Raw genomic sequence first — 67,105 nt, 5'->3', positions numbered from 1 at the left:
TTATCTGGCCTTACGTCAGGATTGTGTTTTTACTGGTGGGCCAACCTCAAATGTGGATGAAACACTTGGATAAAATTAGACCCATGTAGCTTATTTCCCTGCGTATACAGGAATAAGCTATCCCAAGATAAACCCCTTTTTCCTGGGATGACTGGTCCCTCCCAAAAGGTGTTGTACGGAATTAACTAGTTAAGAAGGAGCATTTCTTGTGTGACATAATCCTCCATTTTCCTAGCTAATCAATCAGATGCGCTTCTCCAGGCCTTGTCCCGGTGGGGTTTGATTCTCCACAGGGAAAACTGAACTAGATCTATGTTCAAAATCCCAGTTTCCACTTTTCTCCCTTTTCCAAGCCACTTCGTGGGAAAGTTTCACTATTATTTCAATTCACTGAACAGAAGTTGGGGTTTTATTTTCCTTGAGTTGTCTTTACCAAAATGAGAGGAGGGGACTTGCTTCAGTGGAAAATCTCTCGCGTGGTATTAAATTGGACTCGCCCACAATAGGGATGGTGGCAGCAGTGGGATAGTGGACGATATGTCCACCCTGGTTCCTTGTGCCATCACTTGTGCTTGCGCAGAGTTTACACTCCTAGCTGGGCACCAGGATTGATGGCTGCACGGGGTGAATCAAATTTTTTCCCATTAATGGCTGTGGGTTTTCTTTTTTCCCAGATGCCCATTTAAACAGTGATGGACATGTTTCCTCTACCTCCCCTTTCTACCCGTATTTCCCTGGGGGACCTGTCCCCCAGGCGTTAATTTTCCAGCTGCCAGTTTCCAATGCCAGCCACTGGGAAGGAAGGTTGCCAGTTTTGGGTGGATGTGTCCCTGAAGGTTTCATCACGTGACATACTCTTTAATTAAAGATGAATTTTGAATTCCTGGAGACCCCAAGACAATCCTGGATGGTTGGCAACCCTAGTGGAAAATGGGGAGAGGGAGGAGAAGAGGGGGCTGAGCCGAGCCCCACCTGGGCCGCCATGTTTCAATACTGACTGTTAATTGCGTTGCGAACGCAGCGCATACGCGCGCACACACAAAACACACGCACAATCTGTAGACGGGCTCCGCCCATCCAGGCAGCTGTTCAGAGCCGCACATGGCCACACGCACAGACCGAAGGCCTTCTCCGAGCCTGGGGGAGGACGTGCCCAGGGCTGGGGGGCAGGGCCGCGTGCCCCTTTCTCCGGCCACGGCCCCGCCCTGCCATCCCGGCGCCGGCAGTTTTGGTTTTGTTTCGTTGATTTCATTTTCCGAGATTGTGGTGCTCATTTTCTTCCTGTTGTTGTTGTTGTTCTTGTAGGGTTAGCGTTTTCCCTGTTGTTGGGTTGTTACGCGTGCACTCCGCCTCAAAGCCTGGCACCCCCTCGTCAGCCCTGCCATTGGGGGTGTATGACGCCCTCTTTCCACCCTCCTCTCTTCCAGTGGGGTATGGACAGGGAATGGGTGGCAGCAGTGAGTTCCCTGTTCTGTTCATTCCCTCTGGGGTACCTAGCATTGGCTGCTGTTGGAAGACAGGATGCATGACAATGGGGATCCAAGTTAGTCCCCCCCCAAATTCCTGGGGTATTTATCCTACCCCATGGCAGCTATTTCACAACGGGGCAACCCTCTTTTAGGACCACTCCTTTCTTAATTGGGGGGGGGGGGGGGGTTAAAACTGCTGTGGCTGAGATGTACTTGGATCTGCTCTGGCCCTCCTGTAATTTGGGGAGGGGGGCGGTCTGTGGAAGATGGGGAAATGGGATTACTCCTGTAGAGCGTCACCCCCCCCAGTTGTTTTGCATTACAACGGAGCAGTTTCTTGCATTGAGGGGGGGCTTTTGGCCTGGTGTCCTCACAGTCCCTCTCCCCCCCCCCCCGCCTTTGTTCCTTCCTCTGGGCCCAGAAGCCCAGGGTCTAACACTCTGGGGGTGGGGTAAGGGCGGGAGGGGCCTGATTCTGATCCCGCTGATGCAGTGGGAAGCAGGCGGGAACCCCCCTGTAGTCTCTGGTGGTGGAATTGGTGTGAATCAGGCGGGATCCCAGTGGGGTTGAAAGCCACGTAGCTGTGATGGGAGCTCAGGACCGGGCTGCCAGAGGAAGGATTTCTGGTGAGGGGGGCAGCCCCAGAGTGGGGCAGAGGGGTTTGCCTGGTGCCAGGCTTTGGGGCGTGTGTATTTTTTTTCTATTGTCGTCTGTCCCCGTGTGCGTCCGGTTTCTTTCAGGGCTGGACTCTCCTCTGGCCCCCTCTGGACCTATCGCTGTCGTGAGCTATAAACATGTCTGGTAACAAACCTCGGCTTGCCTTGTCATTGGCTGCAGGGCCTGGGGGGGGACCACAGGAAAGGGGAGCTCTCGGTGCCTACGGGTGGAGGGCTGGATTGGCGCTCTTACAAAATCAGCCGGGGGCGAACTGGCACCTGGAAGTGGCTCGTTTCTCTGGGCACATCTACGCAGCAGGGCTAAAGTCGGAATAAGCTGCGCAACTTTGGCTGTGTTGATTGCGTAGCTGAAGTCGAAAGAGCTTCACTTGGCTTTTGGTGCTGCCTGCACAGCAGGAAGTGGAAGAGGGAAACCACTCTTCCTCCCCCTCCCCTTGCCCCTCGTGAAATGAGAGTGACAGGAGTCGGGGTAAGAAATCCTCCCGTTTGACGGTACGGTGAAATAAAGGCTTGTAGTGTAGATGCGCATTTTGTTATTCCAAAATAATGCTGCTGTGTAGACGTACCCTCTGGCTCTAACCACTAGACCCCAGAGCCAGGGATCGGACCCAGGAGTCCTGGCTCCCTGCCCCTCTGTGTTCTAACTCACGCATGTTCTGACCGAAGGCCCAGTCTGGACGAAGAACCCCTCAGAAGTGGGGGTAAGAGGAGTGTGGATGCCAGGTGTTTATTCCCAACCAGGCTGGAAGGGGAGGGAGTGAGGTGAGGGACCAGAACTGAGGCTCTAGGAGCTCTGCCACGGCCGTGCTCTATGACCTGCAGCTCACCCCCTTTTCTGTGCCTCAGTTTCCCTCAACACCTGCTAAATGCCTTGTGTGCATCTTGCCTGCCTCTTGTAAGGAGGGTGGGAGGCTGCATTGCCAGCATGTGGAGAAAGGGGTGAGGTTGTTGGGTGAACCCCCCCCATCGCCCGCTCCGATAATCACAGCTGCCGGCTGAGCGTATGCACCCCCGGGCACGGCAGGCAGCGGCAAAACCCTGCTTCTCCTAAGGGGGCAGGGGCCCCTTAAGACAGAGCCGCCAGGCTTGTCATGGGCTCTCGGGCCACTTCCAGGCCAGCCCCAGGCCCTGCTGCTGCCGTGCACGGCCCAGCTGGCTGGAGCTACCCAGGCAGTTGGATCCAGGGGTGAGGGAGGTGGTGCCCATAGGGGGCACTGAGGGGAGGCGCAGTAAAGGGCCGGCCAAGCTCACCCCTCCGGCCAGGGCAGACTCCAGCATCCTTTGGAGCCAGGCCTGGTGAGGAACGGGGCACTGCCTGCTCCCTCCTTAGCCTGGCTGGGGTTTTATCCCTGCTTGCTGGAGTACAAGCCATGGGTGATGCAAGGTGCTTGGAATCAGCCCTTCTGGGACCCAGAAAATCACTGGGCTTGAACCTGCCACTCCCCAGGTGCTGGGCTAGCTCACCTACCTCTCGACCAGTAGGGGGCATCAGAGCACTTCACGAGGGGGGTACAGTCCCCGCATCTGTTCATCCTGTACCTAGAGGTACATCTGCATCTGCGGGGACCAGCAAAGTCTGGCTACTAAACAGAGTGAAGGGCGCCCCCTGCTGCATCACCCATGGCACAACCTCCCCCCCCCCCACAGCAGTGGGAGAGTGAGAGAAGAGTGCCCCCTGCTGGGTCCTAGCTGGCTTCCTGCAGCACCTAGACTTCCATCTATACTCAAGTGATGCAGTGACCCAGCTGTACCAGGAGCAGCAGATGCTTCCTAAAAGAGCCACGGCCCCTCCTCCTGAGGCCCCACCTCCTCTCGTTGGGCAGGGCCCCAGCCTTGCACCATTCTTGGAGGGTCCTGTCCTCATGCCACCCCTTCTCCAGGGTCCTGGCCTCGCATTGCCCAAGGCCCTGCCTCCAACCTGCTTCTTCCCTGACATTTCCCCCACCACACACGCTCCTCTCCCCCTCCTCGCTCCCCCTCGTGGCTCTCACAGGCAGCCACGGCACTTTTACAAGTGAGGGGCCCTGGCTGGAGCACCAGATACAGCAGAACTCGCGCTCCCTCCTGCTCCCTGGCTGGAACGCAGGGTGGGGAGAGCTGTGGAGGGTTGCGGGGGGTGGGCCTGGGTGCAAAGTGCGTGGGCCACAGCCCACTCAGGCCCACCCGTGGCTACGCTCCTGCCATTTGGGCACTGACTGTGCAGCCCCCGTCTCTCTCTCCCAGCATAAATCTGGCCATTTACCAGCTCTGGGATCTCAATTCCCTGGGCCGGGGGGCTCAAACTTCATTGTACCATGATCCCCAACCATGAAAATTACGACAGGATCCCCGGAGGTGGGACTGAAGGCTGAGTCTGCCTGCCTGTGCAGGGTGGCCAAAGTCGAAGCCACGGGAGGAGCAGTCAAAGTCCAAGAGCGTCAGCCCTGGTGGGAGGCCTCTAAGCTGAGCCCCACCACCCAGAGCTAACGGCCTGGAGCTCTGGCCCTGGGCAGGGGGCTTTGGACTTCAGCTTTGGCCGAGGGCTGTGGGGCTCGGGCCAGGCCTCGTGACCCCATTGATATGGGGTCATGACCCACTTTGTGGTCCCGACCCACAGTTGGGAATCGCTGCCCTAGACGAATGACCCAAGCTGTGGCCCTTTCCTGGAGAGATGGGTCAAGATGCAGGTTTGACCCAGGGAGCGATTGCAGGCTGCCCTTGTAGAGGGTCTAGATCAGAGGTGTCCAAACTTTTTTCAAAGAGGGCCAGATTTGATGAAGTGAACATGCGTGAGGGCCGACCATTTTGCCTGACATTCTTTGAACCATTAAAATTAAATGCAAATTAACTATTTTATGCAAAGTTTATTGCAAACGGCATACTTTTCATTTCGTCACATGGATGACAAATCTAAACAGGTGTTAAATCACTCTGCCTTTCATATCTGAAGGCCAGATGAAAAAAAAAAATCCAGGAAGCTGAAAGATATGTCAGGAACATTGTAAAGTACATGACATATTATTGGTAATAAAGGTTGTCTGTCAACTTTTAAGTTCAAAAAATATGAACAGGAACATAACACCAAGTATACATGTTGTGTCCAAATGTATTTATAACTGATTTAGACCAACTGACATTAACTGAGATTTTACAATGTATTCATCTCAATACATATGGATTCATTGGGGGCCATAAAAGATAGATATTGCCAAATTACCTGGGGGGCCGTATTAAACCGGAACACGGGCCGCAATTGGCCCGCAGGCCGGACTTTGGACATGCCTCGTCTAGATGATCACATGCTGGAAAAAGCCAACCGTCTGCAGTCAGATGGCCTCCTCCTGCCATGGGGACAGCTCCAGCAAAATCTAGCACCGTGGCCTAGTATGTACAGCACTGGACTGAGACCACTCAGGGCGCCTGGGTTCTGTTCCTGACTCCAAGGTGACCCAGGGCGAGTCACTTCCTCACTCTGAGCCTCAGTTTCCCCATCGGTAAAATAAGGATATTTGATCTCTGCAAAGTGCTTTAAGCTGTACCTGTGACAAGCACTAGATAAGAGGCAGGGATGATATTCTTCTTCCAGATTAGATGCTGTGGGGGAGCCATCCCATGCCTCAGAGCGGGGCTTGCAGTGCTCAGCTAAACCACATGTTCTCCCCAAAGCTGGGGGTCTGATGTGGGGAATGACAACCACATCCCCCGTCCTGCCTCAGTTCAGAGCCCACGGCACTCCTCAAAGCCAGGAGCTTTGGGATGGGGCCGTACCTCTCTGCCCCTGCTGAGGTCCTGTGACCCCACGGCCACGCACCCCAGGATGGGACTCTGGAAGACTGGGCCCCCCATGTTGGCTCAGGGATAGTCTCTTGCTGCTGCCCAATCATAACCAACCTGCCACAGGTTCTGATCTAGTCCCCTAGTGCTACCCAATCACCACCCCCCAGCTTGATACTGTCCAATCGTGCCCCCACCCAGGTGCCACCCAATCACACCTCCTCCCTGGGGTGCCTCCCAATCACACCTCCTCCCCCTGGTGCCACCCAATCACACCTCCTCCCTGGGGTGCCAACCCAATCACACCTCCTCCCCCTGGTGCCACCCAATCACACCTCCCTGCGGTGCCACCCAATCACACCTCCTCCCCCTGGTGCCACCCAATCACACCTCCTCCCTGCGGTGCCACCCAATCACACCTCCTCCTCCAGGTGCCACCCAATCACACCTCCTCCCTGCGGTGCCACCCAATCACACCTCCTCCCCCTGGTGCCACCCAATCACACCTCCTCCCTGGGGTGCCACTCAATCACACCTCCTCTCCCAGGTGCCACCCAATCACACCTCCTCCCTGGGGTGCCACCCAATCACACCTCCTCCCCCAGGTGCCACCCAATCACACCTCCTCCCTGGGGTGCCACCCAATCACACCTCCTCCCCCTGGTGCCACCCAATCACACCTCCTCCCCCAGGTGCCACCCAATCACACCTCCTCCCCCTGGTGCCACCCAATCACATCTCCCTGGGGTGCCACCCAATCATGCCCCACCCTGCTGTCGTCCAATCACGCGCCTCCCTTTGCCACTACCCAGTCATGCCCCGCCCCCCAGCCCAAGGGACAGCTAATCGCCTCCAACGTGGCACCGCCCAATGGAGCCGGGGGGGGGCATGGCCACTCTAGCCTCCCTTCCCGGGACTCTATGGTGCAGAGTCGCGCTTCCCAGCCTCTCTATGGCTGGGCCCCGGGCCCCGCCTCCTCCTCAGTGCGCGCGCGCGCGGGGGAGCGTTTGCGACCTTCCCCGCGAGCCCCTCCCCTCCCCCTTGGCGTTTGCGGCAGCGCTCGGCGCCGGGGCGGTTGGGCGCGCGCGGTTGCTAGGGTCGCTTTACGGCCCGGCGATGGCGGAGGGAGAGCGGGCGGAGCAGAGCGGAGGCCCCGGGCGGACCCCCCGGGAGGGGGAGGCAGGGGCGCCGGAGCGGGCGGAGACCCTCAAGTGCCAGGCCAACGAGTACTTCAAAGGTAGCGGGGGGCTGCCACATAGGGAGCCATGGGCGGGAAGCGGTGGGGGGAGGGGCTGCCAGATAGGGAGCTATGGGGGGGAGGGGCTGCCACATAGGGAGCCATGGGCGGGAAGCGGTGGGGGGAGGGGCTGCCAGATAGGGAGCCATGGGGGGGAGGGGCTGCCACATAGGAGCCATGGGCGGGAAGCGGTGGGGGGAGGGGCTGCCACATGGGGAGTTGTGGGGGGAGGGGCTGCCACATGGGGAGCCATTGGAGGGGGGAGTCAGGGAAGGGACCCCTAGATGGAGACCCAGAGACTATGTGGCAGGGATGACTGGGCGAGGATCCTGCCAGCTGGGAAGGGCTACCAGAGAATGAACCCTGTGGGGGCAAGCAGAGAAGATGGTAGGTAGTCAGAGGCAGCCTGGCCTAGTGGTTAGAACAGTGTGTGCTCTAGTCATGGGGTCCAAGGCCAGAAGGGACCCCTGGGAACAAGTATCCTGACCCCGCGTATTGCACAGGACAGGGAACCACCCCCAAATAATTCCTAGGGCAGATCTCTTTGAAACCCATCCCATCTTGATTTAAACCTGGGGGGTTGATTGTAGGGTGTAGTCATTAGAGCTGGGGACTGACGCCTGGTTTTTGTTCCTGGCTGTGCCACTGGCCTGTGGGGTGACCATAGACAGGAAATTTTCCTGCTCTGTGCCCCAGTTTCCCTATCTGTAAAATGGGGTTAATGATATTGACCTGCCTAGTACAGTGTTCTGAGAGCTCCTGATGAAAAGCACTAGCGAAGAGCTCAAGATTTTCATCCTCGCTATTGATTGTTGCGCTCAGGACAGAGGCCTCATGCAAGCAGTGGAGACTTGGCCCCTTTGGAACTCCGTTTGCGAGGGAAGTGGGGCAACAGGAAGGGCATTATGGCTTAAGAGCAAATGCTTTCCCCTTCTGTTGCTCTTTATTCAGGATATCCAAGTCGTTTGCAGATTTGTTAATTAGCTGCTACATCGCCCTAGGGTGAGGGAAGTGACTTATTCAGGGTCACCTAGGCAGTCTGTAGCAAAGTAGAGAGTAGAACCCAGGAGTTCCAGTGCCAAGTTCTCTCTTGTAATCACGGAGGCCTGCTCTGCACTTGAACGTTTTACTGTTACCATTATTGTGACTCAGGAAGTGATTTTTTTTTTTTGTAAATGGGGTTGTGCTGCTCTAACAGTGCTGGTACATTTGAAGTGATTCAGTTTTGATAATACTCATCATTGGGCTAGTAAATCAGAATAAAGGGGCCAAGCTAGGAAAGGGCCTCAGGATGTGTGGGTGTGGAGGGGGGATGGAGGAACAAGGTCAGCATAGTGAGCTGTTGATGGGTTAGTGTTAGAGGAGATGTTGGTCTGTCAGAGGGATTGGTTTTCTACACAGGGCGCTATTCTGGAATAGCTGTATAGTGGAATCAGTTTAAAACAAAACCAAAACCAGTGCAAACCTCATGCATGAACTCTTATTTCCATTCAAGCCAGGGTCATTTCAGCTGTTCTTAGATTGGTTACGAATCAGATTAAATTAACCAGAAGCAAGGCCCTCTTAGGTCAAGTGTCCACACAGCAGTGTGCATGGGTTTAACTACATTGGTGTAACTTTAACCAATGCAACATTTTTGTCTAGACAGATCCTTATTCCAGATTAAAATCATTCACACATTGTTATTCTGGATTCGCTGTTCTGTTTTAAATCCACATCCTCCCTTATTCTGAAGTTCTTGTGGAGATAAGTGCTTATTCTGAAAAGAGAGTGCCTTTTTCCAGAGCAGTTTGATCCCTTTTGGAACGGGCTTAGGCCAAGCCGCAGCAAGGCCCTCTTGTTCTAGGAATAGTGGGCGCACCTATGGAGTTATTCCTGGATGGCTGCTCTGCTTTAAATTTACACCCTACCTAATTCTAAAGTAACTTTCATGTGGAAACAAGTCCTGAGGTGAGGGATGTACTGTCTGATGCAACAGAGGACATATTCCCGCAGGGCTGGATAATAGCGAATGAGATGAAATAAATCAGTGGAGCAAGCTACTGGCAGGAGAAGGAAGGCCTTGCGGATGCGTGTTGCAAATAGGGTACTGGTTCCCATAGGCTCTGAAGGCTTTGGGAGTGGCCTGGCCTCTCCTGGGAGGGATGTGCAGACAAGTGATTTCTCTAGCGACTGTCTGTGCCCTGCCCTCCGGGAGTTGCCTTAAGAGACACCTGCTGTACGGTACAGTCCAAAAGCCGACATGGCCTTCTTGGAAGCGGCCCTGTGTGTGAGCTCTTTAAGGCCTCTTGTCCTTAGGCCTGAGTGTCTTGTGTCCATGGGAGTTTCTGGTAAAAAGATCCCATCTTGAGAGCCCAACTTTGAAAGCTTTCCAGCAGGAGAGAGCCTCCTTTCTTCCTTGCTCTTTGTCAGTCATTTCTTTTCACTTTAACCCTTCACTCTGCAGGCAGCCCATCTTGGAAAGCCTGGAAGCCAGGGCCCAACCCTCAGGCACCGCTTTTACCTTTAGATATAATCCCACTGAAGCAGGAGGGAGGATTGTGAAGAAATCTGCACTTCCTGTCCTGGAATGTACATAAAACTTGGCATCGCCACCCGCTAGGGGAACCAGGACATACCAGACTGAGTCGGACCCAGTGGGAGATAGTTCCGGCTTCCCATCTCTCCACAGTGGTCAGCGCTGGTAATGTGAAAGTGTTCCAGGTGCACAGTTAACTGATGAGCCTGTGCTCTTTGGTTAACATGCACAGTTACACCCAGCTCCCCCACCTCCCTGCGCTGCTGCCTCTGAATCAGAGGCAGCAGCGTGGAGGGCAGGCAGGAACTGGTGTGCACGGTTATACGATTACATAACTAACTGCATTTTAACATTCCTACTCAGCATCAGTTGTTTCCGAGGAAGATACAATGATGGAATTACCTGATCAGAAGAGAGACTTCTTCCCTCTCTGTTAGCGATTGGCTCTTGCCCTGAAACAAGAGGCTCATAGCACTTCTACAGATCTTTTGACTCCAGCCTTACCAAAGAGTGGAGAGAAAGAAGTTTTTCTATCTAGATGCTGTTCCCTGGCTTAGTGTATAGTGAGAGCGAGTGATCAGGTATGTCTGTGCAAGAGTTGCAGCCCCTTTGCACTCGCACATGCACACACACGCATGAGTTGTGAGTGCTCCCGGGTTGTTCAAAGGAGTTGCCATAAAGACTGAAGTTAAATGTGTGGTGGAAAGATGACCCAGTGATCATGGTTCTCAAGTTTAGTACTGTAGCGACTGAGATTCACACATTGTGTCTCTGTGCTAGTGGGGAAATGAGCACAGCTGTGCCTCATTGCAGGATTGTGAGAGTATGTAAACTAAAGACTGGGAAGTGCTTTGAAATCTAGGGATAAAAGGTATTACCAGGAGGAGAGGTATTACCATGTGCCAAGAGGATCAGAGCCCTAGCTTCCAAGAGGTGGCTAGTTAACGTGTAATGGTATTGTTTAGTGTTTCGGGGAGAGGAAGGGGGGAAGATGCATCATCCCATCTTAAAGGTAAAATTAAGTAATTGATTTTCAGTCCTGAAGGTATCCAGCCTCTTATGCAGGTTCGTATTTTGGGTTTGATACAACTTCAGGTCTGTGATTTGTAACAAACCTGCCACTAGGGGCTTCCTTTGCAGGCCTTTAAGCTATACAGAATTAATTTCTGGAGACTTCACTGCTACGAATGTGTCAGTGATTTCAGAGAAAAGCACAAAATCAGTCAAGGGCCTGGAGGGGCAAATTAGAGAGGGAAACTTGACTAATTTGACCAATTGACAGGTTGGGGGCGGTGCATAATTACCTAGTGGAGTCCATGGCAGAGGCTGTTACTGCAACAAGAGGGGATGAAAGAAAGCAAGGGGTGAGTATCAGGGTGAAGATTTCTGCCCTTGGCAGTTGAACTTAACAGGATCTCAACCCACGGAAGGAAAGAAAATTGTATTGGGCCTGGACAAAGTCCTGGAGTAATCACCGTAGTGAAGGGACAGCCTGTGCCCTGTAGTGGATTCAGTGGAGATCTAGAAGCTTGTGCCCTTTAGGCATGTTAGATAGTGGTTAATTCAATAGTCATGTAACATCATCAAATATGATCCGTTACACAGCTATTCGATAGTCTCTGGTGGTGGGGCCGGCAGCCAGTGTGCTTCTGGCCTCACTCCTGGGGAGCCCCCTGCCACCCTGAGGGAGGCAACAAGGGGGAGGCAGGTAGTTCAGCAGAGCAGGAAAGCGGGCTCCCCCTGCTTATCGGCTCCCGCCTCCCCAATGTTGCTGCCTCTGATAGAGAAGCAGCAGCACAGGCAGGGGGAGGGAGAAGCGACTTGTGTGCACTGATACACACAGGGAACTGGCTTGAAAGTCAGCTTCCCCCTCTGATATAGAGGCAGCAAGGGATGTGTGAGCATGTTGATAAGATTAGCTAATAAGCCCAGGCTTGTCGGTTAATCGGGTGTTCGACTACATGACGTCCCTAGTGCTCTTCACTGTTTCACTGACCTCCATGGTGATCAGTGACCTCATTTAAAAGGGGATTGCTAGGGGGATGGGAGTGCCCAGGGATGTGTCCATGCTAGGGGGATGGGAGTGCCCAGGGATGTGTCCATGCTAGGTTGCTCTGCGTGGAAGGGGATGCCAGCCAGCCAGCGAGTGTTTCAAATATAGCAGCTGCTGAATCCTGTGGGAAAGCAACAGCCAGCCAGGGCTCTGGCTGGGTGCCTAGTCCTCAGCAAGGGACACAGTCTCCAGGCTTTTCTCTAGCTCTGGGCACTCCAGGCTCTGCCAGGAATTTTGGGGGACTGTTGTGTGGTGGCTTCAGCAGGATCTCTCTGACAGAAGTGGTCGACGCATGAGATGGAGTTAGTGAGCATAGCAACCATGCTGTGTGTTGACAGCAGGCAAATGGGTGTGCTTTCTCCATATGCTGTCCCAGCCCTGTGCAGATAGTTGGTTCCGCAGGAAGGTCATGGGCTCAGATCAGTGGCAGAAAGGCTCGGCCAATTAGCGTCTCTTACGCTGATTAGGTGCACTGCGTGTATGCTTGTGACAAGGTACCAGCACATTCAACATCAACACGTTCCCTACAAAGAATCAGATATTTATGGGGTGGAGCAACTTACATATTGCCCTTCTGTGCTTCAGGACATCTGTTTGTTACCTCCCCTTTGCTCCTGTTGTCTCAGACAAAACATCCCCCTTTATCCCTTCTGTTAACCAGCATATGCTCTGTTGGGGTTGACCTAGGCTAGCTTTCTGGGATGTTTACGTGAACTTCCACCTGTCTGGGTGGTTCAGCATTAGAATAAATTGTCCAGGGAGGTTGTGGAATCTCCATTATTGGAGATACTTAAGAGCAGGTTAGACAAACGCCTGTCAGGGATGAACTAGATATTACTTATCCAAGTCCCCTGCACTCATCGCTGGTCTTAGATGATCTCTTGAGAGCCTGTGATCTCTCGGAGTATTGTGTCTTGGCCACACTAGCTGTTTCTTTGCCAAGTTCATGTGGGATGATGAACTTGTGAGCAAGCCCCGTCTTGTTGACAAAATCAGTCTTTGGCTCCTAGCGTGGCCTGGTTTTATTTACCGCGGTTCAGCTCTCAGGCCAGGAGCTCTACCAGAGAAAATCAACCTAAAAGATCCGCAGCTACAGCGACGAGAATAGCATAGCTGGAGTCGATGTATCTTAAGTCGAATTTCCGCAGCATTCCCATTGCGGGAGGTTGATGGGAGAAACTCTCCTGTTGACTTTCCTTACTCCTCGTCACCCTGTGGAGTACCCAGCAGTCGATTTAGTGGATCCTTATTAGTCCTGCTAAATCGAACCTCGGAAGATCGATTTCAAGAGCGTCGATCTTGGGGTAAGTGTAGACCTGGCCTCTGAGGTCTTGCCCCATGCTGCAGAGGCGCTCTCTCTCTGTGTTTCATTCCCCTGCTTTTTCTCATTTTGGGGGGATGTTTATCCATCATTCCAGAAAAGAATAATTCATGGACTGGAGTCCCCATTCGCAGATTCATGTCCCATCTGTCCTTTGGTCTTCACAGTCCCACATATGAGCCGTAGACAGGTATTAGTTTCCAATTTAGTTTCCATAGGGTGGGCCTGGGAATGTTAGGTCTGGACCTTTGACTGAAGGATGTAATAATATGATGGAGCATTGGAGGGACTCCCCATACCTAAAATATTTACTTTTATGGAATATGGAATAACATAAGAATACCTAGTAATCACCCACGGTTGTGTGATAAGTATCTAAACCTTGTCTATTACCACGGCTTTGTTGATAGTCAAGCCAAACCTTTTCCAGTCTGCTGCTGTCATTTTGCCATTTTCTTTGATAACGCATCCAGCAGCACTGTTCCATTAGGGACATGACGGTGACCTCCTGCACAGTCATGAGGATTAGCGTGAGTGTTCGGGCAGTAGGTTGTGAAGTGACACCCTCTGGAAGGCCCGCTAAGGTGTTTCTACCTCCTCTTGGATTCTATCTCCTCTAACGGTTGTTGAATTAGATTAGCCCTGGCTACCAGAGCACCCTCTGTGCTACTGTGTATGCAAATGTAATTGCATAATGTGGGAAATAACCTCATCATTGATGCTATCAGGAAGAATGAGTTCCGTGAATATGCTTAAGCCACTGGTTGGCCAGAGAGCATGTTTCCCGATTTGCATTGTGTTCTTTACCTTTACGCAGAACCCAGGGCAGGCTTGTTCATGCATTGGGAAATTAGACAATCCCAATGCACAAACCAAATCATTTACTCGTACCACCTCCGTGACCAGTTCTTTCTGGCCCTTTTTTGTTGGGTTAATGTCAGTAGTCGGGTAGCTGTCACACAGCTGTGCCGCAGGCCTGGCTGATTCAGAACCCATTTCTGTCACCAGGAACGCATCAGGCTAGTGTTTCCCCTAAGTGTTGTTTACTAACTTTCCTGCACCGTTGGCTTAATGTACCATTCTAAGCTTGGGTCCACCTTGGGATAATCATCCAAATTTAAATATTTTTACTCTTCCCGCTGTCCATGACTAGCACCCTGTCAGATTTAGCAAACTGTAAGAGATCTGGGGCAGTTCCTGAACCTGTGTTATAAAAGCTGTGCCACTTAAAAAGTGGGGCAGATTATGTAGCCTTTTTTGTAACAAGCTTTGTTTGATTACTTCAATTACCCCGTCTCACTACGCTGCCAGTGAAACATCATTATTTTCTAAACTATTGATCATTGAAAGGAGTGGTGGTGAGGTGTTTGGACCAGTGAGTAATCAGAAGTATGTTATCAACAGTTATTGCATGTTGGTTAAGCAACAGGCTAATATGCCCCCATGTTTTCACTGCTTTTCCTACCCCGTTGATGTTGCTGTTTGTTTTTAATTGTAGGTTTTCAATATATCCTGTATTCCATACAGGGATGCCAAGGGTGGAGCTTCCCAAGACGCCTGTGAAACTTTTTTCCCATCCCTGTTACTTTAAAGGATTTTGAAAATCCTTCCAATGCTATAACTGTACCCTAATCCCAGTCAAGTTGTTGGGGGCATTGCACGGGTGTAGCCCTACTGGTGAAATGTAATTTGTGTGGCACGTCCATCCCACATTTTCCAGGTATTCCGCGTTAGGATGTAGGGATGTGAACGACTAGTCAACTATACGATTAGCAAATGCTTATCGAATAGTTGACACACTAGTCAACTAGTTGCTTCCCCCCCACCCTTTGCTGCCTCTATCAGAAAGAGGCAGCAAGGAGCGGGGGAGAGAAGGGGTCTGGCAACACCGTGTGGAATCTGAGGCCAGACCCCAGACTCCTCGCGGCATTTCAAAGCAGCAGTGCCACATGGAGCCCAGGGTCAGCTGAGGACTCTGAGTCCCCAGCTGACCCTGGGCTCCGTGTGGTGCTGCCACTTTGAAATGCCACGGGAAGTGCTGGGCCAGCGGAGGATTGCTTAAGTCCCCCGCTGGCCCATGCTCCCCACAATGCTTTCGCCTATGAAGTGCTTCTGCCTTCAAAGGCGGAGGCGCCCTTAGGGACTGATCAAATAGTCAATGCAAATTGCCAGTTAATCTAAATTTAACATCCCAGGTAGGAAGATGCCCAATTCGGGCCATGTTTGCAAATGTGGGCATTCTGCTGACAGAGCAGTGCTAGTGGTAGAGTAAGTTGTGGCGATAAGGTCAGTAACATGGTTGGATGTGTCAGTAACAACCGCACATGATACATACGTTCGCTAATGCCTGGCGCCGTTACCCAGTTCCCGTCCATGAGGCCTTCTTCCAACTGGAGATAATGAATGCAAATGGATGCAATGCATGTACCCTCTACCGCAGAGATTCTCCAACTTCATTGGATTGCAAGCCTATCTGACAACCAAAATTACTGCACGACTCCGGGAGGAGGAGATTGAAGCCCGATCCCCACTGTCTTGTTTGGAGGGGGAGCTAAAACCCAAGCCCCACTGATGTGTGTAGGAAGGCCAAAGCCAAAGGCTTTTAGCCCAAGTAGAGGGAGCTTGTCTAGCAAGTCTAAGCCAGGTCTTATGACTCCATTAAAATGGGGTTGTCGTGACCCTCTTTGGGGTCCCAACCCACAGTTTGAGAACCTCTGCTCTACATTGATAAAAATTACCCTGTATGTTTGAATGGTTCTTTCCATGTGGCTAATTAGTGCGCTGACAGCTTTCAGCCAATTGACTGCTCCCATGGGTCTGATCGCTTCTCGGCCTTTTGGCTGAGATCAAGTGTATTACGCAGAGTAAGGTAATCTCCCACTACTACTGCCATTGGATGTTCCACTCTTACATGTGTTATAACTGAGCTTTGCCCCTTCTCTCGCATTCCTGCCTCCTTCTCCTGAGCTCGCAGGGGGCCCATTTACAATGGGGAAGATAATTGCAGGTGTGCCTGTTTTCTGCAATAGTTCAGGTTCTGTTCAGGCTCGATCACAGTTTGACATGATCCTTGATTCTTTCCTTATAATCAGCCCTCTTTCAGTTCCCCAATGAACATGGTTGGTTGCTTGATTGGGAACGTTCTCTGCACGGCTTAGGGCCGGAGCAGTGCAGCTCCATGCACTTGTAGGGGTAGAGTGCTGCTTGGACAGCGTAGCCTGATGGCCGTCTTCCTCCTCCTTACATTCGGAACAGTCCCTGTGGGATGAGCTTGGCTGGCTGCTTCCAGCACAGTGGGATTATTTGAAATTTCTACCTAAAGCCTCTGGTCACAAGACACGATTGGTTTATTTTTGGATGTTAGCCAGTCCCTCTTGCATGCTGGCTCACTGCCCCCGCACTCAGCACTGCTTGTATTCTGATTAATTTTGTGTCCTGGTAGGGGAACCCCCCCTTCCCAATTGCTTCTCCGTTTTTTTTTTTTAAAAGCTGTGTAATTGTAAACTATGTTTGATGGCTCTACATTGGAAAGGACGCCCTTGGTTCTATCGCAAAGGCCAGTCAGTATTCCAATCCAACCCCAAGAAAAGTTCATCCTCTCTCCTGGGATTCCCCCCCCACACACACACAGTCGAGTGTTTGGTTGGATTATCTCTCTGACCTTTGGGCTCAACATCTAGAATGTTTCTTTCCTTCTTGCTCCGTTTTCCACATTGATGGCTATTTAGTATATCACCAAACAGAACATTGTGTGTATTCCACCATATTCATGCTTTTCCAATTAACTGTCAGACAGGCTAAGACCTACTGAAATCAAAGGTGGTCATTCGGTTCCAGGGTAGTAGTATCAATGTATGGGGTGATATGGACTGTAGGTCCAAATTTAGTAACTCTCCATACCAATTTGAAAAGATTCTGTTTCATTTGCACATGGTTATCTTTTGAGAGAGTCTGTATTTAAACAAACACACAAAAAAGCCCAAGAGATGTAACACAGTTCAAGCCCAAACCTCCTTTAACAGCATGGTGTTTTTCTACCGAGGCTGGGTTCTCTCTCTTGATCAGGTACAGTAGTGGCCCCAGTTTGTTTATAATCTAATGTGGACTGAGCCATTCCCCCTCGAGGCATTTAATTTTGGGCGATGGGACAGTTTTAACCATTCGTTGGTCCCCGGCTGGATATTACTGGTTTCATCAAAGACTTGGTTCATTTTTGCTTTTCCTAACCCTAACCCAGTTTGTACTGCAGCTGGCCCATGGGCTGTGCCCAGCCAATATTTAAAGCTGTTTATCCTGCTTTTTGGGGCCAGTGCTGCAATAGCTTTCCCATCCGGGGGATAGACTCGATTTTCCCATCTAGCCATAGGCCTTCCAAACAGTGTTTCATGTGGGCTAACCCCAGCTATGGTTTGGGTGACTGCAAATTCTCATGAGCATCCCTGGGAGAACCGGATCCCAGTGTGTTCCTAGTTCATTACATAACTCACATAACCCACTTTGAAAAGCTGTATTCATTCTTTTTACTTGTCCTGCAGCCTGTGGCATGGGACGTCCAGTGGTGAGGGAATACCAGCCTGAGTTCCCATGCTTTGGTACACGTGGTCAATAAGTCCTGGCTCGTTATTAGAATTGACACAGTGAGGTAAATCCCACCTGGGAAATATTTCTCGCATTTAGGGTTGTGGTAGGGATGTAAAATGTGCTGGCCCTGCTCCCATGGAGGAGGTTTCGCTTCAGGCTCTGCAGCCAGCTTCTCCTAGAGGAGCCAGCTTGTCACCTGCTGCAGGGGTGCACCAGCCGGGTCAGGCCCGCCACAGATAGGGGCTGCTCTGGCTCACCTGGCTGAGAGGCAGCCTGAGGTGGCCCCAGGGGGCTGGAACAGCTCCCTGCCTGGGGTGAGGTGGGAGCTGCTCCAGCCCCTACTAGTTAACCATTTAATGTACATCCCTAGTTTGTGGTGACATTGCTACCTTGGTTTCTTTTGAGAAATCCTTCTGCCCCTTACTTAAAACTCCCCAACAGTGAAAAACACAAACTGGTTCTTCCTAGATGTTACAGGCAGTATCTCTCCAATATCTGCCTGTATGCCCTGGAACGGTCACTTTGAAGCTTGATGCATTTGTTTGAATGATTTTGTTCCGCATGTGTGAAGCAGCGGTATCAGTGCACTTCTGCCTTCCCTCAGCCGTGGCCAGCAGTCTACCCTTTAATTTTTTTCTGTAGTTCCCCTCCAAGAGATTCCTGTGCCCAGCCACAAATAAATGTTGCAGTTGGTGTGGAATTTCTAAAACCCAGTCGTTCTTTGGATTGGGCAAGAGTAGTTTCTTTTAAATTATTATAATAATAATTCTGTTTTGAAGGGCATTCTGGAATCCGTTGCTGTAATAAGTCATCTTTTCCTTGTGTTTTCTGCAGCATTCATTGACCTCCCTGCTTTTCTCTCTCTCATTCTTCTCTTGCATCACAATGATGGTTACAGCTGCAGGTGTGGCTTCCCACTAAGGATCCTCAATTGCTGTTTTGGCTACTGTATCTTCATGTTCGTTTCTACCACTGTAGCAATGAGGCTTTATTTAACCACTCTGATCGTTATAATTAGTTGCCAGCTTCTCTCCTCATTGCTATAGTAGCTTGTGTTTAATCTCAGACCTGTCCGTGCCGGTAAAGTTTATAATACTCCACCAGGGAATTCTAGTGCCTTTGACACAGTCCAAATTGGTTCTGATAATTATTTAGTTTGTTTTCCTTGCATCAGTTTTAGCAGTAGTATGAGTGTGGCTGCTTTTGCAAACTGTGGTCTCCCACTTATATTGAAAATACTCTTGCAAGTTGCATGTCCCTGCAAATCTCAGAACTCTTCTTCCTGATAGTATGAGCTGCAGTCCATAAACCAGATGGTTTCCCCTTTCATCTGCTCCACAGGGGCGGTTTAGAAAATAGGATGTGCTGTTACTACTTTGTGGGGTTCACAGACCTGCTCTTGGCCAGTTAGGGTCACGCCTTCCATTGAGAGTCTTTGAAAGCAACCAATTGCCCCTATTAGAACTTGTTCACAATATAGCCTTGTTTGCACTCTCATCTCCTTCAGACAGTTTTCTTGACTCACCAGTTTCTCTAAGCAAAATACAGGACTATGTAGCACTTTAAAGACTAACAAGATGGTTTATTAGATGATGAGCTTTCGTGGGCCAGACCCACTTCCTCAGATCAAATAGTGGATCTGAGGAAGTGGGTCTGGCCCACGAAAACTCATCATCTAATAAACCATCTTGTTAGTCTTTAAAGTGCTACATAGTCCTGTATTTTGTTCTAAGGCACCATGGCTTTTAAGAAGAATTGTGCTCACTCCTGCGATTGCTTGTGCTTTCTGCAATGTCCAGTAGGCAGCAAAAGCGGCTTGGTTGCATATTCCCTATTTACTTTCATGGGCTGTTAAATACCATGCTAGTGGGTTCTCCCTGTGTCCAGCAGTTTCTCCCTGTGTCCAGTGTAATCATACTGACAAGGCAGAATTTTTTGTACACTGGGAAAGATCATTATTAGGGGCAGCAAGACAGGAGCCTCTGTTAATGCTCTTTTTTAAATTTTCCCAGGTATTGCTTGCATGTCCACTGGTTTTTTTTAAGGCTCTCTTACAAAGGTCCTGCTTTTCTGCATATCCTACAATAAACACCCAACAAAAATGCGTAAGCCCTGCCATGATTCAGTGCCCATTGGCATGGGAAGGGTTACAGTACATCCCACTTATTCTTTGGCAATTGATCCACCTGCTCTATTGCGAGTAATTCCCAAGGACTGTCCCCGTTTCTTCGTAATTAGGACTTCGAAAGGTTACGTTTTAGGTCTGGTGCTTGACAGAATAGCAGCAAAGGCTGCACTAAGTTTTCACAGTCTTTTCCTGTCCCGCTTGCTGCTAAGACCCAATGCGCATGCTGCAGTGTTCGCCCGGTTTGTGAAAGTCTCTTTTTCTCATCGCCGTATGAAGTTTGGTCGGTGCATCGTCATCATAGCCGGAGGTAAAACGACACGGGGGTGCTTGAAACACACAAGGGATTTGAGACAGAGAATCTGGGATCAGGGCAAGCTCTGAGCATCATTTCTTGTGTCAAATACAGGGAAGCACTTTATTTTGGGGGGGGGGGGGGTGGTTAACAGCAGCAGCACCGGTTAAGCTGCTAATACAAGAGCCCCTCGCTTGGCTGTTTTATTTAGTTTTTGGTAATTGTCAGTCTCCATGTCCCGCCTGGATTCTTTACTGGCCAGATGGGGGCAGCAATAGATGGTTGAATAGCTTCCGCTAAGCCCTCGTTTTTCCAGTTCTGTGTCCTGGTGTAAGGATTCTTTTGCTTCTTGGGGGATCAGATCTTGTTTAATGTATTGGGGGGGAATATCTCCTTCTAATATAACTAGGGTCTGTTCTTTTCCTATGGTTAGGGGATCTTTAGCCCACCTATCTGGTATTTCAGTCCCCCATGCTTTCCATCCCTCCGGTGGGAAGAGTTGCTTTTTAGTTTGATGGCCGTAACTGCTTGTGTCGCTAGGATCAGACTGCCATCTTCAACTCCCTCCTTTATGGACATTGCCTGAGGCGTGGTCGGGAAATCTGTCATGATTTCTGGTTGGTTTACAGTTTGCCCCAATTAGATGCCAAACTCAAGAGGTAGCATCGCTGCTTCATATTGTGTATTAACCCCGATAGACCCTGTCTTGGTAGGGAATCTTTCACCAGGTAGTTTCAATATCTACCTGGAACAACTGGGATTCCGTGTCTAGAAAATGAACAAGGCCCTCTCCGACGCGCTTGTGGGGACACTTGCAAACACCCACGTTCCTGGCTTGTTGACAGACGCGTTCTGAATTGCGGGGTGGGCTGTCCATCCTTCATTTGCCAGGGCTTCGCTAAGTCTGGTTGTGAATGCAGCAGCTTCAGTTATGGGCTCCTTTCTCATAGCTTTTTCTTCCTCCTTTGGCTCTGTCGAGTATGCCTGTCTGTAACTGGGCCTGCAGCTTTTCAGCCTCTCCTCTGAGACTGACTTTTCCCTCAGCAGCACACCTGTCCCTGAAGCAGAACCACCCTCAACAGCAGTTTGGGTTGGCCCAGCTCTGCAGAGCTACACGGCTCCCATCCACCTTCCTTTTCTGCACGTCTGCCTCTGCTAACTCCGTAATTCCTCCAGCCCCAGCGTCAGGGAGTATATTCCAGACCCTCAGATTTCCTCTGGTCCAGCTGCATTCGCCATTCATTCATAGACCGCTCCTCCTGCTGCTTCCCAGCTGATTCTTCATGTCCCAACCATTCAAAGGCATGTGTCCGCTTTCGTCCTCACACCAAGCTTATACCCATTCAGCCACGCCCAAAGACCATAACTGCAACATGGTTTCCTTCAAAAACACCTGCTATGTCTCTCCACATTCTGCTGACACACGGGAGGTTTTATCCTTTCTTCCTGTTGGGCCGGGGCCTCTCCAGGGAGTTTTGCAATTCCCTGTGATGTTCCTAGGTTGGAAGATAATTTAAAATGGTTTTGAGTTACCCAAGTGATCTTTTGAGCAACAATATAATCAGCCCCAACTGTGTGGATACTCAAAGTCTAGTAGTATTAAAAAAAAAAAAAAACAATTGCTCCTCCTCCTCAATGGTTTCCCACAGCTTGTGGTTGGAAACATTTGTGTATCCTCAGCAAAATTCGTTAGCATTTTCTGATGGCTCCCATGAGAGCATTTAGTCCATTAACATTTACGTGTTAGCCTCCTTCACAGATTCCAGATATTTCCCCACTGCCCTGTTTGAACTCGTGTTCGCTTTGCACGCCTGCATACATGTGTGTTCTCTGTGTGCTGTCTCTGCTCTGCACACAGAATGACTTCAGCGGACCTCAGTGGCGCTATGTGGAAAGACCGGAGGCTAGGTTCAGTGGCAGAAAGGCTCGGCCAGGTTTATTGTCTACAAATCATGTTATCAGCATCCCATACACTGCACGGGGGCCCAGCATGCATGCTGACGGCAAGGGACCGGCACATTCAATGTCAAGTCCCTAAACCAGTACAAAGAAGGGGAACTGTGTCGATATTTATGGGATGAAACAAAACTTCTGTTACCTTCCCTTCTGTCGGACCATCTTCTCTTGTGCTCGGTTGGGCTGGACCTAGGGTTGGCTACATGAACACCTAGTGCAAGGGTGGCCAACCTGAACCTGAGAAGGAGCCAGAATTTACCGATGCACATTGCCCAGTAGCAATAGTTCTTTGTCACCAGCCCTGCTAATTCCCCCACACCACTCTCAGCGCATCCTGCCCACGGGCAGCCCCACCGGTCAGCGCCGCCGCCTCCTTTTCCTCCTGCCCACTGGGATCCGCTCTCTCTCAGTGGGAGATACTGGAAGGGGAAAGCAGGGGTGTGACAGGCTCAGTGGAGAGGGTCGGAAGTCCTAGGGGGGGAAAGGGTGGAGGGGAACAGCGCCTAGGGCAGAGCTGGGGGTTGAACAGTGAGCACCCTCTGGCCCAGTGAAAACTTGGCACCTGTAGCTCCAGCCCTGGATTTGGTACCTGTGCAAGGAGCCGCATGTGGCTCTGGAGCCACTGGTTGGCCACCCCTGACCTAGTGCCTTTGCCAGGGTTGTGGACTGCTGGAAGACAGGGCCCGACTCTGGCTCCTAGCATGGCCTGGTTTTGCTGATTGGCCCCTGGCTCTCTGCTTCAGGGTCTTTCTCTCTCTCCTCCACGGTGCCCCCGAATGCCTCTCTGAGGGGCTAGGGGGCAGATGATGAAGACTCAGAGGTTTTATCTTTCTGTCTGAGACCCGGTGTAGCTCTGCGGAGCGGGGCCAACCAGCCTGCTATTGTGTGGTTCTGCTTCGGGGGGTGGGGTATGATGGGCTCCCTGGTCGTATTCTGGCAAAGCCGTCGGGCTGGCGGGTGAAGGAGGAGCCAGCTCTGGGGGGCGGGCTTCACAGCTGGAGAAATGCAGGTCCCGGAGGGCTGTGGGGAGTCCTGGGGCTTATGATGGGCCCTTAGTTGCCAACTTCACAGTGGGGCGGCGCTGCGGGAGAGGGGAAGATGCTCTGGGATGCCCTCTGGAAGCCTGGCTGGTGGGGAACCTCAGTTCTGCTGACTCGTGTCCTCGACCCCCACCAGCGCTTGGGAGCTGTGGGCAGCCTCTTCCTGCCATGGCTGCCCCCGAATGGATCTGTTACCCCCTGAGAATGCTCCTGTCTCCCAAGTCCCTCGGTGCAGCTCGGTTCTACTCACCCCAGAGCCCACTGACACCCCTCCCCCCCGTCTCTGCCCTGCTCCCCCAGGCAAGGACTACGAGAATGCCGTGAAGTATTACAGCGAGGCCATCGACCTGAATCCCACCAATGCCATCTACTACGGCAACCGCAGCCTGGCCTACCTGCGGACAGAGTGCTATGGCTACGCCCTGGCCGATGCCACCAAGGCCATCGAGCTGGACAAGAAGTACATCAAAGGCTACTACCGGCGGGCTACCAGCAACATGGCCCTGGGCAAGTTCAAGGCGGCCCTGCGCGACTACGAGACGGTGAGTGCGAGCAGGGGGCGGTGCGGTGCTCCGGGTTCCCTCCGACTTCACAACGCCCCGTGTGCCTCCTGCCTGTGGTGACACCTGGCCGCCCACCACAGGGTGCTGGGAGTCACCTGGGTGCAGCTGAGAGCAGAAAGAGCCTTGGAGGGCATCTGTAGCAAGGATGGGGGTGGGGCACAGGTGGGAGTGGGATGAAACTGAGCCGAGGACTCTTCAGCCCCCGTCCTGGGGCATGTTTGCCATCGGTCAGGCCTGCTAGGCTGTGGAACAGTCTCCCTGGGGAAAGGTGGCGGTCCCGTGGGTTGGCTCCCAAAGGTGCCGTGAGGGCCAGAAAAACAGCTTCCTGCGCCGCCTTCTTTCTTCCCCTACATGTGCCCACGTCCCACCTGCTCTTTGCAGCTGAGAGCAAGGCCCGTGCCCATGGCGCTCCACACCCTACTTTGCTGCATGATGCAGAGATAGGGGCCGTTTCTTCACCCCCTCTTGAGCTCGCTGCAGGGCTGTATTGATATGGTGCTGTAAGACGCTGGTGTGATACCTGTCCGGCTGGCTGGAAGCACGCTTGCCTCTCCGCCTTTGACTGGAGCTGGCAATCCGGAGTCAGCCATCGCGGGATGGAAACGCCCCACCCCAAGCCATTACAGTTCATTTATGTCCCATCCTTGCTGTGCTTTCAAAGGTCCAGTTCACTGACAGACTGACCCCAGGCTCCATCGGGCCAGGCTCAAAAGCCGTTGACTCTGTCGAGGGACCTGCCCTTGCCGTGCGGAGCCTGGGGGCTGGGTTAGAAGGGATGCAGCAGATCCTGGCACTGGAGATCATAAAATAGAATTGTAGAACTGGAAGGGATCTCGAGAGGTCATCAAGTCCAGTCCTCTGCCCTCACAGCGGGACCAAGCACCGGCTAGATCATCCCTGAGAGATTTCTATCCAACCTGCTCTTTAATATCTCCAGTGATGGAGATTCCACAACCTCCCTGGGCAATTTATTCCAGTGTTTAACCACCCTGGCAGGTGGGAAGTTTTTCCTAATGTCCAACCTAAACCTCCCTTGCTGCAGTTTAAGCCCAGTGCTTCCTGTCCTGTCCTCAGCGGCCAAGGGGAACAATTTTTCTCTCACCTCCTTGTAACATCCTTTTAGATACTTGAAAATCGCTATCATTTCCCCTCAGTTTTCTCTTTTCTAAACTAAACAAGCCCAGTTCCTTCAGTCTGACCTCATAGCTCATGTTTTCTAGACCTTTAACCATTTTTGTTGCTCTTCTCTGGCCCTTCTCCAATTTTTCCACATCTTCCTCGAAATGCGGTGCCCAGAACTGGAGGCCTAACCAGCGCAGAGTAGAGCGGCAGAATGACTTCTCATGTCTTGCTCACCACACTCCTGTTCATGCAGCCCAGAATCATGTTTGCTTTTTTTGCCACAGTGTGACACTGTTGGCTCATATTTAGCTTGTGGTCCACTACAACCCTTTCTGCAGGACTCCTTCCTAGAGAGTCGCTTCCCATTCTGTATGTGTGAGACTGACTGTTTCTTCCTCAGCGGAGCACTTTGCATTCGTCCTTATTCCACTTCATCGTATTTACCTCAGACCATTTCTCTAGTTTGTCCAGGTCATTTTGAGTAATGACCCAATCCTCCAAAGCACTTGCAACCCCTCCCAGATTGGTATCATCTGCAAACTTAATAGGCATCCTCTCTATGCCAATATCTAAATCGTTAATGAAGGTCCTGAACAGAACCAGTCCCAGAACTGACCCCTGCAGAACTCCACTTGTTATATCCTTTTAGCATGACTGTGAACCATTAATAACTACTCTGAGAACGGTTATCCAGCCAGTTATACACCCACCTTATAGTAGCCCAATCTGTGTTGTATTTCCCTAGTTTATCGATAAGAAGGTCATGCAAGACCATATCAATTGCTTTACTAAAGTCTAGGTATACCACATACATCACATCTCCCTTATGGACAAGGCTTGTTATCCTATCACAGAAAGCTATCGGACTGGTTTGACATGATCTGTTCTTTACAAACCCATGCTGGCTGTTACCTATCACCTTATCTTCCGGGTGTTTGCAGATAATGGATCAAGAAATTAAGGAATTTATCTTCCGTGGCATAGAAGTTAAACTGACTGGTCTGTAGTTTCCTGGGTTGTTCTTATTTCCCTATTTATAGATGGGCGCTAGATTTGCCCTTTTCCAGTCTTCTGGTATCTCTCCTGACTTCCATGATACCTCCTCTATCAGCTCCTTGAGTATTCTAGGATGTATTTCATCAGGCCCTGGTGACTTGCAGACATCTAACTTTTCTAAGTGGTTTTTAACTTGTTCTTCTTTTTTATTTTAACTTTTAAATCTACCCCCTTCCCACTAGCATGCACTATGTTAGGCATCCCGTCACCATCCATTCATCTTGATGAAAACCGAAACCAAGTCATTAAGCACCTCTGCAATTTCCACGTTTCCTGTTATTGTTTCTCCCTCTTTGCTGAGCAAAGGGCCTACCCTGTCCTTGGTCTTCCTCTTGCTTCTTACATATTTGTAGAATGTCGTCTTGTTACCTTTTATGTCTCTAGCTAGATGGAGCTTATTATGTGCCTTTGCCTTTCTAGTCTTGCCCCTGCATACTTGCGTTGTTTGCTTATATTCATCCTTTGACCAAGTTTCCATTTTTTATGAGACTCCTTTTTGATGCTTAGATCAGCAAGCTCTCCTGGTTGATCCAAGGTGGCCTCCTGCCATACTTTGTCTTTCCTACGCAGTGGAATAGTTTGCTTTGGGCCCTTAATAATGTCTCTTTGAAAAACTGCCAGCTCTCTTCAGTTGTGTTTCCTCTTAGTCTTGCTTCCCATGGGACCTTACCTACCAGCTTTCTAAGTTTACTGAAATCTGCCTTACTGAAATTAATTGTCTCTATTTTGCTGTACTCCCTTCGTGATTCTACGGAATGGTAGAACTCTGATTTCCTGATCACTTTCACCCAAGCTGCCTTCCTCTTCCAAACTTTCAACCAGTTCCTCCCTATTTGTTAAAATCAACCGTAGAACAGCCTCTCCCCAGTGGCTTTCTCGACCTTCTGAAATAAAAAATTGTCTCCAGTGCAGTCTAAGAACTTACTGGATGATCTGTGCCCTGCTGGGTTAGTTTCCCAGCATTTGTCTGGGTAGGTGAAGTCCCCCATCACCACCAAATCCTGCGCTTTGGATGATTTTGAGAGTTATTTAAAAAATGCCTCCTCCATCTCTTCTTCCTGGGTAGGTGGAGTAGACCCCGAGCATGACATCACCCTTGTGGGTTCCTGGGTGTCTGTGAGGTCCCCCGGAGGGATGTAGTACAGGATGTAGTTGGGAGAGGTGGGGGCTTGGCTGATTGTACCCCTTGGGCATTAATAGTTTGTGTGCTTGCTTCCTAAATGCCAGTGGTCTTTGCCTCTCCCTGGCTTAGTCTGACGGTGGCTCCTCCATGACCCCCCCTTTCTCCCCAGCAGTGTTGTTCATGCCACTCGGCTCTCCCAAGCCATAATGATGGGGCCAATTAAGGGGTTTGCTGTGATTTCACTGGGTGACAGTAAGCAGTGTGCCCTGCGCTACAAAGCTAGCAGTAGAACCCAGGAGTCCGGCCACTAGCCTAATGCCAAGCCTTGCGTGTCCCGGTGCCCTGCCTTGGCAGCCCTCTGTCGGCCTTCCCGTCCCTTTCTCCTGCTTGCCTGGCATGGGCCTGTGAGCAACTCTGTGCTCTCCCTTCCCAGGTGGTGAAGGTGAAGCCCAACGACAAAGATGCCAAGATGAAGTACCAGGAGTGCAACAAGATTGTGAAGCAGAAGGCGTTTGAGCGCGCCATCGCCAGCGAGGAGCACAAGCGCTCCGTGGTCGACTCCCTGGACATAGAGAGCATGAGTGAGTGGGCTCAGGCCCGGGGGCCTGGCTTCTCTGGGCAGGGGGATTCCACAGGGGCTGGGGCACAGCTGGCTAGCCTGGAGGAGGAGCTGTCCCACAGCAGCCATGAGACCCAAAGAGCTAACGGGACCCCGCATGTCGCAACGGGGGGGATAGTGAGCAGGGCTGGGAGGGGATTTTCCCTCCGTACCCAGCCTTGGTGAGCCATTGCTGGACCGTGCGGCCGGCTCTGGTGCTGCATTTTAAAAGGGATGTTGCAGAACTTTCGAAGGGATGGAAAAAGCCAGGGAACCTGTTGGAGAAGTGTCTGGTAGGATCTCCGGGCAGATGCTGGCTGAGAGCACAGCAGGGGCCTGAAATGGCCCTGGAAGTGAAGGGCTCTGACGTCTGCGGGGACAGGCAGGCCGGAACCGACGGCTGGCAGGGAAGCCGGAGAAATTCCAGCTGGAGAGAGAGCCCAAGTGTTGACCAGTGCAGGTGATTTACCAGGGGACAAAGCGCCGGGGGAGTGGTGCGTTTTCCCGGTCGGGCCGACGTCTCAGTCGCACACAAGTGCAGGGCCTTTGCTGTGCAAGTCCGACTGGGCGGCTTTTGGCCATCTGGGCTGCGCTAGGGATCAGGCAGCGGTTGAAAGGCTGTCGGCTCTGAAGCTGATTCCCCGTGGCTGGTATCCACGTTGCCCAGTTTCTCTCCTCGGCACCTGGCGTCCCGGTGCGCTCGCTGGCGGCGAAGCAAACGGCTCGGGCACGAGACAGGCCCTTGTTCCCAGCTTTGTTTTATGGGGCACCAATATGCTGGAGGCTGAAGCTCAGGACTGGGGAGCTGGGTTCAATTCCTGAGCCGCCTCCTAGGTAGGCTCTGCCCCTCCCTGGGCTCGCTGTCCCAATACTGCTCTCTGAAGATCCAAGAGTGCTCATCAGACACTAGTTTCCCAGCTCCCTGAGAAGAAGGTAGTATCTGTGGCTTCAGAGGTATGGGGGAAACTGAGGCACAGACAGGCTCTTGGTTTTGGTCCCCTAGTCTGTGGTAGCACTGGGAATAGAACCGGGAGTCCCAGCTCTGTCACCTGATCTAAGCATTGCATCCCACCTCTCTCCAGAGCTGGCCACAGAACCCAATTTCCCGACTCCCCAGTCCCGTTCGTGGCTCCAGCGGGGTGCAGGGCAGCTCGTCCCCACGCTTAGAACAGCTCGTGACCGGGACTCAGCTCTTGGTAAAGCTAACGCAGCACAACCCGGAGTAACCAAGAGTAGATCCGGTGGAGACGAGGGCAGAGATTTCCTCACAGCCCCCCTGCCAGCTGGGGAGAGCCCCTGCAGCTTGCTGTGGAAATGCACAGTGAAAATCCAGCCCTCTTCCTGTTGCCTTCCTCTCCTTCCCCGTCAGCTGGTAGCACGCCCAGTGTCCTCGGGCAGGGCAGGCTGGAGGAGTTTGGGGGAGAGCGCTTCTGGGAACGCCGGGAATCGGGTGGAGAGAGGAGCGAGCCCCCTGTCCATGCCAAAACTCAGCTGTGCCGCCAACGGACTTCGGGGCTCCTTCCTGCTCATGGCATCCCAGGGGAGCGGCTCCCTCGTCCCCAAGGCGATGAGCAGAAAGGGTTTTGTAGCCGCCCTCCCCGTTGTGTAAAGGCAATAGGATCCCAGCAGGTAGAGAATGGAGAAGGCCAGAGAGATCTCTCCCGGGTCCTTCCTCCTTGGATTCCTGACACATCTTTTAATAGGAACCGGGCTTTCCCCCGAGGGGAGGTGCCCTGCAGAGAGAGGGCCACGGGCCAAGGGCTGCTCCTCCACTGCTTGTTGGCCGAGTCCAGGTTTTATTGGTGACTCAAACCCACTGCAACCACAGGGCCTTCCCTACAGCTGCCGTGTCCCCTCCCTGCTCCACAGACGCCAGAGGGCCTGTGTGGGGCGGGGGATAGAGTTACAGTTAGAAACCAGGTTCTCTGACATCTGCCCTGGCTCTGAACACCTAGTGCCACGGCCTCCCCTGCTGTAGGCCGCGAGTGTGAGCACAGGGACAGAATCGCAGCCTCCCCCCGGCTGTCAGCCTTCGTCGCCGCGAGGGACGCCAGAGGGAGCCCAGCGTGACTGCTCCCAGCTGTCGATGAAACCCGCCTTCTGGGTCATGGAGAGGGACCCCGTTGCCAGGTCGTTCCCTTTGGCTGGCGCTTCGTGAGGGGCGCCTCCCAGCTGGCCTAAGGTCGCTTAGCGAGGCCTGGGCCTGGGGAGGGGCTAACCTCAGGAGTCTGGGTTTGCCTGCAAGAGGAGGAGAAGTTAGGGTTCCGGGTGTGCCATAAGGCTACAGAACGGAACCAGGGACATAAAATCCCGTTTAGCCCCATAATCGGGGTGGCCCTGGCTGGGCTGGAGTGAGACACTGTTCCGTGCAGTGTGGCACGGTGGGCGCGGCTGAGCTGAAGCGACCTGCAGCTTGGTACGGTGGGCATGGCCAGGCTGTAGCAGCTTGCAGTATGGCTGGGGGGGAGGGGGCGCTGCTCGAACCTAGCTGATTAACCAGTTACCTCCCTAAAGGGGACTAGCTGAGGGCTCTGGTGGGGAAGGTGCGTGGCAGCTGCAGCCCGCAGGGGAGCCTGCAGCTTGCGAACAATGAAGAATGACAAATGTTGCAAAGCGGCGCCCGGCACCTGGGGCTTCACGCTGTTCCGCACAAAGACGAGGAGGGGAGGCTGCAGCGGTTACATACCGGGCAGGGCAGGGCAGGGCGGCACAGGCACAGATTAACTCTCTACCATGCCTGCCCTGTGAGCACCTTGCCTTTAAACCGCGTACCCTCGAGCCCGAAGACTTGCCTCTTTCCGAGACCGTGATCCTACGCTGCTTCCTTTCCCGTGGCCACCTTGCCATAATTGCACACTTGGCTACAGCTTCCGAGATGTGACCTCTGTGTTGCCTCTGCTCTGTGTGATCTCACGCTGCAATCCCACACCCCGCTTGTGTGTAATTGTGCAGCGGCATGGGCGGTGCTGGAGAGGAATGCACGCGCAGGATTCCAGCGAAGCCGAGTGGTTACAAGCTTGTTTATTTAAATGCATGTTAATGTCCTACGTCTGATTTGCAAGAGCAGGGCTGTTCACCGCTTCCTCCTTGCTGCCTGTCAGCCTGACCCCGGGTTAACCTGATCAGCCAGTGTGACAGGAGTGTCAGCCCTGTGCAGTCTGTGACGTTTTAGGGTCTTTCTTGAGTGTCCTTCCCCGGGTGCGGTGGCGGGGAGAGGACTGTGAAGGCTGTGGGGTATGGGCCAGGGGGCTGGTGTTGGCAGGAGTAGGTGACTCCTTTTTCACGTGCATCGTGGTCTGCGCCATGGTGCGGGGAGGAGGAATGCTGCTGAGAGTTGCGGGCTGCCATGGTGGCTTTAAGCCACTTTGTGCCCTCCTGCTCTTGCGGTGCTCCTGGGCAGGACATGCCCTAGCAGCCTGTCTTAGCTAGCCTGGGGGCTGCCCTCTGGGCACCCAGGCCAGACTTTGTGAAGCTCTCCTGATATGGGGAGCGGAGGTCTCTGGAAATTCGGACCCTTTCAGGGGTCCTTTAAAAATCCCTTGATTTTATTGCCGGGAGGGATCATTAAGTCGCTTAGTTTCAGCCACTGTCTTCCGCAGTGCCTGCCCTGGGGAGAGTCCTGGCTTGGCTGGATCTGGGCCTTTTAGCTCCCTGTACATCACTTTGGCCCTTCTGCCTAAGGGGGCTGGCACAGCGTTCGCCAGCATTTCGTGGTAGATAGCCTGCCCTGCCCCACACCGTGGCGCCCTCTCGCTGGCCGAGAGATGCTGATTAGCTCTGGTTTACCAGGGCTCTCCACGCTGACTCTGTGGCCCTCTGAGTCAGACCTGACTCTGCAATCTGTAGCGAGCCCCCTCGCCCGGAGGTGAAACAGCTCATGCGGGTCAGTGAGGAGTCATGGAGTGTGTCGATTCGACACGCCCTGCTTGGAATAGACCCGGCGTTCCTGCTTGCCATGCCGGCTGCCTGGCTTGGGCTCCACAGAGCTGCAGTCACACACATAATAACACAGGGAAAGCCCAAGCAGTAGCTGGGAGGCAGCTGCTGACAGCTCAGCTTTTCCCCAGCACGGCTATAAATAGCTCTCCAGCTGGAAGATTGCAGGGAACCCTGTGTTGGTGACTCAAGAGTCCTAGGGAAACATCACCCAGGCCAGACTTTGTGAAACTCTCCTGCTACGGGGAGGGGAGGGCTCTGGAAATTCGGACCCTTTCAGGGGTCCTTTAAAAACCCCTTGATTTTATTGCCGGGAGGGATCACAAAGTCCTTGTTTCACCTGCTGCACGGAGTCCATTCCCATACCGCTGTGGTAAGCCCCTTGACTTGTGCGGGGCTGCGCATCTTGTCCCGCAGGATGTGGGGTCTGGATCTGATGCCGGGAGCAGACGGGGATTCCACCCCTTCTCTCGAGAGCAGGTTCTGGCGGTTACTTGCCCACGCTGGTCGACATTTGGGAAAAGGGGAGAGGAGCACTTAAAGAATCCAGGGGCCAGTTTCATACCAAACAAACAGCCACAGGCACATCCGCCCACCTGTTAACTTCAGCTCAGCTCTGTGCTTCCTAACCGAGAGCAGCCCCCGTGCCCCAAACGAGCCCCCGATCTACTGCTCTGCCTGGCCCAGGCAGGCCTGCTGACCATGGGGGTGGGGGGCAAAGGGGGCAGTTTCCCGGGGTCCCAACTGTCACCACAGCAGCGGCTGGAGCCCCAGCCTCTTTAATTTGCCACCGGCGTGCTCCACTGGGCAGCACTAAAAGCTGAGGGGGGTGCCGTGTGGCTACCTGGGGGCCGGCGCGGTGTACTTTGAGTGACACTTCAGGCTGGTCGCCCCTCCCCTTCTGTCCAAGGCCCCGCCCCTTCCAGGGGCATAGAGCCATCCCGCTTCCTTTACCAGGGGCCCGTGGAGGCTGTCGGCTCCCCGGGTCGCAGGTCAGTCTCCTCCGCCAGTGGCTTGTCGTCTCATCAGCTGGGAGTCCGTGGTTCTAGGGCCTGTTTGAGCCAATGGAGCTTCCTCCCAGGAGGTGTCAAATGCTCCTTGGGGTGGGAAGCGGGCCCCTGACGACGCTGCCCTGGGAAGCCTTTGCTCTAAGGAGAGAATCCTGCACAGCTGGCTGGAAGCAGGCAGCCGGTGTAAGCCGTGGAGGCCTGAGGGCAGTGCCCACAGGGCTCCGGGTGGTTGGGTGCCTTTCTGCTGCTAACTGGTGATCCTGCTTGCCTCTCGTCTCTGCCTGCCAGCCATTGAGGACGAGTACAGCGGCCCCAAGCTGCACAGCGGGAAGGTGACGCTAGCGTTCATGAAGGAATTAATGCAGTGGTACAAGGATCAAAAGAAACTCCACAGGAAATGTGCCTATCAGGTAATCGCCTGCCTGCCCTGCCCTGCTGTGGGGTTGAGTCTCCCGGGGAGCCCTTCGCCCCCTCTTCGGAAGGAGCTGTCACCCTCTTTCCTGGCAAGAACGGCTGCGGCAGGGGGCCAGACGTGCAGGGGGTAAAGCGGAGCTGGCTTGCCTCCATTGCCACCCTGTAACATAGAAGGGTCCACCAAGACTACACGTCCCAGCATGCAGCGCTTCTGTGCCGGCAAGGCGGTGCATTGCATGCTGGGACCCGCGTTCCCCCACCCCAAGGCCAGGGACTTGCCCATTGCCTTTGGAGATGGAGGGGTGTCGTTCCTTTCCTGCCCGTGCTAACTTTTCCCTTTTTCCCCTTGGGCAGATCTTGGTGCAGGTGAAGGAGGTGCTCTTCAAACTCCCCACTCTAGTAGAAACCACGTTGAAAGAGGTGGGTCTCCCTCTCCGCGCTGGGGGGCCTGGCCCCAGGCCGAGCTTGGTACAGTCGGGAGGTGGCTTTGCCTCTCACACCCGCAGTGCTGCATGAGCGGAGGCTCCGGTGGCTTCATCCCCCTCCCTGGAAAGGCAACTTGGGGGCCAGAACGCCCCGGCGCTCCCCAGGAGCAGCTGTGCGGGGCAGGAGAGCCATAGCCCTACGCTTCCCCCCCCCCCCCCTCTGGACTCCCCACCTAACCTGCACTGGCCCTGGGCCAGCCCGTGTGCTCTGCTGCTGCGCATGGATCCCTCCCTCGGTGTCCAGCCCTTCTCCCCAGGGGAGAGTGTCCAAGCTGCTGTGGAAGGGCCTCTCGGGACTGGAGTGGGAGGCTTAGAAGCATGTTTGTGCTTTGCTGTAGGAACCAGCCCCCTCCCCCTCCCATGGCTGTAGGAACCAGGCCTCCCCTTGGCTTTAGGAACCAGGGCCAGAGCCCACAAAGGGGCGGGGTGGTTTGAAATAAGCGTTGTTCTCCCCTCTAGCTAAGCGCTTCCCTCTTTCTCCTGCATGGTGATGAGGGAACCCACGAGACTCCTCACCACAGTAAGGCTTGTTCTCGTGGATGTCCAGGGCAGATCTGGGCGTGTGCCATCCCAGCCCGCCTCCCTAAATTCCTGGCTGTAGTGTCATTGGGGCCATATAGGGTCAGGATCCTGGAGGAGTGAGGTGGCCCAATAAAAGCTACCATCTCGCCCACCTTGGCTCCCTAAATTCCTGCCAGTCCCCCTGGACCCAGTGTTCCATTTGGGTGTATCTACACTGCACCATTATTACGAGCAGTTTTGAAAAGTGTGCAGTGTAGATGTAACCTTTGTGTCCTGAGGGCGTGCAGTGGTCCAGCCCCGGAGGTTTGCATTCCACTGCTGATGGGTTCATTTACATGGAGCATATGGGCCCAGTGAGCCAAAAGTATTAACCCATCCCTGCAACTGTCTGACATTAAACATGTGGGGACCCCAGCAGTGCTCACCAAACGCATCGCTAAATATCCTAACGGCCAGACTGGCTCAGACCAAGGTCCCTCTGGCCCAGTGTCCTGTCTTCCCACAGTGGCCAGGGCCAGATGCCCCAGAGGGAGTGAACAGAACAGGGAATCATCAAGTGATCCCTCTTTTATCGCCCGTTCCCAGCCTTGGACAGAGGCTAGGGACACCTTTCCCACCCTGCCTGGCTAATAGCCTTTGATGGGCCTCACCTCCGTGACTATATCTAGTTTTTTCTTGAACCCTGTTAAAATCCTGGTCTTCACAACCTCCTTTGGCAAGGAGTTCCACAGGTTGACTGTGCGCTGTGTGAGGAAAAACTTTGCTTTAAACCTGCTGCCTATTCATTTCATTGGGTGACCTCTTGTTCTTACGTTCTGGGAGCAAGTAAATACCTTTTCCTTGTCTGCTTTCTCCATACCTGTTGTGATTTAATTAGACCTCTGTCATATCCTATCATTTCAATCTTTTATTAAAGCGACAGAAAATAAGGAACCGGGGTGAGCACTTGAAATGCAAAGTACGAAGTCAGGCTTTTCCTGGTCCCGTTCCCTTTAGCGGGACAGATTTGAGAAACTGGCCGTCTTGACTGTCTTGTAGATGGGATTAGGGTTGGTAGTTCTTCTGGGGAAAATGAGACACAGGTAGCTGAGATGCTCTTGCCCAGCTACTGCTGCTGTTAGAAGAGAAGAGGAAGCGACAAAGAGCCGCAAGAGGGAAGAGCAGAGAACAGGAAAAACAGAAAAGGCACCTTCTGTCGCTGGGGTGGATTTTTCACTTGCAGCCTCGTTGCCGGAGAAAGATGGAGCCAGAAGTTCTGAGACCTGACAGACTCATAACATCAGGCTGTGCACAGTCTTGCTTTGAGCTGCCTCTTTCTGGTCCAGGCTTACAGCAGGGTCGCAAAATGCTCAGTCTTGGCCGGCTAAGCCTGCGTTGTACTAGACAAAGAGAAAGGAGGGAGAGAGGAAAGAGAAGAAATAAGGTTAGGAAGGGAAAGGCCCGGACTGGGAGGACAAAGCCTTGCATCCCAGGTGGCACTTCATTGAGTCCAAGGCCAGAAAGGACCACTGGGACTGTCTAGTCTGGCGCCCGGCATGCCCCACGGCTCCTGTGGGAAACCCCCCTCTCCTGTTTTCAACGTGCTGGTGATAGAGAGCTCCCCACTCCCCTTGGTAAATTGTCCCCAAGGCTGCCAGCTTTCTCCTCTTTCGAAGGACCCTGGCAGGGTGTGCGGAGCCGAGTAGCCCCTCCTCTCCTCACTTGCCCACCAGCTAGGCCAACTTTCTGACACTTCTGTGCCTAGCGTTGGCCCAGTACCGTGGGATCCTGCCAGGAGAGGCGCTCTGTCTGACTAGGGCTTCGCTTTCCTCCTGTCTCCCCTCTCTCCTCCCAGACCGAGAAGATCACCATTTGCGGGGACACCCACGGCCAGTATTACGACTTGCTGAATATATTTGAACTAAATGGGCTGCCGTCTGAAACGAACCCCTATGTATCCTTGGCGGGTTCTGCCTTGCAGCCAGCATGGGATGTGCATGGACGGAGGCGCGCTGTAAGGAGAGGAGGAGACAGGCCTAGGTTCCAGTGCTGGACCATATTGTTGCCCCTCCCTGTGCCTCAGTTTCCCCCTTTGTACCATGCGCGGTACGGTCCTTCCTTGATCGAACCTGAGAGCAGAGGGGCTGTCCTGGCTTGAGCCTTTTCTGCTGTGTCTTCGATGTGGGTCAGACCCACCGGTACCTGCCCCTCCCTGCCACGGGAGAGCTTCCGGCTGCACTTCCTGGCTAGTGATCCCGTCTGAACCAGGGAAGCCAGAGTCCCCCGAAGCAGGCAGGAAAGGGGGGGGGGGCAGCTGGGAACTCTGAGCAGGAGGCCTGATTCGGAGGGTCTGGGACTGAGAGAAAGCTACATCTTGGGGGTGCTGGGGTTGTCCTCGGGGTGTCAGATGCTTTCAGGGGGCGGGGGGGGGTCACCCACCATCGGTCAGGCCTTTGAGTGGGACTGGGCAGGGGGCTCTTGTGCGGAAAGGGAGCGAAGGCAGACTGGCTTGGGGTCCAGGGCTGCTGGCTGGGGGCTGGAGACCTAGGTTTAGGTCAGAAGTGTGTGTGCACGCGCCCTTTTTCCTGAGCCAACCCCCTCGGCAGATATTCAATGGGGATTTCGTCGACCGCGGCTCCTTCTCGGTGGAGGTGATACTAACGCTGTTCGGTTTTAAGCTGCTATATCCAGATCATTTCCACTTACTCCGAGGTAAGTGCAGTCCCATCCCACCTCGGGGGGGGGGGGGGGGGGGGGAGGGAGGCAGAAGCCACCGGAGAGCCCCGCGTTATACTCCAGTTGGGACGAGAACTCCCCAGCTACCCCCTCCGCTGGCTGGTCTGGGGCTGAGACCCAGGCCTGGAGTTCCCCTGCTGAGCAGAGCTGGCCTCTCCAGATCCACCTTCTGTCTCTGGGATTTTCCCGTGGCAGAGGCTCTTGGGACTCCTCGTGGAAATGCGGCGTTTCCTGGATGTTCGGGCGTTCGCGTCTTCCCTCCGCTTTCCCAGCTATCTTGGGCCCTCTCCGTTGGTCTGGGGCTGGGTCGGTCTCCGAGCCGCTGCATCGCCTGGTTCCAGCTGCAAAGACCCGAGTGCACCCTCCTGTAAAGCTCAGTCCGCCCAGCCAAACGGGCCCCAAAATCCACCAGCTCAATGGCAAAATCTGCTTGCCCAGCCTGGGGAAAGTGTTAAACCCACAAACTGACACCCCCCGTCCACGAGGGAACTCGGGTCCAGTGGCCCCGCTGTCACTGCCACCACTGAACAGCTGTATTCACCACTTCCCTGCCAGGAGCAAGACACAGGTGCTGCCACGCACACCCTCCCAGCTAAATGCTTGCTTGAGGAGCAGCGCTTCGCCAGCCAGCCTGGCCGCTGGAAGACGCCTGTGAGAGGCGCAGCCGGGAGGCCGATGACAAGTTCCTCCAGGGCCTGGGGTGGTCCCTCTAACTTTTTCCTGCCCCGTGCGGAATGAATTTTCTTATGTGCACCAGTGTGGAGGGGCTGACACACACGTCACCTTCCTATTGGTGCGCACAACAAAAGTTGTGTTGTGGGGCCAAGGGGCTCTGAGTGTGGGAGGAGGCTCAGGGCTGTGGCAGAGAGTTGGGGTGCAGGAGTGTGAGGCCTCTGGCTGGGGGTGCAGTGTCTGGAGTGGGGCTGGCGCTGAGGGCTTTGGGGAGCAGGAAAGGGCTCCAGGTTTGGGGAGGAGCTATGGGCTGGGGGTACAGAACTGGGGGGTTCAGGGTGGGCCGGGGGTTGTGGCTCAGGCTTCCCTGGGCGGCTCTGCTGGGCCGACTGGGAGGAGTGCCTGGCTGAGGTGGGGTTGGGGGAGAGATGGCTCCCTGCTGCAGCGCTGAGCCCTCGTGTGGGGCTTCATGGGAAGCTTAGGGGAGCTGTGATCGCCCGGCCGGCCTGCCTCCCTCTAGAGCATCTTGAATTTAAGTGCAACCCAGGGTCTACCTCCGACCCAAATACCCTGGCCCCGCCCCCTTGTGCCCCTTCGCTGAGACCCCGCCCCTGCTCACTCCATCCCCCCCATCCTCCCTCCCTTTCACCAGGCAGGGGCAGAGGGTTGGGGCGCAGGCTCTGGTCTTGGGCTAAGCGATTTGGAGTGTGAGGGGGACTCTGAGCTGAGCCTGGGGCAGGGACTTGGGCTGCAGGAGGGGGTTCAGGGTCCAGGCTCTGTAAGGGAGTCCAGGAGCTCAGGGCAGGGGCTTGGGCTCGGGGTGCAGGGGAGGGTTCATGAGTGGGGCAGGGATTTGGGATTCTGCCTCCAGCTGGGCACTGCTGACCTCAGGTGGCTCCTAGGGGGTGGGCAGTGGGGCTGAGGCAGGCTCCCCCCTGCCCTGGCCCTGCACCGCTCCCAAAAGCAGCCAGCAAACACCCTCCATCCCAAGCCCTGCACCCCCCACATCCGTTCTCTGGAGCTAGGATACAGGGCGGGAGGGGGGCACTGTGACATCAGTGCCCCCCCCCATCCCTTCCCTGTTCTGCACAGCAAGCAGGAGGCTCCGGGCGGGGAGCGGAGGCAGCTGCAAGGCAAAGGGTAGGAGGTGCACAGCAGTGGGGGGAAGAGCTGCAGAAGTGCAGGCTCTCGACAGCCTCTTGGCCAAACCGGTCAGGTTCTCCTGTCCGAGGCTCCAAGATCTCCCGGGAGATCCCGATCGACTGGTTGGTGACCACTGCTGCAGGGCTGCCCGGAGCAACCCCTGTGGGGCCCGAGCTGATCCCTTCAAAGACAATCCTGCTTGATTCTAAAAAAGCCACTGCTGGAGAATCCCCCAGGATCTGGGGCCAGGGCCGACTCCCTTCCAAACTAGCGCCATGTTTCTGGTGGGAATGTCTCGCCCCAGCTGCACCGGGGGCTCCTGTCAGGCCCTTGCCTGGCTGACAAGCCCTGGGTTAAATATTTGTCTCCCGGCTGGGTGCTGACCGATTGTGCTGGAGTCGCTCCTTCACTTTTGCTTTCAGCTGACCGGCGGGGGCACTCTGGAGTTGCTCCCCAGAGGGCAGCGGCGGGCGACCTGTCCCCCGAGGGCCACGGGCCTCCCACCGGGGCCCTGTGTGCGGCCTGCGAGACATTTTGTGTCCTGTTGCCCACGCGCAAGGCTGCCAGATGCCGCTGGTTTCTGTCCGCGTCGTTTTTTCCCTGCTGGTGTTACTAACGTGACACACGCGTAACACCGGGGTCCCGGGCTGTGAGGTGCGTGCTGATTGGATGAGCTCCCTCTGTGTCCAATCAAAATGGTTCTCTCAGCAGCCCCCACAAATTCTAGGTATGCTGGCGCCATTAGCAAAATGCCCCGTTCTGGGAGGCCACCTTGGTTCCCACAATCTTGCGGCCCGTTGGGATGAAGAAGGCTGCTCACGCGGCGCTCTTCCTAAGTTGCCCCTGGCTGCAGTAGGTCCTGTGTTCCAGTCCTGGCTGATCACTATGAACTCAGGAAAGCCAGATGGGACTTGGCAGAGTCTGCTGTGAGGAAAGGAGAACGGCCCAGTGTTTAGGGCACAAGTCTAGGGAGCTGGTAGACCTGGGTTCGAGGCCCAGCCTGCCACAGACTCTCTGTGTCCTTGGGCAAGTCCCCCGATCTTTTGGGGCCTGTCCTGCGAGAGGCGACACTGGTCCTGCCTGGCCCCGTGGCAGGGCTGTGAGGATAACTGTGTTCAGGGCTAGGAGGCACTCAGGTACTGGCGTGAGGGAGGCCAGATTTCACGGCCACTGCATGAATTTCGCTCAGGCGAGGGAGACGGGCAGTGCAGGGCTGAAGAGGTGCCCCTCTCCTGAGCTTCGACGACAACATGAACCCCAAGGGCCGTCCAGCCAGTGGCTGAGAGTGCATGGCTAAGCTGCCCTGTTTGGCGGGTGATCTCTGGCCTGCGCTGCTGGAGTCTGGCCTTGGAACACCCCTCTCCCCTTGTGAATGCGGGCTGGGTCTGCTGGCCGGGCGCAGCCCATGTGCGTGCCTGAGAACAGCCCCCGCGAGCCCCGGCAGTGACCGGAGATATGGCCGCTACCTACAGTCCCCTGTGGATCAGCCACGTTGACCCTTTCACCCCGGTTCTGGGGTCCGTGCTGCAGTGAGTGACTCAGACCCCACTGCCCCCCCGCCCTGGGGAAGGGGCAACAGCTGGGCCGTCAGCTGGAGCAGGGCGGCTTTCCCCTCTTCAGCCGGTCTCCCGTCAGCCGCCTCCTTTTTAATTTCCTCGTCTCTTTGGCCCCCAGGGAATCACGAGACGGACAACATGAACCAGATCTACGGGTTCGAGGGGGAGGTGAAAGCCAAATACACAGCCCAGATGTTTGCACTGTTCAGCGAGGTCTTTGAGTGGCTGCCCCTGGCGCAGTGTATCAATGGCAAAGTGTTGGTGAGAGCTGAGCACAGCACCGGGGCGGGGGGTGTGGAGAGTCGCCCGAGTCCCTGTGTGTAACCCTGGCCGCCTCCATGGCTTAGATCTAGCTGAGTCCCACCGTTACCTCCCAGGGAACTGGCCGGGCACTCCTGCTCAGTGCCCCTCAGTCGTACAGCTCCAGCTCCCCTTCCCGGCTGTTCCTAGTAGGGGGTGTGGAGGCTTAGGGCCGGTTCATTGCTCTGGCCTGCCCTGCACAAGCCCTTCTCCCCAGCCCTCACCTGCGCTGTGCTCCCTGGCAGATCATGCACGGCGGGCTCTTCAGCGAAGACGGGGTCACCCTGGACGACATCCGGAAGATCGAGAGGAATCGGCAGCCTCCGGATTCAGGTCAGCACAGGGAAGCGTGCCCGGCACTTGGGGAAGGAGTGGGGAGGCGGGACAGTTTCCTGATCCCAGCCAGACCCCGTTTGGTGACTGTGGTGCTCTACCGTGGGATCCTGAGGCACCGTCCCTGCAGTACATGGGCACCTTCCCGGGGCAAATCCATCTCGCCCCTCATCAACTGGTGTTTTCGCCCGTTCGGCGATCTGGACCTTGCCCCTCCCCCTTCCTCTGGTTCCACCAGATCCTCCTCCCCTGCCACTTTTTACATCCCATGGGCCCGGGCTTAGAGGCCTGCTGGTGTGGGGTGCTGGAGCATGCTTTGGAAACCGAGCTCAGGGTGTACGTGGGAAGGAAGTACCGCACTGTTTACAGAGGCAGGACTGAGGAGCGCAAGGGAATTAAGATTGGCCAGATAACATGGCCCCTGTCCAAGGCTGCAGAGGGAAACCCAACAGCTGGGCTCATTGAAACAAGGGTGAATAAATATGAGAACACACAGACTGAGGAGTGACTCCGCACTGGAGGGTGAGCACACATGCCGAATACTTTCCAGGGCTTGTTTGCGCAAGGGGCGGGTGACTAAGTGGAGTGTTTTCCATCAGACACTGGGGTGAGTTGATATTCAGTGCTGGAGTCACACTCTGGGCCAAACTGATCTCTGCCTTCAAACCCACCAGCTCCTGTGAAGTCACCCAGGGCAGCCCCAGTGCTCATGACGCGCCCTGCGTTGGAGTCCAGGGGACCCTGCCGCTTCAGCAGGACAGAATCATCAGTTCAAAGTGTCAGCGAGCCAGTCTCTTAGATTTCTACTGTCTGCTGTAGGATGACTTCACCCCAGCCCCAGCGAAGGAGAGCCATGTGCTGTCAGTGCTTGGGTGCGAGAACTAGGGAAAGGGAGCCCTGTTGTGCTGCAGGCAGCGGGGCTGGTGGTAGGTGGCCACCCCGAGTCAGTACTGGAGCAGAGCTCTAGAGGGTGTCGTGCCGCAGGCAGTGGGGCTGGTACTGCAGGAGCAGAGCTGTAGGGGGCGCTGTGCTGCAGGCAGCGGGGCTGGTGGTAGGTGGCCACCCCGAGTCAGTACTGGAGCAGAGCTCTAGAGGGTGTCGTGCCGCAGGCAGTGGGGCTGGTACTGCAGGAGCAGAGCTGTAGGGGGCGCTGTGCCGCAGGAAGTGGGGCTGGTGGTAGGTGGCCACCCCGAGTCAGTACTGGAGCAGAGCTCTAGAGGGCGCCATGCCGCAGGCAGTGGGGCTGGTACTGCAGGAGCAGAGCTGTAGGGGGCGCTGTGCCGCAGGAAGTGGGGCTGGTGGTAGGTGGCCACCCCGAGTCAGTACTGGAGCAGAGCTCCAGAGGGTGTCGTGCCGCAGGCAGTGGGGCTGGTACTGCAGGATCAGAGCTGTATGGGGTGCCGTGCCACAGGCAGTGGGGCTGGTACTGCAGGAGCAGAGCTGTAGGGGGCACTGTGCTGCAGGCAGTGGGGCTGGTACTGCAGAAGTAGAGCTGTATGGGGTGCCGTGCCACAGGCAGTGGGGCTGGTACTGCAGGAGCAGAGCTGTATGGGGCACCGTGCCGCAGGCAGTGGGGCTGGTACTGCAGGAGTAGAGCTGTATGGGGTGCCGTGCTGCAGCCAGTGGGGCTGGTACTGCAGGAGCAGAGCTGTATGGGGCACCGTGCCGCAGGCAGTGGGGCTGGTACTGCAGGAGTAGAGCTGTATGGGGTGCCGTGCTGCAGCCAGTGGGGCTGGTACTGCAGGAGCAGAGCTGTATGGGGCACCGTGCCGCAGGCAGTGGGGCTGGTACTGCAGGAGCAGAGCTGTAGGGGGCGCCGTGCTGCAGGCAGTGGGGCTGGTACTGCAGGAGCAGAGCTGTAGGGGGCGCCGTGCCGCAGGCAGTGGGGCTGGTACTGCAGGAGCAGAGCTGTAGGGGGTGCCGTGCTGCAGGACGTGTTGTTTTAAGGCAGTGGTCAGCAACCAGTCGATCGGGATCTATGGTAGATCTTAGAGCCACTGACAGGTGATCCTGACTGGTTTGGCCAAGAGGCTGTCAAGTGCCTCATCTTGCACTCCAAATCCCTTAACCAAGACCAGAACCTTCAACCCAACCCACTCCCCCTGCCTGGTGAAAGTAAGGGGGGAGGGATGGAGGATGGAGTGAGCAGGGGCAGGGCCTCAGAGAAGGGGCATAAAGGAAGCAGGACAAGGGGATTTGGGTTTCGGGTAGATCTTGGATTGCACTTAAGTTAAAAAGGTGATCTTGTGCTTAAAAAGGTTGGAGACCACTGTTTTAAGGACACAACTTTTCCTGAGCTTTTCCCTCTTTAACAAGGGTGTCCTGGCTCCACTCCAGCTCGGGTAGTAGTTCCAGTTAGCTCCCCATATGCAGCCACTGTTAAACTGTTACTTTCCCCCCGCTTGGCTGCCTACAGTGCTGAGTGTGGATCTTGCCTGTTCCTTTTCGTACTCGCTGCTGGCTGGGCATGCTAAGAACGTGGTCCCCGAGCCCCACGTCACCTGATGCTTTGTTCCTTGTTCCTAGCTTCCTTCCGGTGGCCTCACGCTCGAAAAGCACGTTGTGTAACTCTTGGCTCCTTCTCCCTCCTGCCCTTTGACCCCCTGCCGGTTCCTCTGTTTAGCCTGAAAACACCTCTGTGTCCGTAGAGCACCACACGTCTTGGAACCTCTCTGGTCCAGCAACATCCCCGCCCAGCAGGATCACAGATGTTGCTAGACCAGAGAGCCCCGGTGGCTAGGAGCAGGAGCCAGGAGCAGAACCAGTCCAGGGGCGGGGAGCCCGGTGCCTGGGGTCAGCGGCCGTAAGGGGAGCTCAGAGGCTGGCAGTAGAGGGGCCAGAATTGACTGTCCCAGGTCTGGCAAACTCTGTCCAGGACAGGTCAGGTCCTGAGGGTGCCAGACCAGGGAAGACCAACCTGTACTAGGAAGTCACTACCATGCTGAGGTTTTTTTCTGGTCCCTAGCACCCCCAGTCTCATATTTATTCTCATGATGCCCCGGGGGCAGCGCAGCGCTGTTGTCCCATTTTACAGTTGGCAGTAAGATGCTGAGATAAGTGACTTGACCGTGTATCCCAGCTCCTAGGTTAGTGCTGTAGCCGCTGGGCTCTCCTTCCTCTGCGCCGAGATGGTGTGGAGCAGAACCCTAAACCTCTGACTGCCAGCGGCTGGGAGGGGGAAGCAGGCGCATCACTTCAACTGTGCTGATTTGTTTCCCCCCCCCAAGCACCTGACGTTGGCCACTGTTGGTAGATAGGATACTGGGCTGGATGGAGCGGTGAAGTGACTTGGGAAATCTTCATGGGGAAACCCCAAAGTGTTTGTCTTTTTGATGGAATCCCAATATTTGTTGGGGAGGGGGGGAGAACATAGGAATGTCAGAGTGGCCATGCGGCAGATCAGCAGCCCATCTAGCCCAGGACCTTGTTCTCCAGCAGTAGCTGGTGCCGAGTAAACACAAGCAGGGCACTTATCGAATTACTCATCTCGTGTCGCCCAGTCGACGGAGGTTTGGGGACATGGGAGCATGGGGCTGCATGGCTGGCCACCTCGGCTCCTAGCCATTGCTGGACTGTTCCTCCAGAGCTGCTCGAATTCTTTATTGAACCCAGTTACATTTTTAGCTTTCACAACATCAAGCTCCATGAATTGACTCTGCTTTATGCAAAAGTACTTCCTTGTGTTTATTTAAACCACCGGCCTATTGGTTTCTTTGGGTGACCCCGGTTCTTATGTTACGCCAAGGGGCAATTAGCATTTCCTTATTCATTTTCTCAACACTGTCGTGTTTCTATAGCCCGTAGGCGTCTCTTTTCTAAGGTGACTTTTTAATCTCTCCTCCTATAGAACCTGCTCCAACCCCCTAATCACATCGCTGCACCTTTCACAGACCTAATGTATCTCTTTTTGAGGAGGTGACCAGAACAGCGTGTAGTATTCAAGGTGTGACCACACCATGGATTTATATAGCGGCATTATGATAGATATGGTCTTGTCTGTCCCTTTTCCCTAATGGCTCTTATCACTGTGTTAGCTGTATGTTGAGCAGACGTTTCCAAAGAACTTATGATGCTTCCAAGCCCTCTTGCATAATAACAGTTAATTTAGACCCCATAATTTTGTATGTATAGTTGGGATTTTTTCCCAGTGTCCTGTTCTTTGCCTTTATCAGCGTTTCATTTCATCTGCCTTTTTGTTGCCCAGTCATGCATGTTGGCGAGATCCCTTTGTAACTTTGTGGCTTGCTTTGGACTTGACTGTTCTCTTGGGTAACTTCGGATTGTCTGAAAATTTTGCTGCCGCACTGTTTACCCCTTTTCCTAAATCATTTATTGATGTGTTAAACACCAGGTCCTTGTAGAGATCCTTGGGGGAGTCAGCAGTTTTCCTCTCTCCGCTGTGAAAACTGACCATTTATTCCTACTCTTCGTTTCCTGTCGTCTTAATTCGTTGGTCCATGAAAGGCCCTTCCATCTTAAGCCTCTGGTGAGGGACCTTGTAAGATTTTTCTGAAAGTCCAAGTATACTATATCAGCCAGGTCACCCTTGTCCACATGTGTGTTGACCCCTCAAAGACTTCTAGTAGATTGGTGAGGCATGATGTCCCTTTACAAAAGCCTTGTTGATTCTTCCTCAGCTGTTCTTTACTGTAGTTTCAACCAATTTGCGTGAAAATGACAAAATTTGTCCTGAAAATGGCTCCCTGGCCTGCAATTGCCAGGATTGCTTTTGGAGCCTTCTTAAAAAACTAGTATTACACTAACTCCTCTTCAGGCACCTGATACAGAGGCTGATGTAAGCAATAGGTTCCACACCACAGAGAGGGGCTCTGCCATTTCATACTTGCGTTCCTTCAGACCTCTGGTCCTGATGACTTTACTGTTCAGTTTATACATTTGTTCTGAAACCTCATCTATTGACATCTTAGTCTGGGACAGCTCAGATTAGTCACCTAAAACAAATGGTTCAAGTGTGAGAATCTGCCTAACATCTGTAGCCATGAAGACTGATGTAAAAAATCCATCTAACATCTCTTCAGTGGCCTTGTCTTCCTTTAGCATTTCAATTCTCCAATGATCATTTGGCCCATTTCCTGCTTCTGATGTACTTAACGAATCTCACTGCTAGTTTTTGTGCGTTTTGCTAGTTGCTCTTCAAATTCTTTCTTGGCCTGCGTTGTCGTACTTCTGCACTTGGCTTGCCAGAGTTTGCTCCTTTGTATTTTGCTGATGGGGATTTGACTTCCAAAAAAGGGTATCTTTTTGCTTTTTATTCTGCTATTTAAGTATGTTCAAATACTATGTTTATGGTTGCTGCTGCTGCATGATTCAGCTGATCTTTTGGATCATGTGCTCTGTGTAGGACTCAATCAGGAATTTCTTCTCCCGTGGTGGGTTCCTGGACTAGCTGGCCCAAGAAGTCATTAATGGTATCTAGAAATTCTGCCTCCACATCCTTCTTTCAAATGACTTGTACCCAGTTCATGAGGGGTCAACTGGAATTCCCCTTAATTTGTTGTTTTTGTAGCTGCTTTAATTTCCTGGAGCATTTCACAATCCCTATCCCCGTCAGATGGTTGATGTGTTACACTGTCATCGTTAGAGCATGGAATTTCTCTCCGAAGATTCTGCGGTATCTCATACATTTCCGATTTTTTTTTTACTATATTTGACTGCTTTCTGTCACATACAGTCCCACTCCCCCACCAATGCAACTTACTTTGTCGTGCCTCTGTATTTTGTACTCTGGTATGACCCGGTCCAGTTGATTGTTGCACCAAGTTTCTGTGATGCCTATTACCGCAATATCTTCACTGAATGCCAGGCCCTCCAATTTGCACATCTTAGTATTTCGACTTCTAGTGTAGGTAGAGACGCACTTACAAAGTTTGTCAGTGTTGAGTTGTCTTTCTTCTGAGATGGAATTGAATGGGACTTTTTGGTTTGATTGTTTTTCTTCAGCTCCTGCTGGTGGAACCTCTCTAGTCCGGCACCCTTAGGACCTGTCCAGGGCCAAAGCAGAGAATTTGCCGGACCATAAGAGGTCAATATTGTGTAACAGCATTGCTGAAACTTCCACTGCTTATGGGGCTCTTAGAAGGCACTTAAGGATAAATTAGAGATAAATAACAACATAGAACCCTGAGAGCCAGGCCTGGTGGCTGCAAACAAACTTTATGGGACCACGGGAAACTTGGCCACACCCTTCTGGCTAACTACAATCCTGCCGGACCAGAGAGGTTCAACCTGTACTTATATTTTGCCAACTTCTACCCTCTCCTCTTTACTAGGATGTAGAGCAGCGGTTCTCAACCAGGGTATGTATACCGCTGGGGTACGCAGAGGTCTTCCGGGGGTCCGTCCAGTCTTAGATATTTGCCGAGTTTCCCAGCAGGCTGTTTAAAAAATCACTAGCAAAGTCTGTGCAAGCTATAACTGCTCTAGGTTCTGTGATATGGTGATGCAGTGGGCACTGATTTAGACACGTGTTTGATGTAGTTTATGGAGGCCTCTAAACACCTCTAGGGATGGAGACTCCACTACTTCCCTAGGGAACCCAGCCCAGTGCTTCACCACTCTCCTAGTGAAATAGTTTTTCCTAATATCCAACCTGGACCTCTCCCACCGCAACTTGAGCCCATTGCTCCTTGTTCTGCCACCTGTCACCACTGTGAACAGCCTCTCTCCAACCTCTTTTGAAGTTGAAGGCTGCTATCAAATCCCCCCTTGTTCTTCGCTTCTGCAGACTAAACAGACCCAAGTCCCTCAGCCTCTCCTCATAGGTCATGTGCTCCAGCCCCCTCATCATTTTGGTTGCCCTCCGCTGGACCCTCTCCAACGCGTCCACATCCTTTTTGTAGTGGGGGGCCCAGAACTGGACACAATACTCCAGATGTGGCCTCACCAGAGCCGAATAAAGGAGAATAATGACATCTCTGGATCTGCTGGCAATGCTCCTCCTAGTGCAACCTAATATGCCATTAGCCTTCTTGGCTACAAGGGTGCACTGTTGACTCATCTCCAGCTTCTCATCCACTGTAATCCCCAGGTCCTTTTCTGCAGAACTACTACTTAGCTGGTTGGTCCCCAGTCTGTAACAATGCTTGGGATTCTTCCGTCCCAAGTGCAGGACTCTGCACTTGTCCTTGTTGAACCTCATCAGATTTCTTGTGGCCCAATCCTCCAATTTGTCTAAGTCACTCTGGACCCTATTTCTGCCCTCCAGCGTATCTTCCTTTCCCCCTAGCTTAGTGTCATCTGCAGAGCCTGTGGAGAGAGCCTAAAAGCGATTACTTACCTCTATAGCACTGGGGGATTCCTGTGCTGGCCTTTTTCCCCTTCTAGAAGTTACATGCTGCCAGATCTCTTCCTGGTCCCGTACTGCCCTCTCTGGCACTTCCGCCCTGACGTGCTTGCAGGATTGAACACTGCCTTCTATCGAGGACGGCTTTATCCTCTCTGGTGGAGCGTAGGGTCGACACTTGGGCCTCCAGTCCTCTAATTTTTTCTTCCAAAATGGCGACCAGCTTGCACTTAGTGCAGATGAAATCCGTTCTTTCTTCCGGGAGGAAGACAAACATGGCACACGCTGTACGGGTAACAACAGCAGACCTATCACCATCCATCCCTACTGTCCTGGAGAAAGGATTTAAAAAGAAAGGCAAGAGAACCTTGCGCCCTTCCCAACTCCCTCTCTAAACTCCCTATTAGCACTCACCTGTTCGCAAGCTCCTTGGTCGCTTGCTCACTGCTTTATAAAGCCCTGGACTGCCTGAAAGTCCCTCCCCCTACCAAGGCTCAGCCAATCAGTTGACATTGGAAGAAGCGACGCCTTGTGCATGCAGGTAAACCGGCGGGATTTTTTTCAAAGCAAGCCTTCTAAGGTCTGGACTCGCCGGTTTAACAATGGGGAAAAAAGCTTCACCTCTTTCTCCAGACGCACTCGAAGGGAGACAGCATGGGCTGCTTCTGGGAGCAAACTCCAGGAGACTGGCCACACTTGCCTGCGGCCGTGGCTGAGCAGAAATGTACGTGGTAACAAATCAGCCGAGATGCGCCAAGTACCTGACGGAATGACGCTGTGGGCCATGGAAATGTTTGGCAATATGGTGCCTCCCGGCAAAGCATTTCCTCGTCGGTGTGACCAGTCCACGGAGATCGGCGGAGAAGCGCCGCAGCTGGATACCGGGAGGCCATTGATCTCAACAAGCACGTGCTGCTTTGCCAAAGGATAACGGCCAACTCCATAGGCCACGGCGGGTATCCTAGGGCAGGGGAGTCTGAGCCTACCCTAGTCCATGGCCCCAAGCGTGCTCCGGCCCGAAGCCTTGCACTCACTCCTCTATTCCCTTGAAGCTCAGTTCTAGCTGGTGGCCAGGGGCTTGGGCCATTAAGCTGGGGCTCCTCTAGCCACGGAAAGGGGTGAAGGGGGCGGGAGACTTGGAGCTCCAGCTGGCAGGAGGAGGCAGGGCCTCAGTGGAAGGGGGCAAGGAGGAAGCTGGCCTCAGCCAGAGAGGAGATGTTTAAAGAAATTGACTTTTCCTGCTCCGAACACGCGCTGGGTTGGAATCAATGCGGGTGCATTGGTCCTTCCAGGCTGCTGCAATTGCCAGGGAGCACGTGGACTCCGTGCTTGGCACAGGACAGGAAATTCTTCCCTGCAGGGCGTGCACTGGGCGCTTGCTCCAAAACCAGCGGGTCCTGAGCTGCAGGAAGCTCTCAGGGAGCCTGCCAAGCTGTCAGCTGGCTCAGGTCCTGGCTCCTCGGTGTTCCGTTTGCTCTCCAAAGCGCTGGAGTGGGAACATGCGCAACTCTCGCCTCGCAGGAAGGGCCGCTGGCTCGCAAGTGGGAAAGAACTTGAGGCTGAGTTACGCACTGAAACCGCACGTTTCTTGCGGATCATTCATCCCTCTTGCCTCCGAGTTGCACGCTGCTGTGGTCAGCTCCGTTGGCCGGCGCGCTCGCGAGGTGAAAGATCTAAGCTCGCCCACGCGGGGCCGTGACGCTGCCACGCCGATGAATGCTTTTCCCAGAGCGTCTTGAGGTCGACACGGTCACTGCCGCTGGTTTCCCCGCGTCTGGCCTGTGGCACTGGCCTCTGCACAGGAGGAGTTTGAGCCGAGCACAATTAAGGAAATAATTGTACATGGCTGAGTCCTCCAGCATGGAACCCAACTCTGCTCGGTAAAGAACCCTTCATTTTGTCCGATGTTAGCAGCCGGGCCTTGCTGGCTGGCCGGGGGACGTACTCAACCTGCGGTCTGCGAAGGAAGCGTAATGACGCGCCCCGAGCTGGCGAGAGGACGCCGACTGGGGAGCCTTGCATGTGGCCTTGCCGTTCGGCGCGCGCTGTGCTAAGGCTGCTGTCGAGCCGAGCGGGTGGCGACAAACGGTGTTCTTGTCCCGCCTGGGAAGGCCAGGGGAAAGCGGAGAGCGGGGGGGGGAGGGATATCGTGCTGGAATGGCAGGGCACCGTTTGTGTCCCCGGCGATCCAGGGCACGGTTAGCGGCGAAAGGTGCCCTGGGTCAGTAGCAGTGCGCTGGGACTCCTGTGCGCTCATCTCTGAGTGTGTGAGCCGGCGCTTTTCAAGGGAGGTGGAACTTGGGGTGCGCAGGAAGGACCAGGCTCCTGAAAGGAGGACGGGAATCTGGGAAGGTGGAGAGCTGTTGCGGGATGCCCTCTTCCATAAGTCCTCCCCTGAAGGAAGGGCAGGCGCTGGGCTGGATGGGCCCAGGGAACTGGGCTGGGTGGGAGGCAGGCGCTGGGCTGGATGGGCCCAGGGAACTGGGCTGGGTGGGGGGCAGGCGCTGGGCTGGTGGGGGAGAGAGGTTCTGGGTTGGAAGGGCCCAGAGGTCTGGGCCGGGGAGTGTGTTTGTGGGGGGGACACTGGGCTGGGGGAGCTCACACAGTCACAGCCAATGGCTCTGGTAGGTGTCGCCCTGAGGGTGTCCCCCCCCCCCCCTCCCCCATGCCCCCTGGGAGTGACACACTCTCTCCTCATTGGCAGGTCCCATGTGCGACTTGCTCTGGTCGGACCCGCAGCCTCAGGTGAGTGTGACATGAAATCCCCCAGCCCGGGGGGTTCTTGTGGTGTCTCTGCAGGGCTGGTTCAGCTCCCGGTCCGGTGCGGGCTGCGCCATTGAGCTCTGTCCCCCTCTCCCCCCCCCGGGGGGCGCTGATCGCAGGCCGGGCTGAGGGGCTGGCTCAGAGCGCCCTCTGCTGGCTCGCTAGGGTGTTCCCTCCGCCGCCTGGCAGCTGATGCTGGCGCTCTGCCCCAGCTGACAGCTCATTGGGTGGGGACCCATCGGCTGTTCTGCTTGGTGCTCGCTCAGGGTCAGCCACACCCTCTGGTGGGGCCCCCTGCCCAGATGCATGGCAGGGTCCTGCCTGTCTCTGAGGGAGGGTTGAGCCTTGGAGACTGGACCCCCGTTGCCCCCAGAGGTCTAGCTGGGGCGGGGACAAAGGGGCAGTGGATAGGGAGGTGCCCTGGGCTGTCCGTAGCACTGGCTGCCAGCGCAGCTCTGGCTGGCAGGAGAGAGGAAAGCTGCCGGAACCTGGGAGCCAGGGGTATCCGCTCTGTATCGTGAACCTGGGTCTGCGGGACCTGGCAGGACCCACGGGGAGTGTCCACATGGCAGCGTGCCCCTGGGCTTGCTTCAGTAGCTAACCCGTCCGCGCAGGCCCTGGACTGAGGCTCGCGCTGTGTCCGCACCGCGCACGGACAGAGCGTGGACTGGAATTGCGGCAGGGCTGGGGCTGCTCTGAATCCCATTGCTTTGGAGTGGACATGAGTCGGAGTCTGGGCATAGCGGGCAGTGCAGGCAAACCCATGGGGCGGGGGAATGGGGGCCTCTGCAAGTGATCGGACTGGAACAGCGGGGTTAGCCAGGGCCCGGCGTGGGGCGAGCGATCAGCCGGTGGGGAGCATTGGCTAACCCCAGCATGTGGTGGGCTCCTGGCGGCAGCGGAGGTGGGTGGAATTGTGGGCCGGGGAGGGGCATTCCCTGCGCAGACTCCGTCTGGTGACTCCATCGGGATCCCCCTCCCCGCCTTTCCAGAACGGCCGGTCGGTCAGCAAGCGGGGCGTGAGCTGTCAGTTCGGGCCCGACGTCACCAAAAGCTTCCTGGAGCGGAACCATTTAGACTACGTCATCCGGAGCCACGAGGTCAAGGCCGAGGGCTACGAGGTGACGCACGACGGCAAGTGCATCACGGTCTTCTCAGCACCCAACTACTGGTGAGAGCCGGGGAGCCCCTCTAGCTTCTCCGCCCCGCCGCTGGTCCAGCCGGCTGCAGGCAGATCAGGCCTCCACCCTGGGGGCAGTGGGGGGTCCAGCGAGCGGTGCACCCACCCTCCCTCCACCCGCTGAGAGGCAGCCCCTCTGGGGCACTTGTTTAACAGCCAAGGGCAGGGCAGGAATCCTGCGGCCTGGGGCAATTCGCGCCCGCCCCGGGTAATAGCAGCTGAGCTTTGCGCTCCCCTGTGAGAAGTGCTGGCGATTCTTAGCGACGCCGAGGAAGTCGGGCTCTCGGCCTTAGATCTTACCCACACTTCCTCCCTCCCCCCCAGCACTGCTGTGGGGGGGGGGGGGAGAGCGCCCCCTGCTGAGCCCCTGTCCCTGCAGCACAGCGACTGCCAGGGGAGTGCGCCCCCTGCTGAGACTTGTGCCCCGCTGCCAGCCGTGCCTGGGTTTCTCTGGGACTCGTGGTACAGCGCTGGGCTAGCCCAGCTTTCCGGGTGCGATTCAGGGGACAGGAGCAAGGCCACCTGGGGTAGCGCCTGCACGTCCTACCTGGGCCCCCGGGAAGGGCAGATCGCTGGGGCAAGGCAGCAGCTTGGCTGGCAGGCTGCGTCTCTCCCTGGCTCTTGGAGGGGAGAGGGGCTGGTGGCTAGAACAGCAGGGCTCCTGGACCTGCCCTGGCGGGGGAGTGGGATCTGTGGATGGGGCACCAGGACTCCACGGTTCTCCCCCCTGGCTGTGGGAGGAGGGGTCTAGTGGTTAGAGCAGGAGAGGAGCCTGGGAGTTAGGACCCTGGGGTTTTATCCCCTGCTCAGCAAGTGCCGGGGACGTGTTACCTCTCGGGGTCGCCGTCTTCCCAGGCCGGCCGGTGAAGCGTTCGAGGCTCCCGGTTCACCCTGCTCTCGGGGCTGCTTTTCCCCACACGGCGGCAGTGGGGCCTGCTGGCTAAGGAAGGTCCCTGGGCTGGGGACAGGAATCCTCTGTCCCTCGCGGGATGCGCCCAGCCCTCTGCCTTCTCTCCCCAGCGACCAGATGGGCAATAAAGGCTCCTACATCCACCTGCGAGGGTCGGACCTGCGCCCCGAATTCCACCAGTTCACAGCTGTGGTGAGTGATGGGCTCAGTGATGAGCAACCCCCACTGGTCCTTGTGCTGCCCACAGGCCCTGGCTAGGTGGACAGTCCTCCTCCTTCCGCTGCCTCTTGGGGTTCCCTGCCCGTTCAGAGCCAGGCCGCGCATCGGGCACCCCCCCCTTGGGCAGGGGAGTCGGGGCAGCTGGGGAATCTGAGCTTGTTCTTGGCTCTGGGGTGCGCCTGTCCTGTGCCACCCCGCTCTGCCCTGTCCTGCCCTGGTACTGCTGCTCCTCCTTAGCTACACCGGCATGAAGAGACTTCTGTGGGAAGCAGGATCCCCCCACCCCCTAGCGCACACACAATAGGGGCTCCCCAGCGGGTGTGGAGTGGCGAAGGAGAAAGACCAGACTGGTGTGCGAAGTGCCCTGTTCAGTGGCTCTTCCCTGCCCCCCAGGTCCATGGGGCTAGAACACATGGCGCTGTGGCTATTCCTGGCCTATGGGGTAGGGCTAGAACACATGGCGCTGTGGCTATTCCCTGCCCCCCAGGTCCATGGGGCAGGGCTAGAACACATGGCGCTGTGGCTATTCCCTGCCCCCCAGGTCCATGGAGTAGGGCTAGAACACATGGCACTGTGGCTATTCCCTGCCCCCCAGGTCCATGGGGCAGGGCTAGAACACATGGTGCTGTGGCTATTCCCAGCCCATGGGGCAGAGCATTAGCTACTTACAGCAGCGTCAGGGCTGTTCTTACACCAAGCCCAGAATGTGGGGAGCACAGAGGGGGCTTGAAGCCCCCCAGCCCTGCCCTCCCCAGTGACAGGGATGGAGGAGCTGGGAACGGGGCTCCGTGTCCCCAGACAGGCCCACCCTGTGCCCCTGCGAATCCCCCGGCCCACGGAGTCTGCCCAGCCCTGCTGCCTCGGACCCAGGCAGAGTCCCTCGGCTGCTGCGCATGCCTGGCCTTAGCCCGCAGCCCCTCCTCCCTGGGAGCAGGAATTGCACACGGGTTTCATCAGTTTCTGGATGCCAGGAGCTGTTTATGCTCCCTGCAAGGTGTCCCCTTCCCCCCCTTCCTGCGGTCTGGATGCAGTGAAACCAGCTGTACTGGGGTGGGGCCACCTTGTCCCGGACCAGCACTGGGAAACTATTAAATCCCCTCTCCCCCACCCCCGTCACTGAGGACTGGGCCCGATTCTTACAACAGCTGGGCAGCCTCTGCTCCATGAAAGGGAAGTGCCCAGGAACGGGTCAGGGAAGAGACGTGAGCCAAGGTGCCCAGTGATCTAGGGCCCAGTGCGGCACTCAGAAGAGCAAGAGGCTCTGGCCTGCCACGTCCTTCCTTTGCTGAGAGAGGCCGGTTCAGCTGGAAGGCAACTGCACACGGAGGTCGAGTTTGGCTGCTAGGTTTGGCTGGAAGGGATCCCGGGAACGGACGTTCCTGACATGCCAGCCCTTTGGAAATGTTGAAAAGCAGCAGCGGGGGATCCCCGTGATTCTGTCCAGGATAAACGTCACTGGAAAGACGAACCAAACCCTGTAGAAACATGTTTGACAAACCTGGCAGCGCCGGGAGCCGGAGCCGTTAGTTCAACCCAACCCGGAGTTTTTCCCTTTTTCCCTTGGGTTCGGTTTTGCTCATCCTGAGCCGAAACGGCGTTGGCCTTTTTTGGTTCAGCCAACCCAGAAACCTCGTTTCTTCGCCCGGTGAAGAGGCACGAGCCTTGAGGCTGGGGCCGTACCTCGTGCTGCGTTGTTTCTGGCAGTGTGGCCAGTCCCACGCCTGCCCCCGCCCCCCGTGCAGCCATCCGCAGACCTCTACCCGGTCAGGGCTGGCAGTGAGCAGACAGGAAGTGGGGCTGAGGTCAACAAAACACATGGACCCAGTTGGAATTGACCCGGGAAGAGGCGAATGCCACGGCTCTCGTCTGGAAGGGAGATCCTATTTCCCCTGACCCCCCCTTCCCCCAAGCAAGTACTGTTGCTTAGTACCCCAAAACCCACTCCCTGCAGTCCAGTGGGGCACCCCCCCCAGGCATGGGGGCCGGCACTGCCTACCAGGGGAGAGCACCCCCTGCTGAGCTCCCTCCTCCTCCCTGCAACACAGTGCCCCCTAGTGCTGCGCCAGGGCATTGGGGTCAGGGCCGCCTGCCAGGGGAGCGCCCCCTAGTGGAAATTCCACCTTGCCCCATGCAGCCTGGCGCCCCTTCGTGGCACACTGGGGCATCGCTCAGAGGGGAAAGAGCCTCCCCTCCAGCGCCTTGACGGCCCTCGGTTTGATCCCACCCCAAGTGGGCGGTGGCCCCTGAGATCTCCCAGGAGAGGGGGCCGGTGCTGCCCCCCAGCCTAACGAAGCCCCTCTTCTCTTTCAGCCTCACCCCAACGTCAAGCCGATGGCCTACGCCAACACTCTCCTCCAGCTGGGGATGATGTAACCTCCCTGTCACCACCGCCCCCACCTGGGAGCCCCCAGGCGCAGCAGAGCCGACCCCTCGGCCCTTTTGCTTTCTTCCACCGTCCGCCCGGGCTGCCCAGGCGCCGGCGTGCCCACCAGGAGGGCGGGGGAGCCCCCTGCCCCCTCGGCTGAGCCCATTTGTAGTGTTGCCGTGAGCTGGCGCCGCGCCGCCGGGAGGTAGGGCGTGCGCAAGGAGTATTTTTTTTAATATATTGGAAAGATTGTATTTATTCCCAGCCAGCTCCCTTTGCCGCCCACTCCCTCCCGGCAGCTGTTCTTGGCCTGCGGGGTGGAGCGTGGGGGCCTGCCCTCTCTTCCCAAGTGCTGTGGCTTTGAGGCCTCTCTCTGATAGGCAGGCACTGGCCTCGGGGGCTGCAGGAGAGGCGAGGGGGCAGCTGGGGGCAGAAGTTAGGATCAGGTCATGAGTGGAAGCAAGTGGTGGGGCAGGGGCTGCCCCTTCCTCTGTGTCGCAAACCGGGGGCGGGGGCCAGCGGGGCTTCCAGGCTCTCGCTGCCGTAGCACGGTGAGGGGGATGGGTGGCCAGCAGGGGACCCTGATCACCTCCCCGGAGGCATTCTGAGCTCTGTGGCTGCAGGCCTGGGGCTGCCAGTCTCAAGATGCTCTGGCATCAGGTTACAGTTTTGTCACGGTTCTGGTCAGTGAGAGCGGGGGTGGGGTTGCAGGCACTAAGCGGAAACCCACAGAAACTCGTGGCCTGCCCCCAGGACAAAACTCGGGCGGGGGGGCCCTGCGGCCCCCGGGCTGAAATCAGAAATGTCTCAGAGTTGCAGCAAGGCCTGGGGTCCATGCCCTACCCTGGGCCTTACACAGAAGCAATAGGTGTGCGGGTGTGGGGCAGGCTGAGGCCTGGCCTCCAAGTGGTGCTCTTGCCAGGAGTGTGTGGCTGTGTGTGTGTAGCTGGGGCGGGTGGGGGGGGAGTGGGGGACAGCAGACTGGATTTCTTGGGGGGCTTTCCCCTGCCTGCCCCCCTCTGCCCTCTCCCAACCGGGGGAGCGTCAGGCCCCCCCCGGCAGGCGGAGCGACCAACCTTTCGGGCCACGTGCGCAAGCCGGCAGCAGCCGTGTCCAAAGCCGTCAGGTGTCTCCGTGCTCCCCGCTGGCTCCCGGCGCACCCCCCCCCCCCCCCCCCCCGGCTGTTTTACTGTCTGTAATTAAAGATGTTAAAATAAAGTAATTATTATAAGCCGTGCGGGCTGGGCCTGCCCTCCTGCCACAAGCCGGTGGCTTCCTCAGTGCCTCCCCCGCTGCTTTTTCCAGCCTCCATGGCTCATGCAGTCAGTGGTCAGGGCCATCAGCTGGGCTGGGCTTTCCCAGGGGATTGGTGCCAGCTCTGAGGCAGCAGCTCGGCCTTTGACCCATGCTGGCGCCGCGCCTCATGTGCTCTGCACGGACCTCAGGCTGCTGTTTCACGGCACAGGCCAGGAGCGGCAGGTGCCTGTGGTCTCCCCGGCGGGGGCAGGGGCAGGCTGTACACTGGTGTACGCTGCTGCTTCTCTCTGCCCATTGAGCTAACGCCTCCCTCCTCCCCCACGGCCTCCAGCCTGCGGCCCCCAGCCACTCGGCCGCTCGCGCAGTGCGAGACCCGCGGCGTCCTGCTGCCTTTGGAACACCCGTCCATTTCCCCAGGCCCTTGGACCCAGAGCCTCGGGGTGTGGCCCCCTTCTTGCCGGGGGCTGCTCAGAGCTGGAGCCCAGAGTCGCCGTGGGGCTGAAGCCTGGAGCTCAGTGGCTGAAGCAGGCGTGAGGGGGGCCTGAAACTGACGAGCGCTTTGCCGGGGGATTCTGGCAGCTCTCGGAGGGGTCAACACAGGACGGAGGTAGCGTGGCTCTGGCGTCTCAGCATCTGGGCCATCATACAGCTTAGGAGCCGAGATACCCCTGCAGGGGCCAGAGACCCTCTCCCTCCATGCTGGGTGGCTCACAGGAGCGTTTTGCTTGCTGGGGGCTGAGCTGCCGCCCCATTGCTGCCACGGTCCAGCCCGCGACGGATGGCCCAGACGCTCCTGGTGTTGGTGAAGGGACTCAGAGACGATAGGGCAAGATGCAAAGGGTCCTCTGACGGGATTAGCAGGTCTCTGCGTAATGGGATTCGGTCAGAGCAGGCAAAAACATTAGTGAATGCTATGTTTTGCTGAAAAAATGAAATGTCTGTGAGAAATGTGGCGTTTGACTCAACCTCCCCTCCCCCCCCCCCCCCCCGCCTTTCCTGCCCCCTGCAAACTTTTCAGTATCAAAAGTTTTCCTTTGGGGTTTGGTACCATGGACATTTCCTGACTTCTTGGAATTGCTTGTGATCTGAAAATCTCGGGTTTTTACTCCGCTCTAAATTGATCTCCCAGACTCGTAGGCCAGTGCTGCCATTAAAAAAAAAACTTAAAATTAATGGAGACTGCCTATCTCCTAGAACTGGAAGGGACCTTGAAGGTCATCAAGTCCAGTCCCCTGCCTTCACAGCAGGACCCAGTACCGTCCCTGACAATTTTTGCCCCAAATCCCTAAATGACCTCCACAAGGATTGAACTCTCAACCCTGTGGTTAGCAGGCCAATGCTCAAACCACTGAGCTATCCACATGCAAAAATGCCTTTGTGTGTAATTCCTCAGTAGATCTGCTTCAGAAAACAATCAGCTCATGGCTTTAGAGCCCCCATGCCCATAACAAACATGGCCATCTTCTGGCTGCAAGATACCATGCCCACAACAAACATGGCCACCTCACCCTCTGACCCTCCTCCACCTAAGCTACTGGCTGCAAGATACCATGCCCATAACAAACATGGCCACCTTACCCTTTAACCTGCCTCTTGGGTCTCTTCCTTTGGTAGATGGGGGAATTTTAGTCCCTGCCCCTCTTCAGTTTTTCCTTTTGTTATGGTTAATTACATCCCCCAAAATGAACCTCACCAAGCCTGCAAAGACAAGCAAGTAGGTGTTACCAAGCTCCAAGTTTAAGGATGGCTCCTTAACCTTAACACTGCCCCTTTTGAAGTCTCTCTCACACAGAGACAGTGTTGCTTACTGGGGTTCTCTGCCTGGTCTGCCATTGGCTAACCTGGGACAAACCACTTTTCCTCAGAGAGTTATTGGCAAAAGGAAGCTATTTCACTGCATTGGCTTAACCAGATCTTGCATGATCCAAAAAAAAGAGTCATATAAAAAGTGGAAACTAGGACAAATTACAAAGGATAAATATAAGCGAACATTATAGGTATTCAGGGGCAAGATTAGAAAGGCAAAGGCACAAAATGAGCTCAAACGAGCTACTGCCATAAAGGGAAAAAAGACTTTCTATAAATATATTCGAAGCAAGAGGAGGACCAAGGACAGTGTAGGCCCACTGCTCCGTGAGGAGGGAGAAACAGTAACAGGAAACTTGGAAATGGCAGAGATGCTTAATGACTTCTTTGTTTTGGTCTTCGCTGAGAAGTCTGATGTTGGAATGCCAGACATAGTGAATGCTAGTGGGAAGGGGGTAGGTTAAAAAAAAGAACACGTTAAAAATCATTTAGAAAAGTTAGATGTCTGCAATTCACCAGGGCCTGCTGAAATGCCTCCTAGCCTACACAAGGTGCTGATAGAGGAGGTATCTGAGCCTTTAGCCATCATCTTTGAAAAGTCATGCAAGTCAGGAGAGATTCCAGAAGACTGGAAAACAGCAAATCTAGTGCCCGTCTATAAAAAGGGAAAGAAGAACAACCCAGGAAACTACAGACAAGTCAGTTTAACTTCTGTGCCAGGGAAGATAATGGAGCCAGTATTTAAGGAATTTATCCGCAAACATCTGGAAGAAAATAAGGTGATTGGCAACAGCCAGCATGGATTTGTAAAGAACAGATCATGTCAAACCAATCTGATAGCTTTCTGTGATAGGATAACAAGCCTTGTGAATAAGGGAGAAGCCGTGGACATGGTATACCTTCAGTAAAACAATTCATATTGTCTTGCATGATATTCTTATAAATAAACTAGGGAAAAACAACCTAGATGGGGCTACTATAAGGTGGGTGCATAACTGGCTGGATAACCGTTCTCAGAGTGTAGTTATTAACTGTTCACAATCCTGCTGGAAGGGCATAACAAGTGGGGCTCTGCAGGGATCTGTTTTGGGATTGGTTCAGTTCAATGTCTTCATTAACAATTTAAATATTGGCATAGAGAGTACGCTTATTAAGTTTGCTGATGATGCCAAGCTGGGAGGGGCTGTAAGTGCCTTGGAGGAGAGGGTCATAATTCAAACTGATCTGGACAAACTGGAGAAATGGTTGGAGGTAAACAGGATGAAGCTTAATAAGGACAAATGCAAAGTGCTCCACTTAAGAAGGAACAATCAATCTCACACCAACAGAATGGGAAGCGACTGTCTAGGAAGGAGCACGACAGAAAGGGATCGAGGGGTCACAGTGGATCACAAGCTAAATATGAGTCAGCAGTGTGATGCTGTTTCAAAACAAGCAAATATGATTCTGGGCTGCATGAACAGGAGTGTTGTGAGCAAGACACGAGAAGTCATTCTGCCGCTCTATTCGTCACTGATTAGGCCTCAGGTGGGCACCACATTGCAAGAAAGATGCAGAGAAATTGAAGGAGATCCAAAGAAGAGCAACAAGAATGATGAAAGGTCTAGAGAACACGACTATGAGGGCAGACTGAAGGAACTGGGCTTGTTTAGTCTGGAAAGCAGAAGATTGAGGGGGGACATGATAGAAGCTTTCAAGTATCTAAAAGGGTGTCACAAGGAAGAGGGAGTAAAATTGTTCTCTTTGGCCTCTGAGGCTAGGACAGGAAGCAATGGGCTTAAACTGCAGCAAGGGAGGTTTAGGTTGGACATTAGGAAAAACTTCCTCCCTGTCAGGGTGGCCAAACACTGGAATAAATTGCCTGGGGGGGGTGGGTTGTGGATTCTCCATCACTGGAGATATTTAAGAGCAGGCTGGACAGACACCTGTCAGGGATAGTCTAGATGTTACTGAATCCTGCCGTGTGGGGCCGGGGCCTGGACTCGACCTCTTCCAGTTCTAGTGGTCTATGAATCTATTTTTTCCATTGCAAAGAGCTGATTTTTCAGGAGCCTTTCCTAGAAAAGGCCAGCTTTTGGCTGCTGCGGAAGGAACATTTTGGGCGGAGAGGTGTGGACAGAAAATAAATGTTGACTGTTCTGGATGGGTGGATTGGGATTTTCAGCTCTGTCTGAATTCTTGGTCCAGCACTGCTGCCTCTTAACCCCGTCACAACCACGGCCCTGCCGAACAAACGCTTCCGATTGGTTTGCATGGCTTTTAGCCAGGTGTCCGGGCCTCATTTGTGATCTGATTAAGACCGGAAGGGCCCCGTGTGTATCAAACGCCCTGTCTACTGCTGAGGTTAGCTGAGCCTACAGGAGTGACACACACGCATCCTCCGCCATGGGGCTGTCGGCGGGCACCAGGGGTGAAATCGCGAGCAAGCACGGTCTGCTCCCCCCGGGGCGAGCGACGCTGTGTGGAAACCCGCTGCAGCCTGGCCGTTTGGCTGGTGGGTCCTTTGAGGCGCCGCATGAAGGGGTGCGACAAAAGAGATTGAGGAGGCGTTTGGCAGGCAGGATGCCGGGGGTTCCAAGGTGGGGCTGGAAGGGAATGGAGACTAGTGGTTAGAGGACTAGTGTTCAGAACATCTGGGATCCAGTTCTTTTCCTGACACCGCAGTCCATTGTTCTGTGGCCCTTGTCGGAAGGCAGGACGCTAGGCTAGATGGGCCCTTGGTCTGACCTAGTGCCATGAGCACAGTACTCACTGCTGGATAGCACCTCCGCCGGGCTGGTCTGGAGCTTAGCTCTGCCCTACGCCCCTCACCACACTTCACCTGCCCCCCTCTGGGCCACATTCGCTCGTCCTCTGGGAACCGCAGCCGCCTCGGTGGCTCAGCCTTGTGGCAGGTCACGACCACGCGCCCCTTCTGGGTCCCTCCAGATCTCTGTCTCCCCCCGGATCCTGTTCACTGCCCAGCTGGGGTCGCTTCCCCCAGCCCCCCACCCAGCAGTTCTGGCCTTTCGTCTCCCTGGACTGCTTGGCCCTTCCCCCGTTTGGGGGTGCCCCCTCCAATGCCCCTTTCCTGGCCGTGGCCTCGGCTTCCTGGCTTTCCTGCCTGGCTGTACCCGCTGGTGGCCAAGTCCCTGGCTCCTGGCAGGCAGTCAACCGGCCACTTTAGCCCTTTCCTGTCCCGGGGGGAGACTGCCCCCTCGCCTACTCCCCCTCCCCCAAGGTGGTCAAGGCTGAGTGCGAAGTTACCTTTGCCCCATGCCCTGGGTCTCCCCCCATGAGAAGCTACTTGTCCCTTGCTTCCATGGTGCTTCTGAATTTCTCCTTGAGACCGGCCGACCCCGAGTGCCAGGGGCTCTGGTTCTGAATAGCTAAGGGGTCCTCAGTGCCCCCCCAAACCACTGAGCCCTGTTAGACCCACGCAGCCCAGAGTCCACCTGGGGTACCAGCAGGGCAGACGCAAGGGCCACAGGAGCCAGGCCCAGAGGAGGGGAGCCGGCGGCCTGTCCGAGAGCCGCGATGGGAATCCCGCTGTAGTCATATGTGCGCCTGGGGAACCAGGATCGGAGAAAAGGGGCTGAGGCCTGAAACAGCAGCAGCAGCTTCCCCCCGGTTCCTCCGGGGCCTGGCAAGGCTCGTGAGGTACGTTCCCTGGCAGCAGCTGGCCGGAGAGGCTGTGCCAGGTTTCCCTCCGAAGCAGGGTTGCCAACCCACGGAGATTTCTTTACGGACAAAATGGGAAACATTTACAGACCAATTTTTTTACGGGCTTAATTTTTCTCCTATGTCACGACGACAGAAACGGCCCGAAGTGAAGAGTCACCGTCATTCCTACATCCCTGGAACAATGCGCTTGCGAGCTCGCTTCCATGAGTTAGTCACGGGCCTGGACGTTTTGCATCGTGTGAGCGGACAGCCGAACTCTGATCTGGTAAGCGTCACTGACGTGATCGTCGCAGACCCACGGGCTTCACGGTACGTCACCTCCACCACTGGGCTAACGAGCGGACACGTCCGCCGCAGGAAACCGGCGGAAGCAGCCCAGAAGACGTTTCATTGCTACAGACGAATCACTGATTTTTGAAATGTTATTGCACTTTTATGAAATTCACAGCCCCCTACGGTTTTTTACGGACTGGACGGACAGGTCCAATTTCGGCTCATTTTTTACGGACGGGCCGTAAATTTACTGACGGTTGGAAACGCTGCTCTGGAGGGGCAAGGAATTGGGGGGGAAAGGCCGCAGCCAGGGCTGCAGAGCAAGTCGGGGGCAGAATCTGATTCCCCCTGCCACCTGCCACTCAAGCCAACTTCCCGCCCAGCCCAAACTGGGAGCAGGAACTCAGGCGCGGGAGTGGAGGGGGGGGCACTGCGGTACCCCAGGTTTTACCTAGGGCCCTGGTCACTGGCCCCGCATCTGGGTTTACTGCCTGGCCCAGGACTCATACTCCAGCTTCCGGCCCCAGCCCCGCTCCCCGGCCGTGGGCCCCCTGTCCGGGGCTCTGCTCCCCACCCCGTGCATGGGGCGCAGGTCCTGGCCACCAGTCCTGCACCTTGGTCCTGCTCTCTGGTCCCGGGGCTGTGGCTCGCATGGTATCTACTCCTGGTCCCACGTGGGGTCCTGTTTGCTGGCCCTGTGCCCGGCTCCTGGCCCGGTTCCCGGCCCCCGGCCCCCGCTCCGACCTTTGGTCTGAACCCCTGTCCGGCTCCCCCCGCCCAGCTCTAGGGGATGGAGAGGGGCATGGACAGAGGTAAGAAGGGGCAAGAGGTAAAAAGTAAAAGCTGGTTTCAGCACACCCCTCCCCCCGCCCCTGCGCTACTGAACTGGTGTCTGCAAACCAATGCTTGGCCGGGAACAGGTTGCCCTAGACAAATTGGAGAGTTGGGCCGAAAGAAATCTGATGAGGTTCAACAAGGACAAGTGCAGAGTCCTGCCCTTGGGGCGGAAGAATCCCAAGCATTGTTACAGGCTGGGGACCGACTGGCTAAGCAGCAGTTCAGCAGAAAAGGACCTGGGGGTTACAGTGGATGAGAAGCTGGAGATGAGTCAACAGGCGCCCTTGTAGCCAAGAAGGCCAACGGCTCATTGGGCTGCATTAGGAGGCACATTGCCAGCAGATTTAGTGAAGTGGTTGTTCCCCTCTAGTCGGCACAGCTGGAGTATTGCACATCTGGACCCCCTGTTACTGAAGGGATGTGGAGGCATTGGAGAGAGTCCCATGGAGGCCAAGAGAAACAATGAGGGGGCTGGAGCACACGCCCCATGAGGAGAGGCGGAGGGACTGGGGCTTAGTTCATCGGCAGAAGAGAAGAGTGAGGGGGGATGTGAGAGCAGCCTTCGACTCCCTGCAGGGGGGTTCCGGAGAGGACAAAGAGAGGCTGCTCTCGGGTGGCTGATGGCAGAACGAGGAGCGATGGGCTCCAGTTGCAGTGGGGGAGGTCGAGGTTGGATATTAGGAAAAACTATTTCCCTAGGAGGGTGGGGAAGCGCTGGGCTGGGTTCCCTAGGGAGGGGGTGGAGTCTCCATCCCTAGAGGGGTTTAATTCCCGGCTTGACCAAGCCCTGGCTGGGTTGATTGAGTTGGGTTGGTCCTGCCTTGGGCCGGGGGCTGGACTCGGTGACTCCTGACGTCTCTTCCAGCCCTGGGATTCTAGGATTTTAGGGTCCCAGAACAGGGTATGTCATCAAATGTTTGTGTGTGTGGCTGGTGTGTGCGCATGCGTGTGTCTGTGTGTGTGTGTCCGTGTCTGTGTGTGTGTCTATGTGTGTGTGTCCGTGTCTGTGTGTGTGTGTGTCTATGTGCATGTCAGTGTCTGCATGTGCGTGTCTGTGTGTGTGTGTGTCAGTGTGTCTGCGTCTGTGTGTGTGTGTGTCAGTGTCTGCGTCTGTGTGTCTGTGTGTGTCAGTGTGTGTCTATGTGTGTGTCTGTGTGTGTGTGTCAGTGTGTCTGCGTCTGTGTGTGTGTGTGTCAGTGTCTGCGTCTGTGTGTCTGTGTGTGTCAGTGTGTGTCTATGTGTGTGTCTGTGTGTGTGTGTGTCTATGTGTGTGTCAGTGTCTGCATGTGCGTGTGTGTGTGTGTGTCAGTGCGTGTCTGTGTGCGCATGCGTGTGTCTGTGTGTGTGTGTCCGTGTCTGTGTGTGTGTCTATGTGTGTGTGTCCGTGTCTGTGTGTGTGTGTGTCTATGTGCATGTCAGTGTCTGCATGTGCGTGTCTGTGTGTGTGTGTCAGTGTGTCTGCGTCTGTGTGTGTGTGTGTCAGTGTCTGCGTCTGTGTGTCTGTGTGTGTCAGTGTGTGTCTATGTGTGTGTCTGTGTGTGTGTGTCAGTGTGTCTGCGTCTGTGTGTGTGTGTGTGTCAGTGTCTGCGTCTGTGTGTCTGTGTGTGTCAGTGTGTGTCTATGTGTGTGTCTGTGTGTGTGTGTCTGTGTCTGCATGTGCGTGTGTGTGTGTGTGTCAGTGCGTGTCTGTGTGCGTGTGTGTGTGTCTGTGTGTGTGTGTCTATGTGCGTCAGTGTCTGCGTGTGCGTGTGTGTCTGTGTGTGTGTGTCAGTGTGTCAGTGTGTGTCTGTGTCTATGTGCGTGTCAGTGTCTGCATGTGCGTGTCTGTGCGTGTGCGTGTCTGTGCGTGTGTGTGTGTCTCTGTGTATGTGTCAGTGTGTTCCACGAGGAGTAATGGTAGTTCGAATTAGAAAGCCTAATTCAAACTACCTACTCTGTGCCGCGTATAGCCGCGGGCACGGAGTCCGAACTAGCGGGGATTTAAAAATGGCGGTGCCCGGCAAGATGCAAATGAAGCCCGGGATATTTAAATCCCGGGCTTCATTTGCAACTTCGAATGACTACATTAACCACCCTAGTTCGAACTAGGGTGGTAGTGTAGACATACCCTCCGTCGTCCCTCATAACTCATGTTCTCTAGACCTTTCATCATTCGTGTTGCTCTTCTCTGGACCGTCTCCAGTTCTCCACATCTTTCCTGAAATGTGGCACTTAGAACGGGACACAAGACTCGAACTGGGGCCTAATCAGCGCAGAGTAGAGCGGAAGGACGACTCCTCGTGTCTTGCTCACAACACTCCTGTTCATGCAGCCCAGATCAGCTGCTAGAAGTGGCCCTCATCTTCCCTGATTGAATTAACCTCCTCATCTCTAGCCTGATTCTGGCCTGCATATTTATACCTGCCTCTGGATATTTCCACTCCATGCATCTGACCAAGGGGGTCTTTACCCACGAAAGCTTATGCGCCAATACATCTGTTAGTCTATAAGGTGCCACAGGATTCCTGGTGAAAGTTTGAGTGTGGTTCCTTCGTTAGAGTAAGAAAACCTGGAATTTTACGCAAAGGGGACCATACATTCACATCTCCTCTTAAAATCATAGAGAAGAAAGGACCTTGCACCTGTCGACTTTCTGATGGGCGGGTATGGAATGCTTCTGATCTTGCACCTGCCTATGCGCCACGAAGAGATGAAGCCAACACCCAGTCCGCGTTGTCTGATTTCACCGTAGCACCAACACAACAAGACTTTGCACTGGAACTGGGGTTTGATAGACAGTCTGTCAGACCCAGACGACCACCTGTCTGGACTAGAGACTGTGTTATGTCGTATTGACAGAGGTTTCAGTGTAATATTTCTGCCATCGGTCTAGTGGCTTGTTCCATTTGTTGCTGTGGTTAGAACAACGTTTATTTTATAATCGGGAATGCTTCTTAAGAAAGGAGGGGATGTGGTGTTTTAGATGCTGCTTGTAATTCTTAGAACTAGGAGCACTGGCTGGGGGGAGTCTGGAAGCCCAGGAAACAGGAAGGAGGGGGAAGAGATGGGGCAGGGTTGAGTGAGAGCTACAGAGGGGAGCAGCAGGGGTCCTGTTGCAGGTTGCTAGTACAGTACCCGGAGCAACGGAAGAGGGGGGCTGCCTGCCCTCGGGGGGCTTCCCCTCGGGGGGCTGCCTGCCCTCGCCCGCCAGATGTTCACTCTCCCAGCTGCAGCAAGGGGGGAGCGGATTCCCAGAAAGGGGGAAGGGAGGGCAGCGGGGGTGGGGGCGCGACGGGACATTCTCCTGGGGCGGGGAAGAAAAGAAAAGTAAACGAACAAGAAACCAAAGACACTCTGGGAACCTTTCTGCTTTTGTCAGTGCCCGGGGCAGGATCTTCTCCCCCCCCGCCCCCCCGGGCTCCTGCTTTCGGAAAAAACACCCGCCCACTTTTAGACCAGCCCCTCCCCACGGCGACATACCCCCCTGCATACATCCTTCCCCTGGCATTCACCCCCCCAGTGACATACCCCCCCGGCATTCTCCCCCCAGCACACACACCCCCGTCACATACCCCCCCGGCATTCACCCCCCCCAGTATACACCCCCCATCACATACCCCCCTGGCATTCACCCCCCAGCATACACCCCCCCATCACATACCCCCCCGGGCATTCACCCCCCCAGCATACGCCCCCCGTCACATACCCCCTGGCATTCACCCCCAGCATACAACCCCCCGTCACATACCCCCCCAGCATACACCCCCCCGTCACATACCCCCCCCGGCATTCACCCCCCCCAGCATACACCCCCCCCCCCCAGTCACATACCTCCCTGGCATTCACCCCCCCAGCATACACCCCCCTGTCACATACCCCTCCCGGCATTCACCCCTCCAGCATACACACCCCGTCACACCCCCCCCCAGTCACATACCTCCCTGGCATTCACCACCCCAGCATACACCCCCCCAGTC

General features: G+C 55.0%; 1 protein-coding gene across 1 annotated transcript; it reads left to right on the top strand.

The window, feature by feature from the left end:
- Nucleotides 1-6,913: 6,913 nt before the first annotated feature.
- On the top strand, nt 6,914-56,546 carry PPP5C (protein phosphatase 5 catalytic subunit). The gene is made up of 13 exons (XM_075915268.1): nt 6,914-7,136; nt 23,326-23,567; nt 27,323-27,470; nt 32,722-32,843; nt 33,202-33,267; nt 35,689-35,787; nt 36,440-36,545; nt 40,059-40,201; nt 40,486-40,573; nt 50,581-50,621; nt 51,632-51,810; nt 52,840-52,921; nt 55,259-56,546. Exons 1-13 carry the CDS (start codon nt 7,016-7,018, stop codon nt 55,319-55,321), a joined length of 1,500 nt encoding a protein of 499 aa, XP_075771383.1. The 5' UTR covers nt 6,914-7,015; the 3' UTR covers nt 55,322-56,546.
- Nucleotides 56,547-67,105: the final 10,559 nt, after the last annotated feature.

This window comes from Pelodiscus sinensis, unplaced genomic scaffold (assembly GCF_049634645.1).
Source record: "Pelodiscus sinensis isolate JC-2024 unplaced genomic scaffold, ASM4963464v1 ctg34, whole genome shotgun sequence".
NCBI lineage: Eukaryota > Metazoa > Chordata > Testudines > Trionychidae > Pelodiscus > Pelodiscus sinensis.
The sequence above is the reverse complement of the archived record's forward strand: the minus strand, read 5'-3'. Positions and strand labels throughout refer to the sequence as shown.

Coding starts and splice junctions, on each gene's coding strand:
- PPP5C (XM_075915268.1), top strand. CDS start 7,016: ATGGCGGAGGGAGAGCGGGCGGAGCAGAGCGGAGGCCCCGGGCGGACC. Junction 32,844..33,201: donor ACAGGAAATGTGCCTATCAG/GTAATCGCCTGC, acceptor CCCCTTGGGCAG/ATCTTGGTGCAGGTGAAGGA. Junction 51,811..52,839: donor TTCTCAGCACCCAACTACTG/GTGAGAGCCGGG, acceptor TTCTCTCCCCAG/CGACCAGATGGGCAATAAAG.